Source organism: Taudactylus pleione, unplaced genomic scaffold, assembly GCF_031769625.1.
Source record: "Taudactylus pleione unplaced genomic scaffold, aTauple2 ptg000372l, whole genome shotgun sequence".
Lineage (NCBI taxonomy): Eukaryota > Metazoa > Chordata > Amphibia > Anura > Myobatrachidae > Taudactylus > Taudactylus pleione.
This window is the reverse complement of record NW_028284773.1, coordinates 17,814,670-17,868,778: the sequence shown is the minus strand read 5'-3', so window position 1 is coordinate 17,868,778 and position 54,109 is coordinate 17,814,670. Positions and strand designations below refer to the sequence as shown.

Here is a 54,109-nt window from a genome sequence, read left to right as displayed (position 1 = left end):
AAATGGCAATAGTAATAAATGCTAAATCAGGCTTGATCAACTTTAATTATCGCCATTTGAAAACCATGGGTAAAAGTCTTTTGACAAACTGCAGGATAGTAAATCTAGCCCAATAATGTAATGCTTTTTCTTCTGTCAAACTAAAGTGCTAATATATCACCACTGCCATAAACTATTAGTTACGTAAATAAAATTAATAAATGTTCTCAATTGTGGACAACAAATACTGATGTCCTTATATAAAATCATAGTGATATCTTCATAACATGAAATAAAGATTTATACATGGACAAAGAAAAAAATGGCCTCAAAAACATTACTAGCTTTCATGGTATTGGCTTCTTCAATAGAACCCTACTTACTGCTTGCTTGTTACTTACCTGAATAATATAAAAGTTAGCTGCCTTATCAATTATTAAGCAGTGTAAACTAATGTGTCATTTATAAAAACAAACAAAGCAGTGCCACCAAGTGGATAGCAAACTACTTACATGGAAATACTAAGCAATAACTTTTTATAAAAAAAAAGAAAATTGGCGAAAATGCAGACCCACATTTTGGGTATGATGCAGATTTTGTCGCAAAATGGACTTAGGGCCTGATTCAGCAAGGATCGCAATTGCAAAGCTGCACGCAGGCTATAGATATATGATGTATGCATGCAGGCAGCTTTGCAATGCGATCCATGCAATCATGCAAATGAAGCAATAGGTGTATGTCACCCCTGCTTCATTTGAGATCCCAGCACTGCGACAGAGGTAACTCAGGTAAAATAGAGCAAGTTTGTACAGGGACCTCCAAATTGCTTCTTTTTCCTGCCAGTACAGGTACGGACTGTCTGACATGCCTACTTGGATGCAGTCACCGATGTAATCCTTTAACAGACAGACGCACGCTTGTCACTGCTGCTTTAAGGATGCAGGTGCGGCTACAGCCCACACATTTCAAAAGGACAGAAAAAAAAAGAAGAATTTTTTTATTGTTTGTGGAGCGCACTTTGAGGGTTACACTACCCTTTAACAGACAGACGCACGCTTGTCGCGGCTGCTTTGAGGGTGCAAGTGCAGCTACAGCCCACACAATTCACGAAGACAGAAAAAAAAAGAATTTTTTTATTGTTTGTGGAGCGCACTTTGAGGGTTACACCACCCTTTAACAGACAGATGCACGCTTGTCGCTGCTGCTTTAAGGATGCAGGTGCGGCTACAGCCCACACATTTCACAAAGACAGAAAAAAAAGAAGAATTTTTTTATTGTTTGTGGAGTGCACTTTGAGGGTTACACCACCCTTTAACAGACAGACGCACGGTTGTCACTGCTGCTTTAAGGATGCAGGTGTGGCTACAGCCCACACATTTCACAAAGACAGAAAAAAAAGGAAGAATTTTTTATTGTTTGTGGAGCGCACTTTGAGGGTTATACCACCCTTTAACAGACAGACGCACGCTTGTCGCTGCTGCTTTAAGGATGCAGGTGTGGCTACAGCCCACACATTTCACAAAGACAGAAAAAAAAGAAGAATTTTTTTATTGTTTGTGGAGTGCACTTTGAGGGTTACACCACCCTTTAACAGACAGACACACGCTTGTCGCTGCTGCTTTGAGGATGCAAGTGCGGATACAGCCCACACAATTCACAAAGACATAAAAAAAAGAAGAATTTTTTTATTGTTTGTGGAGCGCTCTTTGAGGGTTACACCACCCTTTAACAGACAGACACACACTTGTCGCTGCTGCTTTAGGGATGCAGGTGCGGCTACAGCCCACACAATTCACAAAGACAGAAAAAAAAAGAAGAATTTTTTTATTGTTTGTGGAGCGCACTTTGAGGGTTACACCACCCTTTAACAGACAGACGCAAGCTTGTCGCTGCTGCTTTGAGGATGCAGGTGGAATCTAGACGGGATTTGGAACCGGGGACACACTACCTCCATCAATTGTCTAAATCCCACTGCACTAATGGCGGATACCGGACGCACGTCTAACACCAACATAGCAGTCAAGGCCTCAGTTATACGTTTTGCTTCAGGATGACTGCTGTCGTACTTCATCCTCCTCGCTAGAGACTGTTGGAGGGTCAATTGTTTAGTAAAAGTAGTGGTGTTCCTACTTCCACTCTGGGATGATGAACAACTCCCAGCAGCAGCAACAGCACTAGGAGGAAGTGGTTCTTGATCTTTCCCTATTTTATTTTCATCTGAGAAAGTTTGGTCCTCCATTTATGTTATATTGATATATAGGTGCGGCTAAGGCGCACACAAACACAGAAAATATTTTTTTATTTTTGCTGGAGAGTAGTGCACTTTGTGGGTTACACCACCCTTTAAGAAATGAGCCAGCCGGCCCTTTACTTATGGGACACAGGCGCCCGCTTGGCACTGCTCCTTTGTTGATGCACGTGCAGCTACAGCCCAAACAATTCACAAACGCAGAAAATATTTTTTTATTTTGTTTGGAGTGTACTTTGGGGGTTTCAGCACCCTTTAACGGTCAAGCCAGCCGGCCCTTTATTTATGGGACACAGGTGCACGCTTGGCACTACTTTGTTGATGCACGTGCGGCTACTGCGCACACAATTCACAAACACAGAAAATATTTTTTTATTTGGTTTGGAGTGTACTTTGGGGGTTACAGCACCCTTTAACGGTCAAGCCAGCTGGCCCTTTACTTATGACACAGGCGCACGCTTGGCACTACTTTGTTGATGCACGTGCGGCTACTGCACACACAATTCACAAACACAGAAAATATTTTTTAATTTGGTTTGGAGTGTACTTTGGGGTTACAGGACCCTTTAATGGTCAAGCCAGCTGGCCCTTTACTTATGACACAGGCGCACGCTTGGCACTACTTTGTTGATGTACGTGCGGCTACTGCGCACACAATTCACAAACACAGAAAATATTTTTTTATTTGGTTTGGAGTGTACTTTGGGGTTTACAGCACCCTTTAACGGTCAAGCCAGCCGGCCCTTTACTTATGACACAGGCGCACGTGCGGCACTACTTTGTTGATGCACGTGCGGCTACTGCGCACACAATTCACAAACACAGAAAATATTTTTTTATTTGGTTTGGAGTGTACTTTGGGGGTTACAGCACCCTTTAACGGTCAAGCCAGCCGGCCCTTTACTTATAACACAAGCGCACGCTTGGCACTACTTTGTTGATGCACGTGCGGGAACTGCGCACACAATTCACAAACACAGAAAATATTTTTTTATTTGGTTTGGAGTGTACTTTGGGGGTTACAGCACCCTTTAACGGTCAAGCTAGCCGGCCCTTTACTTATGACACAGGCGCACGTGCGGCACTACATTGTTGATGACGTGCGGCTACTGCGCACACAATTCACAAACAGAGAAAATATTTTTTTATTTGGTTTGGAGTGTACTTTGGGGGTTACAGCACCCTTTAACGGTCAAGCCAGCCGGCCCTTTACTTATGACACAGGCGCACGCTTGGCACTACTTTGTTGATGCACGTGCGGCTACTGCGCACACAATTCACAAACACAGAAAATATATATTTTTTTTAGCACTTGGGGGGAGCACCCCTGATGGACAGAGCACCCCCTGGACAACACTACAGCACCCCTTTAGGACTGGGACACTGCACAGGACTTTGGAGTGGACACAGCCCTTATGGACAACTGACTGCACAACACAGTCCAGCCAGCCCCTATGGACTTTGAAGTAGTGGACACAGCCCCTATGGACAACAGCAGCACAGCGCAGCACAGCACAGCACAACACTACTCTGCACTACACTACACTACACAGCCCAGCCAGCCCTAACTCCCACCCTCCCTCTTCACTGTCCACAGCCGAGTGAGAAAATGGCGCCAACGCGGGTACCTTATATAGGATCCAAAACCCGTGAGACCCGGAAGGCGGGATGATGACGTTTTGCCTCGATTTCAGATCCGAGTCAGGCGGGAAAAGTCGAGCCTGACTCGGATCGGCCTCGGATCGGGGGGGCTCGTGGGGGTTCGGATTTCAGAAATCTGAGCCCGCTCACCCCTAGTTTAAACGCAGATACAGGGGCGTGCATAAATTAGCCAGTGCGAGGCCATAAGCAGCTTGGGCTTTCACTGCATGCAATGAGGTTAGCAATTCCTGAGTAAGGTCAGACCTTGTGCAAGTGTGCGATTGTAGTCGATGTTATCGATGGTTTCGTAGATGTGTGTGAGGTAAAGTGGGCATCCTTATGTTTGGCTGCAACAGCATTGCGATTGCAATCATTAGTATATTTTCACAGTGAGACTGCGTGCGTAATAGCAATCCGTAATGATCAGGCCAAATATACAGTACAATATAGAGATCATTCTGCTGACAGCTATGCACCCTGGTGACAACCATATAATAAGGAGTTTTCTTGTCACTGATATACAATGCAAGGAGAATCCTAGTGACCACATATAATCAGAGATGAACAGTTCAGATTTGCTAACAACCAAACACACCCAAACTTTACCGGCTCGGATGACTTTGGGGTTTCCGAGTAGAACCAAGCCCCGACTCGGGTCTTCTCGCCAAGTTCAGAACTCGGATCTAAAATTCGGATCTCGTTTATTTTGGATTGCATTTATGTTCCTCCCTTGTGATTTCAGGTGCTGTGAGGTGGTAAAAATTATTAATACTATAGGAACAAAAACAGGTCCAGGTTACATGATTTTAGCTGTTTTTATACATTTTTAAAGAAATCCAAAACTAAAACTAAAACCTAACCAAAATACTTGAGGATGACTTTGCCAAAACCAACAAACAACGATTTAGAACCAAAACCAAGACATGGGGGTCTGCACACATTTCTGCATATTATAAAGTTAGCATTATTGTGACCACAAAGAGAACATTGTAGTAGCTGGCAAACTACTCTTCTCACACATTGACCCATGCCATGTTCCCCTATAGTAGTGGTGGGCAAAATACGGCCCACGGGTCGAATACGGCCCATGAGCTAATAGTACCTGGCCCGCTGCCTCTCTCCACTGCACAATGACAAGCGGCCCGACCAGCCGCTTGTCATTGAGCTACAGTATCTCAAACCCACGGCCGCCATTGAGAACAATCCGGTGCAGCCGGGAGCAGCTGTATACTCCCAGCTACACACTCACCAGTTCAGTGGTGCACTGCGGTGTGACGGTCTCCCAGCTCCCCCTATCAGAGCAGTGCTTGATGAGTGCATGCACTGGACGTTTAGTAGCGGAGCAACAGCAGTAGAAACAGCGGAGGTGACTGTGGCAGCCGCAGCAGAAAGACTTTTACAGTGAAAATCCCTTATAAAAGTAAGTAGGTGTGTACATAATTTAAGATAGTTCCTGCTCCCTTCTAACAGAGCATACTGACTTTCTATGTTCACAAGTGATTTACAAGCGATTACAAGAGCTTGTTTTCGATTGGTTTCATTTAGCAATAATAGGGTGAATTTACTATTCAGCTGTTTTCACTGTCACCCCATCTTTGTCAGTTTTGGTTTAAATCATAGTAAATATTAAACCAGGCATGCTTTGTATTTAATATTATTGCTCCTTTAAATCTAGAATATATAAAAAAACAAAACACAATGGCTTTGAAATCGCTGTGTGGTTAATTTACCCAGTCTCTAGGAATATGTGCATACGTGACTAGAGCCATCACGAGCAGTCAAATGCCCAGGTACTCCAAGAAATTGTCATTTGTGTGATATTTGTATGTTTTAGAGTATGGGTGAGCCTCTCCTGCTCACTTTTCTTACATACGCAACTGTCATCATTAGTATCAGGACTTACACAGGCCTTTTTTATTTTGCGGCCCTTTCATGTTCACTGAAAATGTTAAGTGACCCCCAAGCTGAAATAATTGCCCATCCCTGCTCTATAATGATTCCCCCCCACCACCACCACCACCCTCGTACTGATGCTCACTCAAATCTTTGTGAAATCAAATTTTATCTTATGCATCTCTTAAAATGGGTGGATTCAAGGCTCTCCCTTGCAGATACAATATAAGTGCTATATGACCAATATTAAACACCCAATTTTTTACTGTGTGTATGGGGCTAGCCTCTCTGCTACAGCCTGAGGTGGATGAAGCTTGTGTAGTCATTGCTAAAGAAGAAGGAAGATCCACTGGGGCTACTGTCTCAGCTGTAAATTTCCATCTACACAACTTATCTGTGCCTATTACAACACCCAGAGCATCCCCAGTAGTAAAACATCCCCAGTAGTAGATGCCCAGGATGGAGGAAAGCAACCATCTGCTGATTGAGCAACTACCATATTTTTTGCTTGCAGTTTGGAGGCATGAAAGGAGGCAGCATTAGGAGGAGGTGCTGATCCTTATAGTGCCATGTGGAGGTTTTTTGGGGTACCTCCAAGGTAAGTTAGCTCTCAGCTCATACATGTACTGTTATCATGCAGTACATCAATTTGTTATTATATGACCCAGAGTGGGTGCTACTATTATGTAGCAATAATTATTTTGGGGTGAGCGTTTGGGAGTGGGGCCCCCGGGATTGTTCTGGCTGGACCTTGCTCATGGCATCACCACTTAATTCACATAGAATATTTTTTCACCTTTTTCTATGCGTTTGTGTATTATTTATGTCATTTTAATTCTTTTACATCTCATTAACACTTATTGATTTATCTTTACACACCTATCCTTTAACACTTCACTATCACCTTTTTTTCCCCTTTTCGTGTGATGCCCTGGGGGTGGTCCTTGGCTGGAATTTTTTGGGGTGCCTTGCTTCTCGGACGTGAACCCCTTAATTTTAGAGACGCTGGTATAGAGGAGCCTTGACGTTTGGCCCAGCACTTATTCATATATTTGCAAATGTATGTAAACCAATACCTCTGAATTTCTATTATCATGTAGGATTCAAGTATTTTTGATTTATCTGCAGTGTGCTGGAGGGCAATTTTTTTTTTTCTGTGTTCAGTGTAAACCCCGTCCTTTACAAGCACCTGTAGTATATTAAGCTGATTGAGCAACTACCATATTTTTTGCTTGCAGTTTGGAGGCATGAAAGGAGGCAGCATTAGGAGGAGGCGCTGATCCTTATAGTGCCATGTGGAGGTTTTTTGGGGTACCTCCAAGGTAAGTTAGCTCTCAGCTCATACATGTACTGTTATCATGCAGTACATCAATTTGTTATTATATGACCCAGAGTGGGTGCTACTATTATGTAGCAATAATTATTTTGGGGTGAGCGTTTGGGAGTGAGGCCCCCGGGATTGCTCAGGCTGGACCTTGCTCATGGCATCACCACTTAATTCACATAGAATATTTTTTCACTTTTTTCTATGCGTTTGTGTATTATTTATGTCATTTTAATTCTTTTACATCTCATTAACACTTATTGATTTATCTTTACACACCTATCCTTTAACACTTCACTATCACCTTTTTTTCCCCTTTTCGTGTGATGCCCTGGGGGTGGTCCTTGGCTGGAATTTTTTGGGGTGCCTTGCTTCTCGGACGTGAACCCCTTAATTTTAGGGACGCTGGTATAGAGGAGCCTTTACGTTTGGCCCAGCGCTTATTCATATATTTGCAAATGTATGTAAACCAATACCTCTGAATTTCTATTATCATGTAGGATTCAAGTATTTTTGATTTATCTGCAGTGTGCTGGAGGGCAATTTTCTTTTTTCTGTGTGCAGTTGCAGCAGTTCCTGCTACTATCCCACATACTATGCCATACTACTTTGGAGCATCTTGGACCTATTCTTGAGATAACTATAATGCAGAGTCCTGCAGATTGCCTGAATTCAAAGAGAGAATCCAGCAGGGACATGCAGTCAGGGTAGGCAGGGGAGGCAGATCCTCCACCGGACATACTCCTAAATTTGGATATAAAATTATTAGAATAATGCAAAGAAGATATTAATAACTTATAAACATCGTCTTTGTTTATTGTAATCATTTTTATAGTTAACACTCACCAGCTTTGTAAAGCTCCCTGGGACAGCAGGGAGATGAGAAATGAGGCAGGAACAGATCAGCCTCGCTTCTGTATAGTCAGACACTGCTTGCAGAGCTGGGGACAGGGCCACACCACAGGCAGTAAGCTGCACAGAAAGAGAGATAATAGAGCCACGCCTCTGAGTATGGGGGCGTGCCTTGAGCACTGATGGACACCTTGGATGTGTCATGCGACCAGGAAGTGCACTGCAGTGTTTAGAGATCGGATCTCAGGGCCTGACTCAGAGCTGCTCCTAAGCGGCCGCTCGTTCGCTCCGAGCGATGTTCGCACATCTGCGCATGCGTATGGGTCGTAATGCGCATGCACCAACCAATCAGTGCCGTTGGAAATCTTGTACTCGCAAAATACAGAGGAGCTGCTAATTTGATTGACAGGATGAAGCGTTTGTGGGTGGTAACAGGGGAAGGTGCTTGAAAACGGGGAGTGGAGATCCTAACGCAGGCGTGCCAAACGGTCAAAACGGGCGTTTTAAGGGTGTGCATAATTAACAAAGCAGCGTCATCGACCACGTCACTTGGTTGTCTTTTAGCCTGAACTGCTCGCATGATTGCGGTAGGAAAATGCTACCACAAGAATAGCGAGCAGTTCATACGCCTTTCGATGTACTCGATTAATCTAATAAATAGCGGAGATGACGTATGATGCGAACGGCCAAGGGGCGTCTTTACAAAATAGCGAGCGCATGTTTCGGACACTCGCTCAGACATGGAGGCGTCAACAGACCGCAAAGAGCGAGCGCTCAATTTAAATAGCCAGCCCCTTTTTCCGAACGAGCGAGCGCAAATAACGTCCAGCTCTGAATCAGGCCCTCAGTCAGCAGCAACAAAAGAAGACACAGTGATGCAGGTAAGAGAATCAATGGACACTGAAGCTTAGTGTAGTGAGAGGAGAGTTACAGTGAGTAGGGAGTGAGACAGGCTCCCAGTACTCAGAAACATCTCCATGTGTGCCTCCCCAGCCATTGACCTCACCGCACGTCACAGGAATCCAGGCCACTTTTCCTTTTTATTTCCTGGCTAAGCAGCAATAGGTGGAAGTCTTGAAAGGACCATTGAAAGGGTCTGCCCTAGGAGAAGTGAATTCCTGACCCACAAGTGAAAGCAAAAGTGCTGAACAGATACTAGAAAGACTAACCACAATATTTGACTCTGTCAGAATTGAAAATGTGCTTTTATTCTAGAAAACAGTACCCAGGTGAAACACTACTTGAATACGGCCACAGTTTGCAAGAGGCCTTCCAAGCTTTGTAACATATGGATGCTAATGAGACTCAGTACCCAGACAAGATTCTTACTCACCATTTGATAGAAGGAGCCTATGGAGATGCCTATGAAGATGCTCTAAACGTGCCACTTCATCTGTTGAAATTGCAAATTCTTAACAAGTCATTCTTAGATTTCAAAGAGACAGCTATTCAAGTGTCTGGAAGAAGTTCATCCCCAGAAGTTGCATTTCCTAGTTGCAATAGTATTCAGATATACATCCTTGTGATTCCCTCAAGATATGTGAGAAGGCCGTTCAGGGTGTTCAAGAGTCAGATAAAGATCCAGTACACAAGTGCATAACGGTGGGTTTCGTTCTGATCGAAATGAAATAGAACACACATGTGACCAATATGAGTGAGTACAAATGAACACACTTTATTTACAAGTAACAAACAAACAATAAACAAACAACATACAAAGTATACAGTATACTCAACTTTTGTCTATGTATTCAGATGACACCGGTAATTCATCATCAGCAACATAAGATGTACTTCATATTCTTCTCTCTGGGGAGCCCATCATTTATTCAATAACGCCCAGATAATCAATATACATTGGCAGCATCCTACTGCAGTCTCAGATCTACCATGAGCCAATGGGTCCTTTGTGATTTATATACCCTAGTCTGGGGTGTTGGCTTGCCGGATATTGAGCCCATATCGGTTACATACAGTGCTAGGTATCAAGCACTGATTGGTCCAGCATAGCATTGACCAAACTTATCTCTATTGCACATGCTCCGTAAGCACTAAGATATTACCAGACAAAGAGGTAATGACGTGTCCTAGTATGTATTGAGATGAACCTCTTTCAAAGCTTCTTTGTATAGAGTCTGGACATCACTGCTAATTACCCATAATGCTTAGCATCTCTACACAGCTTAGAATGGAATGTGGTTCACTACTGATAAGAACATAGAAGCTATGAATGGCTCATTATACTTCTAGTAGTAGAAATGACAGGTAGAGCTAGGCCCCAATTTATGTCTTCTTTGACCCCAAAAGGTCATTTGACCATTCTATGGAAAAACAGCAACTGTATTAAGACAATCTCATTTCAAATCTCAAAGAGGCCTAGCAAGGGGTATATGTGTGTGCTACAATTTATATGCCTATGTAGAAATTAACTATTTAATCCACTGATTACATTCCACCCTAATTTCTACATATCAAATATAAGGAACATGATCCCAATTGCATAATCTAAACCTCCATTTGTACTTTCACTACTTGTCCTTACACACAATATAATAACATATAATATAACAAGGTTAGTACTATGATTACATGTAACAAATAATATAAAATCACTAAAGCAACATTTCCATTCAGGACTTGACCACTCTGGCTGTATTGCAGAACTTGTCAATAAGCATCACTGAACTCTTGTTTCATTTCAAACTCTCTACATATATATATATTCCTTTATATCATGTGAATACTCTAATAACACAGTGAAGAATACATATGATTATATCAAATATATCAGTTACTTATAAGATAATATCAGTAAAGTAAAGCAAAGTTCAGTTCAGTTCAATGAAATCTTGAAAGTCTTGAGAATATTGGTGAGTGTGTGGATCCAACCAATATAAGGCACAAGTTCAGTTTTGCACAATGCACATAGATGTATGTAATGGCTGTGCTATCAGATCCTATAACTGTTATCCTCTTGGACTCTCTCTCCTGTATGAGAAATCACTCTCAGGCCATCGTCATCTCAGACACATCTCCAGTGACGTTCTCTCACCTCCTGTTCCAACCATCAACCTGTTGGCTTAAACAAATAAACAGTGTGAGATAAACCGTAACAACAAAATAAAATAAGCATTTACTTATCCTGCAGCAATTATCTCTTACATCTGTCTCTATTCTCTTCCTACTAAACATTTCTTTACAATAACCTTATAAGTGTTTGTGTCTGTGCACCAGATATCTTACTTTTAAAAGTTCCACCTTTACCACCCTCCGGTTAACAAAACATATATATACATATACATCCTGCTCTAAAAACCCCAACATTGTATATATATGTGAACATTCCTGTTTCCTAAGCAACACATTCACTCATTCAATCATACTGAAGTCAGTTTTGTGAATGGTATGAAGCATAAAAAATCCAATATACTCCATGTTGTGTCTGTAAAATGGGTATCTTTGCTTGAATACTCTCAGACATCCTATGATATAAACAAATCAGTCTGTGTCACATTTTCAGGAAAGTCTCTTATCTTGTATCACTCTGATTAAGACAACTTCACTCCTGAATGACAGTGTTCTGTAGCTGTTCAGTACAACACTCGTCCTCCATCTTCTTGGTGGTAAACGATGAATTCAAATTGCCAGACTTGTGCAGTCATTTCACAGTATATGAGGCCTTTAGTAGCAAGCAAGGTAGGCCACATTTCCAGCTGTTGGCAAACACAACAGGTTTTTGCAAAATCTCTGACCATGGTTTGGATATAAGGAATCCCTTTGATTTGAGCTTGCTCGAATGCAACGTCAGCTCCGTCATGGCTTAACAGTTCTAACAGCATCAGTGCTGTCTTTGCAGTGAATTGCACACCATGTTCTGTGCTCAGTTCACTTGTGCACACACCATTGAAGCTGTAGGTCTGTGTATCAGCATGTCCCACGTCGATCTTCCAGCTTTGGACAGCAGCAGTCCATTTAGACTTTGTGTCAAATGTCCATTTCTCAGTGTGAAGACTTACAGGGCATCCAGTCTTGTCAGTGACTTGGAAAACAGTCATAGATGCAACAAGTTCGCTAGCCCCTTCTTCTGGCTGTCGGCTGTCAGCTTGTAAAGATAGCTGCTTTGCTTCAGCAATGGGCAACAAAAGTCCTGTGTGTGCAGATAGCACCATAGTCCATGAACCAATAATGCTCTCTGTCTTGGAAATCTTCCCACCACCGTGGAGCTGTGATCATAAAGAAATCCAGTATGAACAGTTCAAACATTGGTTTAAATTTCACTCGGCCAGCCAGTAGTGCTTTGATCTCCTTAATCAGCATGAGAGTTTCTGCCATTGTCGTTAGCAACTGTGTGTCTTTCAGCTGCTTCAAAACCTTTGGCTGGTAAGGCTTTGTAAGGAAATACACTGGGATGCGAATTTCATTACCAAACACAAAATGTGCAACTTTGTCACTACACAAACCCACAGTCAGTGTGTCTGTACTGCATGTATGCCCCTTGTGGCTAGTCAGTGTGTACCCACCAACCCCTCCTTCACAATGAGCAAGTAAACCATGAACATCATTTGCAATGGATGTTTCATCAAAAAACACATCTTGTTCACTTTTTGCATTTTTAAACTCAACAATGAGACGTTGATCATGCCATGTAAATTTAATGTTGTCATGGGGGAAGTCTTCAGTCTCAGGGGCATGGTCATTTACTGAAATCCTGCCCATTTTCCACCTCTTGCATTTTGTCTCATTGGGCAAGGCAAAAGGCATCACCACCCCTTCACTTAGCGACACCCCTCTGAATGGCCATGCAGACAAAGCCTTTTTTTCAATCATTTCAAAATGCATGGCAAACGGCACAGTCCTGGACAATTCAGACATACCATCATTCAGCTCAAGAGTATCACTAACCAATGGCATGTTATCAGAAACCTCATTTGCATTCAAATTTGATTCTGATTTCTGGACATATTCACTGCATTCATGGATTTCAACATTTTGTTTGCATTTTGTGAAATCATCAGAAAATTTAATCACACAATCACTGCTCTGATCAAACAAATTTTCTGTAGTGTGAATACATTGTTTCATTTCTGTTTCAAGTTCTTTCTGCGTACCTTCACACACTTCTCTTTGTATTTCAAGCTCACAAATTTCTACACTTTCTGTGTGTAATAAACCAGTTGACATTTTAACTCTTGCTTGCGAGGATTCCCTCCTCCTCCCTAAGGAATTTCTTAAAGGCAGACTGGCAGAAATCTCAGGAACACATAATTGCAAAACTTCATCATCTGATGCAAAATCAGTAGCTTTCAAAAAGCTCAAATCACTACAACTTTGTAAAGGCGTCCCAAAAGAAGTTGGATTAAACTGAGATTTTTTAACACATTTCTGAAATTTCTTGAATTTATTCTGTAATCTACCCTTGCCATTTTTCACATGTCTCAAAAGTTTGCAAAACATTTTTCTCAATTTTCTTTTTTTTAAAAGAAAAAGACAAAACAACATACAATGTGATTTAAGCTAAATCACAATCTTTTTTCTCATAGGAATGAGACAGAGAAAACATACACAATGCAATATACAGGTCAGCAGAGAAAAAGCAAAACATAACTTTGTACTTTTTTTTTACAGAATCAGTCAATTGGTCACAAACTAATTAACCCTTCCGATCCCACTTCTCGACACCAAGGGAATAACGGTGGGTTTCGTTCTGATCGAAATTAAATAGTACACACATGTGACCAATATGAGTGAGTACAAATGAACACACTTTATTTACAAGTAACAAACAAACAATAAACAAACAACATACAATGTATAGAGTATACTCAACTTTTGTCTATGTATTCAGATGACACCGGTAATTCATCATCAGCAACATAAGATGTACTTCATCTTCTTCTCTCTGGGGAGCCCATCATTTATTCAATAACGCCCAGATAATCAATATACATTGGCAGCATCCTACTGCAGTCTCAGATCTACCATGAGCCAATGGGTCCTTTGTGTACCTCTGATTTATATACCCTAGTCTGGGGTGTTGGCTTTCCGGATATTAAGCCCATATCAGTTACATACAGTGCTAGGTATCAAGCACTGATTGGTCCAGCATAGCATTGACCAAACATCTCTATTGCACATGCTCCGTAAGCACTAAGATATTACCAGACAAAGAGATAGGTAATGACGTGTCCTAGTATGTATGGAGATGAACCTCTTTCAAAGCTTCTTTGTATAGAGTCTGGACATCACTGCTAATTACCCATAATGCTTAGCATCTCTACACAGCTTAGAATGGAATGTGGTTCACTACTGATAAGAACATAGAAGCTATGAATGGCTCATTATACTTCTAGTAGTAGAAATGACAGGTAGAGCTAGGCCCCAATGTATGTCTTCTTTGACCCCAAAAGGTCATTTGACCATTCTATGGAAAAACAGCAACTGTATTAAGACAATCTCATTTCAAACCTCAAAGAGGCCTAGCAAGGGGTATATGTGTGTGCTACAATTTATATGCCTATGTAGAAATTAACTATTTAATCCACTGATTATAACATGTCACAAGAGCAACTTGCTGATTTGGCTGTTATGGTGAAGCATTTCAGAAATGAGAGGAGAGCCTATCACAGGCCTGATGATGGCCCCAGGTAATTGAACCAGAACTGTGAAGGAGAAAAGACCCTTGGCAGCCAGCACTACAGCCCGTATTCAATTAGCCGCGATAAGTCAGTCTCTGTGGAAAAGTATCGTTAATGAGGTCATTTCGCCATGTGAAAAATTTCCTCCGTATTCAATTCCAAAGGCTTTTCACCGGCGTGGAAACGCAATGCATTGAAATCGGTGAAAGATACGCCTATGAATAGCATTTGATGAAAGTGCAGAATTGTGGTTTTGGGATGCAAAGCTGCAGGAACCCCTCTGCACCCTTGGGTCAGTCCCCTAAAGGTAAACTGTGTCAAAAAAAAGTTTAAAATATACTTTAGATCACCCCAAAAAAAGTACTTTAGTTTTGGGGGCAAAAAAGTCCAAAGTTGGGGGACAAACTTAAAAACTAGCAAAACAGACACCAGGGTAGTCCCCAAGTATGCCCCAGGTGTTTTTAAGTTTGCAGGTGCTTGCGGAAGGTGGATTTGTAATGATTTTTAAAACTACACTTTAGCAACTTAAAAATATGCTTGCACCCATTTTCAGATACCCCAAATTTGCTGGGACTACTTATTTTGAGACAAAAAGTGCAAAATGCTATTCTTCATCACTTATGCAAAGAAGCGAAATAGCAGCTACTGACAGCATTTAAGTACCCCAAATATCTTCAGCAGGCCTATTCGGGGGTATCTAGAGTGATCCCCAATGCAGGCTTGCCTACCCTCCCGATCAGGCTGGCAGCCTCCCGAATACAGGGTGCCGCTCCCAGCCCCCCGGTAAGGCAGGCAAGCCTCCCGGCATCCACCAATCCTCCTGACCTCCCAGCAGAATACACTAAAAATCCCCGCAGCGGGGGGGGGGGGGGGGCATGGCGGTGACGCGATTTGCATTGAATGGCGTCATCATGGCCCTGCCCAATGCTTCACAATGCCAAAAATAATGGCATTGAGAAGAGGGGGCGGGGCCACAATGACGCAATCACAGCCCCACCCCTATGTGTAATAACTGGCCAGACACGCTCCCCACTGTTAGCCGACAATCTGCTCCCTCACGGAAGGAGGAAGCAGAATGTTGGAAAGTATGCCCCAATGTCAGTGCATCTTTTGGGCACTGTAGGCTGATTTCCCCAAATCTGACAGGACTTTTCGCATGTTAAAGTTTTGCTGGGTCCTGTTTTCACGATTTCTAATTGAATACGAGGAAAAGTGGGCACGCACGATACTTTTTCGCATTGAAAACAAGAGATGTAGGCGAAAAGCCCAGCATGCAGAAAGTAAGGACTCTTCGCTTGGAATTGAATATGCCCCTAAGTAGTACTGGGAAATGCCCCACAGACCAATTTGATGCCCAAGGTAAGCCGATTTTTAGAAGGTGTAAAAGGAGTGGACATATGGAAAGAATGTAAACACACAAATGGAAATGATTTCAGCGCTTCTCTCAATTATATTAAATAGGGAGTGACCCAAAAGCTAAGTAAAAAAATGGAACGTGTGATACCATTTAATAAACATTTATATCTAAAATGCCAACTTTTTTAATGTATAAATGATATTAGATGTAAATGATTGTTTATTAATGGTATCACATTATCCATTTTTTTCTCTTTGCTTTTGGGTCACTCCTCATTGAATATATTTGAGAGAAGAGTGAATTACCAACCCAGGTTCAGAGTGACATGATGTGGAAACGAAAATCTGTGTAGTAGGCCTGATTCAGCATGGATCACAATTGTGATCGCAGCTGTGTAATCGCACGCAATGCATCTGTGAAAATATGGTACTGCCTGCCACCGCTCAGCCAGCATAGAGATGCTCACTACTGCTTTCTCACATCCGTAATACCTCGCAGTCCTGCGTATACATCGGTAACATTGAAGCACATCAGCCCATCATACACAATTACAGCAGCTCTGACCCGTCACAGAAATTGTAAGTCTCATCACGCAGTGAGAACTCAAGATGTGTACGTTATCACAGTGGCTAATTTATGCACACCCATGCAACGGAGTTCAAATGGACAGGCAAACCTGCGTTTCTGCAACCACTCCCCCGTCACCACTCCCAAACGCTCATGCCTGTCACTCACTCCGCGATGGATTCCTTTCTGCATTCGTAATCACTGGACGATCACCGTACACGTGCAGTGTGGTGCATACGAATGCGCAATGGCTAACAATTGCACCATTTGCGTACGTAATTGCAATTGCGATCGCTGTTGAATCAGGGCCAGTATGTGGAGTTCTTCACAACTGCTCTATACAGTAGTGTAACATCATCCTGCTCCGATATATGTTTGATTTAGAAGCACTGGTGAAGTCATTTCCATTTTTGTGGAAATTGGTATTACTGAATGCTGATTTGTGCACTGTGCACTTGATCACCTTCTTTGCCATATGAAAAGGATGTGTCAGAGCTCCGAGCCTTTAAACTTTGAGTCCCCAAGGCCAAGGACAACCCCTCAGAAGTCCCATCAAGAGTAGGTCCAGAAGAAATAGATAAAAAAACAGCTATATTGGTAGAATCCCAATTCCCAACATGAAAGTTAATGGAGTAGTCATACTAGCTTTGTTAGATACAGGATCCCAAGTAATTACCATACTATTGCATATATTCAGAGAACACTGGAGTGAAGATGAGATTACGATTCCCCCTTCAAATTGGCTTCGGCTAATGGCAAGTGATGGATAACAGGTACCCTTCCAAGGATACTGGGAGGCAGCCATCTAAATAGAATAAGCTTGCCTGTCAAATCAGGGCTGTGTGTTACCAAAGTATTTGAGAAAGATGTACCCCCAATTATTGTTGGGGTGAATGTTCTACCAAAATGTTCTAAGATGAATTGAGAGTAATGGTACAGCCTGATGAGAAAGCATTGTAGTAGATAATCCGATTACTACAAGGGTATCAAAGATTGGTTGACATGCCGGAAAGATCCTCGGGCAAAGTTGTGCGGTTTAATTTTTGCCGTAGCTATAGCTACATCAGTCGCAGTGACACCAAGAGAGATATCTTTGTGCATTGCACTGCTATTCTTAGATGGCCAAGTAGACTGTACTTCCAAAGCCTGGGAAATGGGAATGTTGTGTAATTCAATGTGGTGCATGGAAAAAGGTGTAGAAGCCATGGATGTGACTAATTTTGATAGCTGCATATCTGCTGCCTTGAACTGGATCACTATCAGCATCATTGTATTCCAAACCGCAGAAGTTCTGATTACCATTGGCCTTGCAAGGGATACTATGAGCCTAGTATCAAGGAAGATAGTTCTACAGACATAGGACGCAGCCTATAGTGTGTCACTACAAAAGAAAACATGGGAAAGAACAAATGGCACAGGTGTGGAAGAACCAATCAGACCAGTGCACCAGAACCTGAAAAGTGTAGTTCAATTACCATCTCCTCAGGCACACTACCTCAATGTCGACCCAGTATAGAGGACACCCATTCCAGTGTGGTTCACAATAACTGACCAAGGCAGAGGGGTTTAGGCCTAGTGTATTAGGGAAAGCATGTGTTGCATCCCTTAATAAGTTAATAATTGTTCCTTCACAGTGTAAGTTACCAGAAGAAGCGTGTACTGAAATAAGTGCTCAGGAGGTAAGGTCCATTTTGGAAAATGCTCTGAAACAATCCCAGAAACGTCCTATATCTGCATGTAAGAATCATGTACCTGTTTCTAAGCATGATACACATATTTGATTACTTTAAATTTGATCATTCTGACTTTGATGATCTTGCACTGATTTCTCAATATTTGATGTAAGACGTTCTTATAATTTGAAATGTATATGTACTTGTGTGATATTGAAGTGTCTAATGAAAGACTTTGTGCGTGAGGACATGCCTCTCCATGCTAGGGAAGGATGTTATACAGTACACCTCGCTTTGACAGGAGCCAATGGACATTGCAATATAGGAGGCTGCCACCAGATGGAGCAGTAACACTCCAAAACTGAGATAAGCAGCAACAGTTACTCAAATTGCATAGAACTGTGGTTCCAAAATTGCGTGTCGTGGCACCCTGGGGTGCCTCAGGGCTATTGCAGGGGTGCCTTGAGTTGGTGGCCCAGTTCAAATAAAATTATTTTTAGTCAGTGTGATAGGCAAAACCAGTGCTGGCTGCTGCCAATCAAAAAATATGTGGACAAAAAAAAAAGTGGAGCCCTGTCAACCACCACGTGACTGAACCTAAGGGTGACATATAAGTACAATTTACTTCATTTAAGTTTTGCTGAAACCTTTGCCCCAGGGGTGCCATGGCAAAAATGTTGATACTCTAGGGCGCCGTGATTCTAAAAAGTTTGTGAACCACTGGCATAGAAGCAAAACAAAAAAATCTTTGTGGGGCACTCTTTATATTTGTATTAGTATATAATTAAAACATTACTTTTATTACTGTACCTCTAAACCCATGGCATAAATTAAGAGGGATAATAAAGGAATACAATCTGCTGAAATAAGCGGGAACAGCAGTGATGTCACAAGGGGGATGTGGAACACACCCGGGTGTCACTCGCCTAGGGGTGACACCAAGGTGCCAACTCCCCCTCAGTGACAGGAGCCGGGTGCTGCACAGTAGCATTAAGTGCAGCACCCTCTGATTTATCCCATTTAAAAAAGCCTATTGAGTTGTTGTATACTTATTATAACTATTTTGTAGTATTCATTACATTGTTGCTAAACTTTAGCACCTCCTGTGTGTCTTTTTTCTGTTACTTTTTTTAGATTTTTGCTCATCCTATTTAGATGTGCCTTCATATAGCCATTACATGCTAGTCTTTATTACTCATTATTACCCTTTTTGCTTTCTTAATTCCTTTATTGGTTTTGCTGATGCAATATATATATAGTACCAGTGCACATCCTGTATAGATGTGCATCTTTTAGTCTTTGCATGTAATGCTCTATATTTTCATTAAATATATCCGTGCCCCTAATATATCATCTCTCCCTATTATATGTACACTTCAGTTAAATTTAAGGGTGTGCACCGGCCACTTTTCGTGTTTTGTGTTTTGGTTTTGGATCTGGATCTTTCTTCGTGCTTTGGATCTGGATTGGTTTTGCCAAAACCACCTTTCAGTGTTTTGGGTTCTGGGTTTTGTGTTTTGGATCTGTATTTTTCTTTAAAAAAAAAAGCATAAAAACAGCTAAAATCACAGAATTTGTGGGTTTTTCTGCTCCTATGCTATTATTAACCTCAATAACCTTAATTTCCACTCATTTCCAATCTATTCTGAACACCTCACACATCACAATAGTGTTTTTATGTCCAAAAGGTTGCACCGATGTAGCTGGATGACTATGCTAAGCGACACGAGTGGGTGGCACAAACATGTGGCCCATCTAGGAGTGACACTGCAGTGGCAGACAGGATACCAGTTTGAAAAACTAGGCCCCAAACAGTACATAATGCAAAGAAAAAAAAGAGGTGCAAGATGGAATTGTCCTTGGGATTATGTTGTATAAACAGGACATGCACACTTTAACAAACCAATCATTTCAGCGCCAGGGTCTGCCACACAACTGTGGCTGAAATGATTGGTTCTTTTGGGCCCCCACAAAACAAGCTGGCAATTAATTTGTCCCTGCACAAACTGGCTTTACAGAGGCAAGATGTCATCCTCATCCTCCTCATCCACTGATTCCTCACCCTCCTCAGTTTTGTGTACATCCTCATCCTCACAGAGTATTAGTTCGTCCCCGCTGGAATCCACCACCACAGGTCCCTCTGTACGTTCTGGAGGCTGGTCTCCCTGGAAGAATTGATAATTAATTTTTATGAACATCATCTTCTCCACATTTTGTGGAAGCAACCTCCTACGCCTTTCACCGACAAGGTTCCCGGCTGCACTAAACACTCTTTCGGAGTACACATTGGAGGGGGGGGGGCAACTCAGGTAGAATAGAGCCAGTTTGTACAGGGGCCTCCAAATTGCCTCTTTTTCCTGCCAGTACAGGTACAGACTGTCTGACATGCCTACTTGGATGCTGACACCGATGTAATCCTCCACCATTCTGTCAATGGTGACAGTATCATATGCAGTGACAGTAGACACGTCAGAAATTGTTGCCAGGTCCTTCAGTCCGGACCAGATGTCCAAATTTGGTCCTCCCTGCCCTGCATCACCGCCAGCGGGTTGCTTAGGATACCTAAGTTGTTTCCTGGCAGCCCCAATTGCGGGAGAAAATGAAGAAGGAGCTGTTGACGTGTCACGTTCCGCTTCAGCTGACAGTGTTTTCACCAGCAGGTTTTTGCACCTCTGCAGGCTTGTGTCGGCCGGAAAGAGAGACACCACATAGGCTTTAAACCTAGGATTGAGCACGGTGGCCAAAATGTAGTGGTCTTTCAACAGATTGACCACCCTGGAATCCTGGCAAAGCAAATGAAGGGCTTCATCCACAAGTCCCACAAGCCGAGCAGAATCGCTCCGTCTTAGCTCCTCCTTCACTTTCTCCAGCTGCTTCTGCAAAAGTCTGATGAGGGGAATGACCTGACTCAAGCTGGCAGTGTCTGAACTGACTTCACGTGTGGCAAGTTTGAAGGGCTGGAGAACCTTGCACAACATGGAAATCATTCTACACTGCGTTTGAGTAAGGTGCATAACCCCTCCTTTGCCTATGTCATAGGTGGATGTGTAGGCTTGAATGGCCTTTTGCTGCTCTTCCATCCTCTGAAGCATATAGAGGGTTGAGTTCCACCCTTCCGATCCTGACTAAGGAGGAAATTGACGAGGAGGGAGTTGACGGTGTGGTTTGCAGGCACTTGGATACAACAGGACAAAGGGATTTAGGTGTCCCTGGACTGCTTACGGTCTTAGCCAAAGTTTCTAAACTTGACAGTAACTTTTTATGAACGCGCTGCAGGTGACGTATAAGGGAGGATGTTCCTAGGTGGTTAACGTCCCTACCCCTACTTATTTCACCTTTACATATGGTACATATGGCAAGACAGTTGTTGTCCGGATTTGGATAGAAATATTGCCAGACCAAAGAGGTGGAATGTTTGGTCTTCTGCCCAGGCATGATCATGATGGGCTTTTTCATCCCACGGACAACAACTGTCTCCCCCGGAGCCTGATTTAAACAAACCACTTCACCATCAGAATCCTCCTCGCCAACTTCCTCCTCAGCGCCAGCTACACCAGTATCCTCATCCTGTTGTACTTCAACAGTGACATCTTCAATTTGAATATCAGCAAGTGGACTGTGGGTGCTCCTTTCAGCAGTTGCAGAGGGCATGCAAATGGTGGAAAGAGCCACCTCTTCCCGTCCAGTGCTGGGAAGGTCAGGCATTGCAACCGCCACCACACTTGGACTCTCCGTGGGAATTTGTGATATCTTCTTAGAACGCATAGAATACACAGTTCTTCACTGTGCTTTTGCCAGCTTAACTCATTTGATTTTTGTAAGGGGAGGAGGGCTTCCATCGTCATGTGAAGCTGAACCACTAGTCATGAACATAGGGAAAGACCTTAGCCGTTCCTTTCCACTCCGTGTTGTAAATGGCATATTGGCAAGTTTACGTTTCTCCTAAGATGATTTAAATGTTTTTTTTAAGGTCATTTTCCTGAACTTTGTCATTTGGGATTTTATATGCCCTCTACTATGACATTGGGCATCGACCTTGGCAAACGACGTTGATGGCATTTTATCGTCTGTGTCATAACTAGTGGCAGCAGCTTCAGCACTAGGAGGAAGTGGTTCTTGATCTTTCCCTATTTTATTTTTAGGGGACAAAGATTGGTCCTCCATTTATGTTATATTGATTGATATATACGTGCGGCTAAGGCGCACACAAACACAGAAAAGAAGAAATTAAAAAAAATTTTGGAGTGCACTTTGGGGGTTACAGCACCCTTTAATGGTCAAGCCAGCCGGCCCATTATTTATGACACAGGCGCACGCTTGGCGCTGCTCCTTTGTTGATGCACGTGCAACCACAGTGCACACAATTCACAAATACAGAAAATAATTTTTTATTTTTGTTGGAGTGCACTTTGGGGGTTACACCACCCTTTAAGAGATGAGCCAGCCGGCCCTTTAATTATGGGACACAGGCGCACTCTTGGCGCTGCTCCTTTGTTGATGCACGTGCAGCCACAGTGCACACAATTCACAAACACAGAAAATAATTTTTTATTTTGTTTGGAGTGCGCTTTTGGGGTTACAGCACCCTTTAACGGTCAAGCCAGCTGGCCCTTTACTTATGACACAGGCGCATGCAAGGTGCTACTTTGTTGATGCACATGCGGCTACTGCGCACACAAATCACAAACACACAAAAAAAATATATATATTTTTGGAGTGCACTTTGGGGGTTACAGCACCCTTTAACGGACAAGCCAGCCGGCCCTTGATTTATGACACAGGCGCACGCTTGGTGCTACTTTGTTGATGCACATGTGGCTACTGATTCAGAGGAGCTTGCAAAAAACGAGCGCTAGCTCTGAATCAGGGCGGGCACTGGTTTTTTTAGTTGCTGCCTCCTGGCTGCTTGCATAGCTGTGGGTGACCACCCACAGCTATTGCGAGCGGCCAGGATGATGGTCGCAATGGTCAAAACCATAGCGACCATCGGGCTTGCGATGAGACCCTTTTGGTAGGGTCTCATGGCCGCAAGCCCCAGAGAGCTTCTGGCTCTAATATAGCCGGAAGCTCTCTCACTGACATCACTGGTGATGTCAGTGGGGCCGCCCACAAATGGCAGGCGTTTGCTTGGGAACGCCTACAAAACGACAGCCGCCCATTTTATAGTGAGCCACGGAGCGATTGCTTTTTACGCTCGCTCCGGGGCTCGTGCACATGCACTGAGCCACCATTGACCCACTTGCGAGCAGGTCTGAATCAGGCCCACAATTCACAAACACAGAAAAAATATTTTTTTTATTTTTTTTTGGAGTATACTTTGGGGGAGCACCCCTGATGGACAGATCACCCCCTGGACAACACTACAGCACCCCTTTAGGACTACAGCCTTTATGGGACACTGCACAATACAGTCCAGCCAGCCCCTATAGACTTTAGAGTGGACACAGCCCCTATGGACAACTGACTGCACAACACAGCCCAGCCAGCCCCTATGGACAACCGCAGCACAACACAGCCCAGCCAGCCCCTATGGACAACAGCAGCACAACACAGCCCAGTCAGCCCTTATGGACTGAGTGGACACAGACCCTATGGACAGCACCAGCACAACACAGCCCAGCCAGCTCTAGCTCCCACCCTCCCTCTTCAGTGTCCACAGCCAGAGTGAGAAATGGCGCCGATGCAGGGACCTTTTTTAGAATCCAAAACCCGCGAGATCCGGAAGGCGGGATAATGATGTTTTGCCTCGATTTCAGTTCCGAATCAGGCGGGAAAACCCGAGCTGGACTCTGTTCCCGGCTCGGATCGGGGGGGGGCTTGGGGGGTTCGGATTTCAGAAATCCGAACAAGCTCATCCCTAGTTAAATTAATTTCAGTATTTGGTAGCCTGCTTTCATTGTATCAAGTTGATGTTATTTACATTGTAAGCTCCTATGAGCAGGGCCCTGTACCCTCTTGTGCTTCTCCTTACTCTACCTTCATCTACTTCTTACTCTCTACCAGGGCACCTAACACTTGATTGCTTTGCATTGTTGCTTATCTGGGTGCTATGGTCGCAAATGTAGCAATGTATATTATCCATGTCCTGTTTTGTATTGTATTGTATTGTACTGTACTGTAAGTGAATGTAAATCAACCTATTTGTTTATGTACTTTGTAAGGTGCTGCGGAACACTTGTGGTGCCATATAAACAAACGATAATAATAATAATAATAATTGTGTTTGGAATTGCTGGTTTGTTTAGGTATTAGCCTTTGCTGTGGCATCTTGACGCACTTCCAATTTTGGAAACTGGAGGTGACGTTGACTCTGGTGCTGAGCGTGGCACTACATGTCTATTTCGATTAACTTCTCGTGTCTTTTTTGAAAAGTCTGCAATTATATATAAATATATATATACTAGCTGATGTACCCAGTTTCACCCGGGCAGACCTTAGATATTTACTGTTTCCATTTCCATCTCACCACTCCAGTAACATTATTCCTTCACCTCTATGTTAATGTATCCCCTCCTCACTGATATAGTTAGACATTACCCTCCCTCACCTGTGTACTAACATATTCCACTCACTCACCTCTGTAGTAACACATTCCCTCCCTCACACCTGGAGTGACACTTTACCCCACTCACCCCTGTAGTAACACATTTCTCTCCCTCACTGGTGTTGTAACATTCCTTTTCCTCACCCCATAGTAACACATTTCACATTCCCCTCCATCATCTGTGTAATAAGACATTCAGCTCTCTCACCTATGTAGTAACACATGCTCCTCCCTCACATGTGTAGTAACACATTCCCCTCCCATACCTGCGTATTAACACATTCCCCTCCCATACCTTTGAAGTAACACATTCCCTTCCCACACCTCTATAGTAATATATTCCCCTCCCTCATATGTGTAGTCACACATTTCCCTCCCTCACCTCTATAGTAAAACATTATCCTATCACTGCTGTTGTAACACATTTTCCTCTCATACACACGTAACAATTTTTTGAACATTTTGTTAATAACGACGTCGTTATCGTTAAATTGTTAAAAAAAATCATTCAGTTTATGAGTTATAACGATGAACGATAATCACAAATGCGCACTCCCGTTTGTAGTTTGTAGTTATCGTTCATTGTCCAACATGATGATTTTCATTAAGGGAAGGAACATTTTTCGTTCATCGTTGTACAAATCGTTCATTACACTTCAAAAAATCGTTCACTTTTTCAAGGGAAAATCTGAAAGAAAATCTGACAGAAAATCATTGGTTACAAAATCGTTACATGTGTATGTACCATTACCTCTGTAGTAACACATTCCTTCCCTCACTATTCAAATAGGGGAGCCACACCAACTGCCAGTGAAGTTTGGCAGCACTTGGGATGACAGTTGGTGTTTGAATATTGAACTGTGCTACAGCCACAATGAGACGGTCAGTCAGGATATTGCACAGGATGGGGAAACATTTTAGTCCTTTTCATCCCCTTAGGAGTCGAATTTCAAATAAATCCCTTCTTGGGCCCGTATTTAATTAGAAGCGAAAAGCCGAGATCCGCAAAAAAGTATCGCCGAACGCGACTTTTCATCTGTCGGAAACTTATCTCCATATTCAATTCCACACACTTTTCACATACCCCAAAAGTCAATGCAATGTAATAGGCGAAAAAGATTCGCCTCTGAATAGTAGGAGAAAAGAAGTGCAAAAATTTTATTTTGGGGTGCGTCAAAAAACTCCAGGAAAAGAAGCAAAGAACGCCGCAAAAAAGTACTTTTAATTTGGGGGAGAAAAATCACAAAGTGGGGGGACAAATTTGCAAACTAGCGAAATAAGGTTCTGGGGGTGCTCTAAGAAGGGGGTCAAGTGTTTTTGGGATTGCAGGTGCTTTTATGAGGGTGGAATTTTACTTTTATTAAAACTGTACTTTAGAGACATTAAGATATGCTAGCACCCATTTTCAGATACCCCAAATTTGCCAGGACCACTTATTTTCTCCAAAAAATACTGCTTTATGCCATTCTTCGCCACTTGTGCAAAGACGCTAATTACCCCAAACAGTTTCATTAGGACTAATCGGGCACTACTACATTGATCCCCAATGTTTCTGTATCTTTTTGGGGGGTTCAGGCTGATTTCCCCGATTCTGACACTACTTTTCGCCTGTTCTGACTTTGTGTGTCGCAGTTTTCGCGTCTTTTGGAATTGAATATGGCAAATTGTTGGTATGCGCATAATAAGTTTCCGCTACCAAACGACGCAATGTAGGCGAAAAGTCCGGCATGCAAAACTTTATCGCGGGTGCAAAGCTAATTGAATGCCTCCCTTAGTGGGTACCTCCGTCATGGAAAAAATATACTCCCCGTTTTTCATGTTTCTAGGTCCAGGGGTTCGGGCTTACACACACACATATATACAGTATATATATATCATCGTGGGTGAAGCTGCGGGCAAGTTATATATATATATATATATATATAACTTGCCTGCAGCTTCACCCACGATGAAATTACTACTGCCAACATTTTGTTTTAAGAGCTCTTGCTGTATTGCTTTATATAGGGGCCCTGTCGCGGGGCTGGCACCAGCAGCGCTATACAGACTGGTGGCAGCAGCGCCTTCACCCACCACTCACACCAATGTTACTGTGAGCCCTGTTCACAGACTGCTCTGTAACCTATCCTATTCAAGTGCCCAAAGTACCTCTTCCCCCACCCCTTACCAGCATCGCATATGGTGCCACACCTACAGTATCTCTTGCATTGATGATGGCAGTAAATTTTGTTTTTCTTATTGCACAGCTTTAACTTGATGGATGAAGATGAAACAAAATGGCGGTTATTTCTAGGCGTTTCCAATGATGCAGTGTTTGCATGAAAATCGGTTCAATCGTTTTTGTGCCAACTTGGAACAAACAGACAGACAACATATTCTTATAATATTAGTACAGTTACTGTATATATTTACGCATACTACTGTTCGCCATTTACAGATATTACAGGAACAGATGATCTAATCCACTTGCTAATTTATTATCTGCTCTATCCAGCTCCAGTCACAATCCAGTCTCATTTCAGCCAGGTATGATAAGGTGAGGAAGCTACAGCCAAGGGGAGGGAGTCTCAGCTCCAGATTTGCATATACGACTGACTCTGAATTGGCTGAAAAAATGCTAATGGATTTGTGATTGCGTTTTGTGATTCCGGCTGCAACTGACTGAATAAGGCTCTATATTGTATGTCTCTTCTTCATTTACTAAAATAACCTTCAATCTAAATATCATGATAGCTCCTGGCAAATTGCAGTTGTAAATGGTTTAGGCCTTTTTATTCCCAGAAACATTACATATATGGTTTGTGATAATGTCCCTTATCCATGGTTTTCTCTACTTATATTTCTTCATTTTATTACAAAATGTAAACTGTAGAAATTAATATGACACAAATAAAAACTCAAAGTTTAGTATCAATACACTGTCAAATACTGCCTGCTAAAATTAAGTTTTACATTAAAATTGATGAGATAATTAGCAATATGCTGTATATTTATAAATTTTTTGTCTTTAATATTACTGATTGATTTTGAGAAATATAGCTGATCGTAAGCTTTGTCTGAAAAACACTATTACTCATGTTTATATTTCAGAAATACTTATTTATTTATTTTTTACATGTTTTTCTTTTTACTTTTCAGACCTTTTTTTCTTGTACTCTATTCAAGAATATCCTTAATAACTTGTGGTAGGTCCACCGGCAGTTTACCAGGACATGTTTCTAGTGGTGAATCTTCATTAAGAAAATCAATCTTATCATGTATATGTTTTCTATGAGGTTCTGGAACATGAGGTGGGCGATAGACGGTTGGAGATGGCGCAATTTGTGAATCATCAGCACTGTAGTAAATTTGAACTCTTCCCTTTGATTTTTTGACTAATGATTTCTTATCATGGTCCTCTTCAGATGATGAGCCATGTCCTTCAAGTGCAGTATGGTTGTGATGATCATAATGTTTGTGATCGTGTGAATGGTCAGGGTGGTGGGTCTGGTTTACGTCATGATGATGATGGTGGTGAGAATGACGATGGTGTGGATGATGATGATGATGATGGCCATGTTTATGATGGTGCGGACGGCAGTGGTGATGTCTATGACGTCTCCGCTCTGAACCAGGCCCAAATGGATGATGATCTGGTCCTGCCTCACCAGTTCCTTTGGCATCAGGCTTTTCCTTTCCTTGTTCTGACTTTGAGCTTTCTTTTCCATGATCGCAATGTTTATGTTCATGATGATCATCCTTAAAAGTAACAACCATATTAATTAAATTTTTATTAAAAACAGATCTACAAATATCCACTTGTCGAAAATGATTTAATTTGGTTAATGAATTACTGAATGGAAACATGTTAATTAATGAAGGAAATTGTGGAGGGGATATTAATACATTATTTCTGCTGTTATAGATAGACGGGATGTGATTAGGATTCCGACAAGAGCGGGATGCCATCTGCTGGAAACCCAACATCGGAATCCTGATCACTGAGACAACACCGGCGCAGAAATCCCAGCACGACTCGGGATGCCGACGTTGGGATCCCAGCAGATGGCATCCCAATTATAAGGACACCGGGAAAAGGTAAGCATCAACTGGGGGGGCCCTTAGGTTTAGGCACCCCAGGGGGGTTAGCATTTGGCTGTGGGAGTGGGAAGGTTAGCATTAGGCTCCAGGCAGCAGGGGGTTAGGTTCAGGCACCACCGGGGGGGGGGAGTATAATTGGTTAGGCACTAAGGGTGGAGTTTTGGGGTTAGGCACTAAGGGGGGAGGATTAGGTTTAGGCACTTCCTGAGAGAGTTAGGGTGCGGGGTATGGAGGGTTAGTATAAGGGTGCAGGAAAGAAAGGTTAGGGAGTAAATAGGACAGGGGAACATTACTTACCATTCCCCTGTCGGGATTTTAACCATTGGGATGCCGCTGTCAGTGTACTGACACCCGGCATCCTGTCCATCTGTATTACATACCGATTCCAGATAGACAACTCGAGTGTTTTGGTATTTGGTATCTGACATTTTAAGGAGTTGTATGTGTGTTACTGCAGGAAACAGTGTAGCAGTTGCTGTTAAAGGTAATTGGGAGCCAAAGAGGTGTGAGTGCTGGCAATGGAAGAATTTTCAGGTTCCTTGAGCTGCAGCATATTAAGGACTAGGGCACCAAGTGACCTATCAGCACAAACTACTGGACCTGCTACACAACTGCTGCATTGCTGAACAGGCTCTGACAACAATGCATAGGCATCTACAATCCCATCACACAATACAGTATTGTACTGAAGGAACCAAGGAAGAATGGACGGGAGAAAGTTAGCGAACTACCCCTACAGTGGACAATGGTGAGTGAGCTGAAGGGGGAGTAACGATTAGGAATATTAATTGTGGCTGGAAGGAAGGATTTTGAGGGTTGAAAATTATTTGCAGTGAGTGTGTAATGAAGTTTTGAAGCTTCCTCACTGGGCGGTAGGTATCAAAATGTCAAGGATAAATTTGAGGTGGATGTTGAGAATTGTGGGAATAGTAAAACAATGCTACAATCCACTATAATATACCTATTGGAACAAAATAAACTTAGAACATGTTTCTATTTAATAGAAGAACTACAGTACAGATGGTAAACCTTTATTTAAGATAAAAAGGTTGAAGCAGTATTTGTTGCATAAGCCACACTTACACATCACGCTCCCTCATTGTATTGAGTGGACAGTGACTATGGCAGGACAGGACACATTTTTTCCACTTTCTGTGTTGCTTCTATGTTTATGTTTCAATTACACTTGTTTCTTCTTTGTATAATACTGATTTGTGGTTTTTATTCAGCTTATTTTTAATAGCTTGCATGTACTTTCCAGTACTATGAATTGCATTTATGAAGTAGCTTGGAAAAACATAGAATAAATTAAGTACTTATTCAAGTATTATGAAGACCTTTGTATTGAGCAGTTGGATGACGTGTAAAAATTCATGATTTTTCCTGTACAAATAGTTCCCTGCTTTATAGTCGGAATAAAATATTCAATGAATAACCTACATTCAGAAATTGCAATATCAGCTTTAACTAGGAGGTTGTACTTCAGATTTACTTATTTTCTTATATTGAGTCACTGTAAATTATATTAGGTTGCAGTGAGAATCACAATATACTCTGCTAGACAGATGCTGCTGATAATAAAGAATTTAAAAAAGCAACTGAATTTTAAATAAATTAACTGACAGCATCTGTGATCAAACTGGAGGTAGCTGTCAGTCACCTGTAGAAAAAATACACACACAAGACTTAATAACAGCAACTGATTGACAGTTACCTCCAGTGAAATAGAGTCGTATTGTCTTCATCCTTTGTGCTTGATCTCTCATAGCCCAAATGGAGATAAACAACAAAATATTTCCATAACAAACAGCCGACAGCTCACTATGCTAAAACATTAAATCTAGATTTAACTGGGACTTCCATTCTATGAAAGCCAGTCAATTATCCCACACTGACCACTTCTGATTGGCTGTCAGTGAATAATCATTTAAATTAATTGGTGGGTCTTTTTCTATGGAGGATTTTGTCCCCTAATTTGAACAAATATAGACTAAGTATAGAGAAAATAAGATATTATATGTAATAATGTTGTGAATGAGCATTTTAATTTCCATTTGAACTATGACTTTGAAAAATCAAAAATTAATATCTAGTAAAAAGTAGTGGATGAGAGTTTTGAGGAGTTGTATTCATTTAAAAATATTACATTTTATTCATTTAAAATATTACATTTTACTGTAAATGAAAGAACTAAGCCTTTCATTTTAAATTTTACATTACTTACTTTCTCCATTTGTAATAATTCACTTAATTCAGACCTAAACCAGAATCCTTACTTCTATTTGTTAATAGTTTTTGTTTGTAGATGAAATGTAAGTAGATGAAAGGTTTATTACCCTTGGCTCGTAGATTTCACAGGAGACAACTAGGTTTTCCACCTTATCTGGTGAAGATGAGTCTGAGTATGCGTTTCCATTGCAGAAACCAACATGCTGTGGGTGAGAAGAAATACACAGTGGGAAGAGAAGTAAGAGCGGGTTTTACAAAACTTTATCTATGTATTTGCTTTTTACACACAAAGGATGATTCAGAAATGGTAGCAAATATGGTTGTAAAATTAGTGCACATAATAATTGCATATTGCCGCACATAATGCTGAGCTGTAAATATCTTGTTCTCATCGGCAGGATATGCACCTAGTTTACTATAATTCATCATCGTGTATATGTGCATGAGCCATATTTGCATGCGTTCACTTACTAGGTATGTATAGTGCAGAAACACGCAAATTACGCAATGACAACTAGCGTAGTGCATACTCTGTGCCACAATGTCTGCTGCATGGTATAGTATTCATAAAAAAATGTTTATCATCCGTGGTATGTAATACCATCATCTTTTGTGGGAATGTAATTTAAAATTTTATATCTAGTTCTAGGAGAAGAAACAAGTAAAGCCATTTGAAGTTATCCAGAGTCTGGTAAAGATTTTTGCTACTTTTTTTTCTTTTTAATTTACCTCAGCTTGTGAGTTGACTCTGCAAAATCAGATTACGGAGTAATATAGTCCAGTTTATGCAAAACATTTTACTTACTCTTTCATTGTCTTTTAGATCATTGCAGTTTTCTAAGTTAACATCAGTCTGTGTTTTCGAACAGTCTGTTTCTTTAATAGTGAAATCGAAGAAGTAAGATGGTCCAAATACCCACTGAAAAAATAAAAGTCACAACGTTATGTTATGTCATTTGCTGATTACTTTTTAAATTCTTCAAATTCAAAGAAATGTGATATTTAGTCATTGCAAATTAGTTTTTTTCATATAAAGTATTTAATAATTTGTCAATAATAATGGAAATAAATAAGCATTAATATATGCACTACAGTGGAAAAAATAGTTATTTAGCTGAGGAGTTATTAATATTATAGTAGAAGTTGAAGGAAAAAATAAATACAAAAATAACTAATACAAAAATTATATTTCACTCTCCAAAGGCAACTAAAGGCATACCTGTATAAGGAAAACGATATTTAAACATTTCCCTACAAATAAGATAGGCAAACAATATACTGTATATGAATTGCAACACAGGAAAGGAAAGATGCATGATGCTATGTGATACATTGTTCCATATTTCTGCTATTTGTTACATGGTATCATTAATTTTATTACTTTATATTTTTATTAGGCACAGTTCTGTTATTTTACCATCAGTATTGCATATTATCTTTGTAAAATAAAATGTATGCATTTTATATAGTGTTTACCTTTCTGCTTAAAGCACTGTTTATATATTGTTTTCTTTATATACCTAATTTTGAGAATAATTTCAGAGTTTAGTACCATTATCTCAGATGACAGAGCGAAAAGGAAAAACGAGAGACATAGCACTATTTCTCCCTCTCCCTACCATGTACTACCTATCCAATTTATATGCTATATTATTTTTTACAAATTGTTATATCATTATTTTAGTTCCCTTATGTTTGTTTCTAAATAAAATATTGTGGTTAGGCTAAAATCTAGGTAAAAATTTAATCTCTTCAAAATTCGTCCCAAAAACTAGTCTGTTCTAATGATTTGATTATCTATTGACAGCACAGTCATCTCCTCTAGCCTGCAAGTGCGCTGTCTTGGAGTTATCCTTCCTCCCTCTTCTTCAAACCACACTTTCAGCATCTCTCACAGTCCTGCCATTTCCATCTCAGAAATATCTCCAGAATTAGACTCTCTCTCACACTGGAGGCAGCTAAGACCCTCATCCACTCATTGGCCATCTCTAGACTAGACTACTGTAACCTCATCCTATCTGGCCTCCCTGCCTCCAATCTCTCTCCACTCAAATCTGTCCTCAATGCTCCTGCCGACTCATCTTCCTCTCCAGACATATTCCAATTGCCTGCCCTCTTTTACAAGCCCTACTATGTTTATGTACTCTGTAAGGCACTGTGGACTCCTTGTGGTGCCATATAAATAAGGGATAATAATAACAATATTAATAATAATAATACATCCTGCTTGAAAATTATATGGATATCAAAAGTCACCTCTAGTTTCTGTTACCTCTATAAAAGCACGTAGTCAACAGTGTTGTACTTTTATATTGTCACTAAACCCCTTAATTACTTCTAATATCTATATAATTTAATAAAGGTAGTACATTACCTTATATAATATATACAGTTTTTGTAATCTACAGTATAATAATGATATAACAGGTTACACTGCACTTAGGAAAACCAGTACATATATGTGACTTTTTATTTATAAGCAAGCAGCAAGGATCCGCCGGGTTACAGTTATCTGACAAGGGCATATGCTTACCTGTAGTCTGACTCTTTCTATATGGTCCACTTTAAAATGATTGGTCTGATTGCTTTCTTTATTGAATTTTTCAACCAAGCGATCAGCCTTTGCTTTAACGTCAGGTGTGATATCACCTATCAGTGTAGGGCAGTCTGGACACAGCCTGTTAATTATGCTGGAAGGAACTGATAACAAAACAGGCAGTCAGATGTGTACAATTGTCTTAACCTGTGACCACTGCATAACAGTAGTTGCCACAGTCCCTATGCCACCCCACATTCGCCTAACCAGCCACCATCCACACAAATATACGCTCTTCCCCCTATTGCTGTACCTGTAGTCAGGGTGCAGTTGTACTTCAACAGTTTCAGTATTCTCCATGGCTTGGCTATTAAAATAATGGCTCTGCAGTTACCAAATCCCTGTAACATAAATAGTATTGTTTTATTAAAAACAAAAGAATTGCTTTGAGTGGGGAACTAAACACACACCACTTTAAAAAAAATGTAAAATCAGATATTTCTCAGCACTGCTGCTCAATATATAAATACAGATTCCCCTGCAGCCGTCTTTAAGAGGTACCCAAAAAAAAACCCGTTATGCAACACACAGAAAATTTACAAGAAAGATGCAGCGCTGATGAAATCAGAAAATAAAAAGTTTTAATCCAAACTAAACACATATATATAATATCACAATATTGAAAAATTACCGGCCGGTATCCATATTTAAAATAACAAACATATAAAACTTGATTAGTATAAATACCTAAATAAACATTCACAAAGTTACTGCCAGGCAAAAAAAAATGTTTCACTTACTCTAGAAAAATATTTGGCACAGTTCCATCTTTACATCAAACAATATTCAATAGTGATAAAAATAGATAGAATGTTTATCTTCAGGCTGCTGTTCTCATCCGGAGACACACAGCTTTTGACAGATAATTATCCACATAGAAAATCTAGATCTTCTGATGAAGACGCTGATTAACTATAAAGGCGGAGAAATGCATTAAGTGTATACATTACTGGCATCTGGTTTTCCCTGCTGTCACCATATCATATGGACATTCTGTATGGATATTTATCTGTCCAAAGCTGTATGTCTCTGCATGAACGTAAACAGCATATATTGCTGCAGTTCAGGGATCCAACTAAACATGTCAGCCGGTCATTGGTAATAAATAATACAGTCAGGTGCATAAATATTGGGACATTGACAGAATTTCCATATTTTGGCCTCTATTCACCACCACAATGGCTTTGAAATGGAACAAACAAGATATGCTTTAACTGCAGACTTTCAGATTTAATTTGAGGGTAATTACATCCAAATCAGGTGAACGGTGTAGGAATTACAACGGTTTCTATATGTGCCTCCCACTTTTTAAGGGGCCAAATGTAATGGGACAAACTAAACAATCCTAAATCTAACTTTCACTTTTTAATACTTTGTTGCAAATCCTTTGCAGGCAATTACAGCCTGAAGTCTGGAACGCATAGACATCACCAGACGCTGGGTTTCATCCCTGGTGATGCTCTGCCAGGCCTCTACTGCAAATGTCTTCAGTTCCTGCTTGTTCTTGGGGCATTTTCCCTTCAGTTTTGTCTTCATCAAGTGAAATGCATGCTCAATCGGATTCAGGTCAGGGGATTGACTTGGCCATTGCATAACATTCCACTTTTTAGCCTTAAAAAACTCTTTGGTTGCTTTTGCAGTATGCTGCGGGTCATTGTCCATCTGCACTGTAAAGCGCCGTCCAATGAGTTGTGAAGCATTTGACTGAATATGAGCATATAATATTGCCCGAAAACTTCAGAATTCATTCTGCTGCTTTTGTCAGTAGTCACATCATCAATAAATACAAGGGAACCAGTTCCATTGGCAGCCATACATGCCCACGCCATGACACTACCACCACCATGCTTCACTGATGAGGTGGTATGTTTTGGATCATGAGCAGTTCCTTTCCTTCTCCATACTCTTCTCTTCCCATCACACTGGTACAAGTTGGTCTTTGTCTCATCTGTCCACAGGATGTTGTTCCAGAACTGTAATGGCTTTTTTAGATGTTGTTTGGCAAACTCTAATCTGGTCTTCCTGTTTTTGTGGCTCACCAATGGTTTACATCTTGTGGTGAACCCTCTATATTCACTCTTGTGAAGTCTTCTCTTGATTGTTGACTTTGACACATATACACCTACCTCCTGGAGAGTGTTCTTGATTTGGCCAACTGTTGTGAAGGGGTTTTTCTTCACCAGGGAAATAATTCTTCTGTCATCCACCACAGTTGTTTTCCGTGGTCTTCCAGGTCTTTTGGTGTTGCTGAGCTCTCCGGTGCGTTCTTTCTTTTTAAGAATGTTCCAAACAGTTGATTTGGCCACACCTAATGTTTTTGCTATCTCTCTGATGGGTTTGTTTTGATTTTTTCAGCCTAATGATGGCTTGCTTCACTGATAGTGACAGCTCTTTGGATCTCATATTGAGAGTCGACAGCAACTGATTCCAAATGCAAATGCCACACCTAGAATCAACTTCAGACCTTTTACCTGCTTAATTGATAATGAAATAACGAGGGAATAGCCCACACCTGTCCATGAAATAGCTTTTGATTTGATAGTCCCATTACTTTTGGCCCCTTAAAAAGTGGGAGGCACATATAGAAACCGTTGTAATTCCTACACCGTTCACCTGATTTAGATGTAATTACCCTCAAATTAAATCTGAAAGTCTGCAGTTAAAGCACATCTTGTTTGTTCCATTTCAAAGCCATTGTGGTGGTGAATAGAGGCCAAAATATGAAAATTCTGTCAATGTCCCAATATTTATGGACCTGACTGTATATCCACCTTTACTTCCTGGCCAGGAATGAAGACATTTAATCAGGTAACATTGGGGCCTATTCATCATACCTAAAATATCGACGGATGTAATTAGGTTTAGAACTCGCATGGAGTTCTACCTAATTACCGGAGGAATTCATCATTCCGTCTCCCTATAACTATCTATTCCGAAAAGCTGTCATTTTTGCGATGACAGCTTTTCGGGAAATAGTTTTCCCTGCCTGCTCTAACTTACCGCAGCTGGAATCTGTGCTGCGCATGCGCTGTTACAAACGTAAACCCAGCGAATGTGCAGCACTACTTACAGCTGTGGTAAGTTTGTGTTCGCCCCCCCAACCACCCCTCCCCCCTCCGCTCACCTCCCCCCGTCCCGCACTTACCTGCCTGCTGCAGCGCCTCCGACTCCGTCCTGCTGGTCTGTCATGTGGTCTCCCAGCAGCACACAGTGCAGTTTAGAAAAAAAAAAATTTTTCTAAACTTTATTGTGTTCTGCTGGTAGAACACAATGTCAGCATAACAGACGGAGCCAGAGGATGCATCAGAGCGCTGGAGGAAGACTCCGGGGGACCTGCACAGCTGGAAGCAGGTAAGTCTGTCCTGCTATTCACCAACTCACAGTGGCGAATAGTAACTCTATCAACTTCTGAAAATACATAATTTTCAGACTTTGATGAATACCATAATTTCCATATCCCCATACTAATGTATGGGGAGTGTGAAAATTAACGCAGGGGAGCTTAGCAAGGAGATATCAGTGATATCTCCTGTGCTAAGTGGCTTCATGAATACTAATATAACGTTATTTAAAGAAAATGTCCTTAAAAACGTTATTTTAGTGTTGATGAATAGGCCCCATTGTCTTCATCCTCTCTTCTACCCCCTTACATTTAGTTTTATTGGGAGATAGAGTTTTCTGTTACATTCAATTAACAGTATATTATACTAACCTGCTATGAGACTGTTTTTGCACCTAAGAACCAACGCTTTTTGTTACTAATCAAGACTGTTTCTTTGGCCACTGTTCAGTCTAGCAACAGGATTGCTATTAACAACAGGACGTTTTTCTTACCAACTAAAAATTGTTTACTAACACTAAATCTAAGGACTGGACTGTGAAATTATTTGCTGCTAAACTTATTCCTGATTATGTATCTTTATGATTGCTGAATATTGTTTGGTGTAAAGGTAGAATTGTGCTAAATACTACTCCAATATCACAGGATTCTAGAGTAAATAATTGCTGCTATACTTATTCCTGTTTATGTATCTTTATGATTGCTGAATATTGTTTGGTGTAAAGGTAGAATTGTGCTAAATACTACTCCAATATCACAGGATTCTAGAGTAATTAATTGCTGCTATACTTATTTCTGTCTATGTATTTTCATGACTATTGAATATTGTTTGATGTAAAGATAGAATTGTGCCAAATATTTTTCTAGAGTAATTGAAACATTTTTTATGCAGCAACTTTGGGAATGTTTATTTAGATTATTTAAAAAAATACCTGTTCACACACAGCCAATCACCCCACACATTACTTCCACACACACAGCCGATCACACCACATATTACTTCCACACACACAGCCGATCACACCACACATTCCACACACACAGCCGATCACACCACACATTACTTCCACACACACAGCCGATCACATCACACATTACTTCCACACACACGGCCGATCACACCACACATTCCACACACACAGCCGATCACACCACACATTACTTCCACACACACAGCCGATCACACCACACATTACTTCCACACACACAGCCGATCACACCACACATTACTTCCACACACACAGTCGATCACACCACACATTACTTCCACACACACAGCCGATCACATCACACATTACTTCCACACACACAGTCGATCACACCACACATTACTTCCACACACACAGTCGATCACACCACACATTACTTCCACACACACAGCCGATCACATCACACATTACTTCCACACACACAGCCGATCACATCACACATTACTTCCACACACACAGCCGATCACATCACACATTACTTCCACACACACAGTCGATCACACCACACATTACTTCCACACACACAGCCGATCACATCACACATTACTTCCACACACAGCCGATCACATCACACATTACTTCCACACACACAGCCGATCACACCACACATTACTTCCACACACACAGTCGATCACACCACACATTACTTCCACACACACAGCCAATCACATCACACATTACTTCCACACACAGCCGATCACATCACACATTACTTCCACACACACAGCCGATCACACCACACATTACTTCCACACACACAGTCGATCACACCACACATTACTTCCACACACACAGCCGATCACATCACACATTACTTCCATACACAGCCGATCACATCCCACATTACTTCCACAAACAGCCGATCACAGCCAAAGGGGTAGTGTGGAACCATGGCGCCCGGAGAAAGTGCATGTCATACCCCCCCCCCCTCTCCCTGTACTGGACTCTGCCAGTGGGGTATGGCCAGCCTGCGGGGGAATACTGAAGTGAAGAGAAAAACAGCAAACAGTGGCAGCATCATGCTGGACATTGGGGGAGTAGAATGCTTCATGATACGCTGACATTAAGGAGTAGCTGCTTTGGCACTGCTTTATTAATGTATAGCACCTAGGATCTGACTTTTATCTCCTTTGAATCATTATTATTAGTCAATAGAAGAGATTGTAGTATATATTCTGATTATTTAACTTAAATTGACAAAATATATGTGCAAGAGTGAAATGCCACAGGGTGCACGGCTTATTACTGTAATTACTGCCCCGAGTAGCTTTAACTGGAGTGGGGACACCTATGGTAAGCTCCTTTCTCAGCTATGCTCCTACTTTACAAATATACATTGCACCTATATTAATGTGAGAACTACTAACCATGTCATGTTCTGTCTACCACCATTATTATTATTTCAGGTCTCCTAATACTTTTTAAAAGACCTTTCAAATAACACTTTGTGGTCATGCCTGGGAACACCTCATTACTTTAAATAGCAAAGCAGTGACTTTGTTTAATCTAATACCTTGTAATTGAAGTTTAGGACTTTACCTCAGATGTGTCACTTTTAAGTCCATTAAAGCACAATGAATGAATGAGGAGAGAAGAAGAGAGGGGATCAAAGAGGAGATGGGAGAGGAAAGTGCCATCAGAGAGGGGAGGTGACAGAAGCCAATAAGAAAAGCCTAGGGGTGGTGACAGAAACCAATAAGAAAGGAGAGGGGCAGGGCAAAGAATTGATCAGAGAGGGGTGGTGACAGAAGCCAATAAGAAAGTAGTGGACAGGGGCAAAGAGCCAAACACAGGGTAGAGAGGGGAGGGAATTGAAGAGGTGAGAAGTGAATGTAATCAATCTGACAGGAAAGGGGAAGTGACAGAAGATGATCACAGAGGAGGGAATGCCGGAGGGGAGGCAATCTGGGCAGCTTGAGGGATCTTGAAATGTAGAAACGGATCTCAAAACCATAACTTATTTAGGATATAGAGCAAACAAACCGAGATAAAACTAACAGGCGGCCGTCATACTGAGTAGCGCCCATTAATTCCGGGACCCTGGATGGCGCCCTCTATCCATTTGGCACCCGGAGCTCATGCTCCACCGGAACCACCCTCGCTACTCCCCTGATCACACCACACATTACTTCTACACCCACACACAGCCGATCACACCACACATTACTTCCACACATTACTTCCACACACAATTGATCACACCAAACATTACTTCCACACACAGCCGATCACTGCACACATTATTTCTATACACAGCCGATCACACCACACATTACTTCCACACACACAGCCAATCACATCACACATTACTTCCGCACACAGCCGATCACACCACACATTATTTCCACACTCAGCCAATCGAACCACACATTACTTCTGCACACAGTCGAACACAACACACATTACTTCTACACACACAGCCGAACACAACACACATTACTTCCACGCACACAGCTGAACCCAACACATATTACTTCCACACTCACAGTCGATCACACCACACATTACTTCCACACACAGCCGATCACACCACACATCTCCATCAGCAAGATCGCAGCGAATATCGGACATCTAAGTAAAGCTGGGTACACACCTATACAATCATCGGGCCGCTCATCCAATATCGAGAGAATGGCCGTTGGATTGTATAGGTGTGTACGCTGTCTCAATGCAGGAGCGTTCTAACGTTCCAGCAACGGTCGGGATCGGGAGGCCGCATCTTAGGTACTTTTTAATATTTATCGACCTCCCGACCCATAGAAGCCCGTACACACTGTGCTATGTCTGCACAGTGTGTACGCGGCTGACAGGAGGTCACACTGGGAACAGACTGCACGGCTGATTGGGACAGCTTTACCCAATCAGCCTGCAATCGAAAAAGTGTGTACCCAGCTTTACCCATAGGTCACTCAGAATGTCCACCACAAGTAAGGTGCCGAGGCCAGTGAATCTTCATCAGAAGATCCAGATACTGGCTCTGGCATGCCCCAAAACATTGCCGGCATTTCTCCATTTTAGATGCTCCTCCCAATTTCTGCCCTAAATGGCCGCAGTCTGTCGGTCAGGCTGTGGCTTCCCCACACTGCAACCGGATCCGTCGCAGTATCGCGGCACATGCACACTGAACATTGGTCAATAACGACAGAATAGCCTCTTGCATTCGGATCTGAATCAGGCCCTTAGTCTGTTTGATCATCCTCCTCTATACACCATTTGCCAGATCTACTACTCCCAAACAGTCTCACTTCCCCAGCCAAGAACCCTGAGAATGACCTTAGCAGTTCTGCCACCCCCTCCCCCATGGGTTACACAAGTAGTCTTCCTTGGCAAAGGATTGTGCTGTGTGCATGGCTTAAGGAGTGTGACTGCATGGACCACCACTACGCACAAAGCTTTGGATGGTTTTATGCTTACTTACCTTGCAGTGCCGGTGTGATGTCCACTTGTGAAGTAATGTGAGCAGTATGGCGGACTTCGGCAAATTTTTACTTATTGGTTTGCACATGCCCAGAATAGAGTAGCACAGAAATAATTACTGGGTATGTGCAGGCATACTATCCTGCACATGCATGATATACTTTTCAATGGTATCTAGAATGCAGCCTTACGTTAGAGTATTACACTAGCAATGTGAGCTTTCCTGATGGGGCCAGTGTTGTGCTTCACATTGCAAGAGGTTATTAGTTTTGCGAATTGCAGCTGTAACCTGTTTAGTTCTGCTGTGTAAACCTGTGGTACATACCGAGAGTTTGTGCTGCATGTACGTAAATATACCCTTATGGGTCTATTCAATATCAATTGCAATGCTGAAATATTGCTCTGGTGCTGTCCTGAGAACCCTAACATCCATACTTTCACTGATAATACTAGCAGCATAAGTTTACACTGCTGGGTTCCTGCCTGGCAGAGTTATTACGCATGTACGACCGGTCACTCGTGCAATGCAAGGGCGGCGGAGGAGGATCAGAATGTCTGCATCCCCAAATAGTGTAAGTGCAGTGCATGTGACCTGTGCTATACGCAGGAGATATCCATGACAATTCCTATGTTGCAGCAACAGTGAATGGGTCCACATAACACCGAGTATGTACTACACTGACAGTATAAAACCTTCATATATAGACAACACAGCAGCCTCAAAGAGAAGTGGCTAGCTTACTAAAAGAAAAGACAATGAAAAAGATTATGGGGTTTAGTTACTAAGCAGTGTTAGGACACAGAGTGAAAAGTGATTAGGTGCCAGCCAATCAGCTCCCAAGTGTCATTTTTCATATACAGCCTGTGAGATGACAGTTGGGAGCTGATTGGCTGGCACCTTATCACTTTTCACTCTGTCTCCTAACACTGCTTAGTAAATAGAGCCCTATGTGAGGCACTGGTGTTGCTATAAATCAAACAACTTTTAAACATTAAGGGGCATATGTATCAAAGCTTGATGTTAGATAAAATTGTGAGATATATATCATCAACCAATCAGCTTCTAATTTACATTTTGCCAGCTGTGTTTAAGAAATGATAGTTTGGAGCTGATTGGTTGGTGATATATATTTCAGAATTTATCTCACATCAATTAGGGGCACATCAATTAGGGGCAGATATGTATCACATTGATACATATGCCCCTAAGAGTATTATAATTTACTATTAAAACATACATATTAGTACATTAAATACATATAAAATTTTAGATAATAAAGCAGAGTTAAAAAGAAAACAACAGGATACACAAAATTGTTTGTAAATAAGTAAAATCTAGTGATGTCACACTAGGATATATTGGTTCCTTTGGAATTTATCTGTTTTTCATGCTGCTGATCAAGAACTGCTGCTGTCTCCACATGTCTAACAGACCTGCTCACTTTGATGATTAGTCCCCTATATCTGAGATCCTTCCACCAATTGTTACCCAAATATTATCTGACTTAACCGCTGCTTGTACAGCTGTGTACAGAAGTGGACACTTATTTTCATTGAATTCATGAATTCAGAGACCACATTTGGCAGACAAGCCACCAGTCAGACACTAATACCCCTTTTCCACAAAAATCCCGGGTCTGTCCCGGGATTTGTAACACGGTTCCAAGACAGGTCAGACCCGAGATTTACCCCATGTCCACTGCGGCGCCAACCCGGGATATTCCCAGGTTGGCGCCAGTGCAGTGCCAGCATTTGGAGATGATGTCATCACCAAATGCCGGAAACTCCAGCTCTCCCCTGAACGCCAGGCCGGCGACCTGGGAAGGGAATCCATCCGGGGTGTCCTTTCAGGAGGCTGTGATGTCACAGCTGTCACCGGGGAGACTGGCAGGGAGAGATTACAGCCTCCCCGTATGAAGATGATGGGGTAAAAACTGGAACAGTCCGGACCATACGAGGAGGCTGTAATCTCTCCCTCCCCGGTGACAGCTGTCACACAGACAGCTTCTGAATACCACCCAATCACCATGCTGGTAATGGGTCTCGGGTCGGAAGACCCGGGTAACCCGTTTACACTGAGCTTGACCAGGATTTTACCTGCTGAAAACCCTGCTCCATACCCGGGAACAAATCCCGGGTCAATTGACCCAGGATTTTTACCTAGGAGCCCTTTTCACTGAGCCACTATCCGGGTTTACACTGCAGTAATCTGGGAATTTTGGCCAGTGGAAAGGGGGTATTAGTGAATGTTACAGTCTATATGCTCTGTCTGAATAATTATAATATACAATATCACTTAGTTGTTTCTATTTTAATACTTGCCTGTATATGGAAAGGGATATCACTATTGCACTCTTTCCACTTCTTCCCACTCAATACAGAGCATTCTGTTTCAATAACATCAAAGTTTATGTAGTAGATGCTGCCTCCGAGTACTTTCAATGACTGCAATAAATAAAAAAGCAAAATGAACAATGGAGGTAATAGTATCACTGATAGAATAGCTAGAAGAGAACATGAGAGTACGCCAGGATCTTTGTGAGTTGACTACAAACATATTCACAGGGGCAAATGCAGGATAAACTACTTACTTTTAGAACCCTCCAAGCAAGGGATTTGAACACCAACCTCCCTACTGTATACCACATATTCATATACTTAACTTGTGAGCTATCAGTAATAGCGTGGTTTGTGTTCACCTTATTAATTTACTGTATATCCCCTTGAAAACAGACAATTCAGAACATGTCATACATGGTACTCAAACTCTCAACCTCATACACCACAGTCAGATGCCTAACACATGGAGTTATTTTCTCCTGTGTAGAAAACATGGCAATTCTAACTACATGAAGGTAGTTGAAATGGTCAGTTTAAAACCATTTCAGCTAAGCATAGCTACAGTATGCAGTGTGCGGCCACAATTCCAAATCCAATCCCTGTTAGCCACACGTTAGTTCTGTCTAGCTGCACTGGTTTTATACTGACAATTACAACTAGCTCCATATAGTTAGAACTACCGGGCTTCCTATGCAGGAACAAAAAGCTCCCTGTGTTAGGTGTCTGACTGCTCCTGATGTGTGCCTCGCAGAGATGGCCCCAGGTCTCTTTGGCAGCAGAAAGCACACATCAGGAGCAGGGATACTTACCGGAAAGATCATTTAGCGGGACGCTGCTGAGAACTTTGCCATCCAGGAACTACAGAAGCGAACAGGCTAAAGAAAGTACCTTCCATGACCACCTCACAGTTATAACTTAAGGAGTAATGCTGGCCACACACATAGCGATATTTTACTCGATCTGGCAGATTCTGACGCGTTCGATTGACAGATCATGTAAAATATGGCCAAATCCTGAGTAAATCGTGAGTCCCCACTCACGATCACGATGCGATGCGCGTCCCCGCTGTTCGCACATCGCATCTTCAGATCTGCTGTGCAGTAGGGCAGATCTGACAATCTAGGACCCGATGCACTGTGAAAGTCTGGATGCAGGAGAGATCGTTTGAAGATTGGACACCAAATTGTGTGCAGATCGTGTGGAGATCGTGTGCAGAGCTGCCGGGGAGAGCTTCAAGGGAAATCGTACACAAATCGTACACATCGGCTGATCGTTTGCAGATCACCATGTGTGTGGCCACCTTAACTGTCCAGCACCACTGTTATCAATGCATAATACGCAGGAATTTATGCCAAGAATCCGCCGCATTATAACACCGACCGACCTGAAAGCCTGAGACAGTTACACATGTTTTTAGTTAACCCTTCAGGTAGGTGCGGGACAACTAACTGCTGTATTTAACAGAGTTTGTGGTAATATACACGGCTCAGCCGATGATTACTGCATATAAATGACTGTATATGTATCTTTTTGCTTAGCCACACAAATTGTCATTTGGATGCCCAATGTATTTGCCAATGTTTATTTCCTGATACGATGTTTAAATCTCGAGCATAACAGCTTTATTGTTTGCATCATATTGTACAGTTAAAAGTGTTTCTGTGTTTTAATACAAATATAAATAATTAAATAAGCATTTTACAAATATACCTTGCCAAGGCAGCTATTTTCAACTAAGCATATGGAAAAATAGTGAGCAGGGAATTAATTGAATATATTATCCCAGCGCCATTTTCTCTATATATCTTCACTCATATCTCATGTATGGCTGCAGGAGTCAATCAACTGAGCCTGCCTGCCCCGTCTCCAATACAACAGTAGAACATTGTCCATCATAGAGATTGGTTGGCTTTTTCTGTTAATTGATTGCTACTTTAAATCATCAGCCAGCCTCGCTGGGGTCTCGATGATGCCTGCAAGCCACAGGCTATTACATTCCTCCCCCCCTGCACAGCACCTTGTCACACATGCTCCCCCTGCACAGCACCTTGTCACGCATACCCCCCCTGCACAGCACCTTGTCACACATACCCCCCCCTGCACAGCACCTTGTCACACATACCCCCCCTCCACATCACCTTGTCACACATACCCCCCTGCACAGCACCTTGTCACACATGCCCCCCCTGCACAGCACCTTGTCACACATGCCCCCCCTGCACAGCACCTTGTCACACATGCCCACCCTGCACAGCACCTTGTCACACATACCCCTCCTGCACAGCACCTTGTCACACATACCCCCCCTCCACATCACCTTGTCACACATACCCCCCTGCACAGCACCTTGTCACACATGCCCCCCCCTGCACAGCACCTTGTCACACATGCCCCCCCTGCACAGCACCTTGTCACACATACCCCCCCCTGCACAGCACCTTGTCACACATACCCCCCCTCCACATCACCTTGTCACACATACCCCCCTGCACAGCACCTTGTCACACATGCCCCCCCTGCACAGCACCTTGTCACACATGCCCCCCCTGCACAGCACCTTGTCACACATGCCCCCCCCTGCACAGCACCTTGTCACACATGCCCACCCTGCACAGCACCTTGTCACACATGCCCCCACAATTCCCCAACCTGTACGGCAGTGTGTCACTCAATTCACTCCCTGCACAGCAGGGTACCACACAATTCACACTATTCCCCCCCTGTACAGCAGTGTGTCACTCAATTCACTCCCTGCACAGCAGCATTTCACACAATTCCCCAAGCTGTACAGCAGTGTGTCACACAATTCCCCAACCTGTACAGCAGTGTGTCACACAATTCCCCAACCTGTACAGCAGTGTGTCACACAATTCACACTATTCCCCAAGCTGTACAGCGTGTCACACAATTCCCCAACCTGTACAGCAGTGTGTCACACAATTCCCCAACCTGTACAGCAGTGTCACACAATTCACACTATTCCCCAAGCTGTACAGCAGTGTCACACAATTCCCCAACCTGTACAGCAGTGTGTCACACTATTCCCCAAGCTGTACAGCAGTGTGTCACACAATTCCCCAAGCTGTACAGCAGTGTGTCACACAATTCCCCAACCTGTACAGCAGTGTGTCACACAATTCCCCAACCTGTACAGCAGTGTGTCACACAATTCCCCAACCTGTACAGCAGTGTGTCACACAATTCACTCCCTGCACAGCAGTGTGTCACACAATTCCCCCCTGCACAGCAGCATTTCACACAATTCCCCAAGCTGTACAGCAGTGTGTCACACAATTCCCCAACCTGTACAGCAGTGTGTCACACAATTCACACTATTCCCCAAGCTGTACAGCGTGTCACACAATTCCCCAACCTGTACAGCAGTGTGTCACACAATTCCCCAACCTGTACAGCAGTGTCACACAATTCACACTATTCCCCAAGCTGTACAGCAGTGTCACACAATTCCCCAACCTGTACAGCAGTGTGTCACACAATTCCCCAACCTGTACAGCAGTGTCACACAATTCACACTATTCCCCAAGCTGTACAGCAGTGTCACACAATTCCCCAACCTGTACAGCAGTGTCACACTATTCCCCAAGCTGTACAGCAGTGTGTCACACAATTCCCCAAGCTGTACAGCAGTGTGTCATACAATTCCCCAACCTGTACAGCAGTGTGTCACACAATTCCCCAACCTGTACAGCAGTGTGTCACACAATTCCCCAACCTGTACAGCAGTGTGTCACACAATTCACTCCCTGCACAGCAGTGTGTCACACAATTCCCCCCTGCACAGCAGCATTTCACACAATTCCCCAAGCTGTACAGCAGTGTGTCACACAATTCCCCAACCTGTACAGCAGTGTGTCACACAATTCACTCCCTGCACAGCAGTGTGTCACACAATTCCCCTTTGCACAGCAGCATTTCACACAATTTCCCAAGCTGTACAGCAGTGTGTCACACAATTCCCCAACCTGTACAGCAGTGTGTCACACAATTGACTCCCTGCACAGCAGCGTGTCACACAATACACACTATTCCCCCCCTGTACAGCAGTGTGTCACACAATTCACTCCCTGCACAGCAGCGTGTCACACAATTCACACTATTCCCCCCCTGTACAGCAGTGTGTCACACAATTCACTCCCTGCACAGCAGCGTGTCACACAATTCACACTATTCCCCCCCTGTACAGCAGTGTGTCACACAATTCACTCCCTGCACAGCAGCGCGTCACACAATTCCCCCCTGCACAGCAGCGTGTTACACAATTCCCCAAGCTGTACAGCAGCATGTCACACAATTCCCCAAGCTGTACAGCAGCGTGTCACACAATACCCCCCCTGTACAGCAGTGTGTCACACAATTCACTCCCTGCACAGCAGCGTGTCACACAATTCACACTATTCCCCCCCTGTACAGCAGTGTGTCACACAATTCACTCCCTGCACAGCAGCGTGTCACACAATTCACACTATTCCCCCCCTGTACAGCAGTGTGTCACACAATTCCCCAACCTGTACAGCAGCGCGTCACACAATTCCCCAACCTGTACAGCAGTGTGTCACACAATTCACTCCCTGCACAGCAGTGTGTCACACAATTCCCCCCTGCACAGCAGCATTTCACACAATTCCCCAAGCTGTACAGCAGTGTGTCACACAATTCCCCAACCTGTACAGCAGTGTGTCACACAATTCACACTATTCCCCAAGCTGTAGAGCGTGTCACACAATTCCCCAACCTGTACAGCAGTGTGTCACACAATTCCCCAACCTGTACAGCAGTGTCACACAATTCACACTATTCCCCAAGCTGTACAGCAGTGTCACACAATTCCCCAACCTGTACAGCAGTGTGTCACACAATTCCCCAACCTGTACAGCAGTGTCACACAATTCACACTATTCCCCAAGCTGTACAGCAGTGTCACACAATTCCCCAACCTGTACAGCAGTGTGTCACACTATTCCCCAAGCTGTACAGCAGTGTGTCACACAATTCCCCAAGCTGTACAGCAGTGTGTCATACAATTCCCCAACCTGTACAGCAGTGTGTCACACAATTCCCAAACCTGTACAGCAGTGTGTCACACAATTCCCCAACCTGTACAGCAGTGTGTCACACAATTCACTCCCTGCACAGCAGTGTGTCACACAATTCCCCCCTGCACAGCAGCATTTCACACAATTCCCCAAGCTGTACAGCAGTGTGTCACACAATTCCCCAACCTGTACAGCAGTGTGTCACACAATTCACTCCCTGCACAGCAGTGTGTCACACAATTCCCCTTTGCACAGCAGCATTTCACACAATTTCCCAAGCTGTACAGCAGTGTGTCACACAATTCCCCAACCTGTACAGCAGTGTGTCACACAATTCACTCCCTGCACAGCAGCGTGTCACACAATTCACACTATTCCCCCCCTGTACAGCAGTGTGTCACACAATTCACTCCCTGCACAGCAGCGTGTCACACAATTCACACTATTCCCCCCCTGTACAGCAGTGTGTCACACAATTCACTCCCTGCACAGCAGCGTGTCACACAATTCACACTATTCCCCCCCTGTACAGCAGTGTGTCACACAATTCACTCCCTGCACAGCAGCGCGTCACACAATTCCCCCCTGCACAGCAGCGTGTTACACAATTCCCCAAGCTGTACAGCAGCATGTCACACAATTCCCCAAGCTGTACAGCAGCGTGTCACACAATACCCCCCCTGTACAGCAGTGTGTCACACAATTCACTCCCTGCACAGCAGCGTGTCACACAATTCACACTATTCCCCCCCTGTACAGGAGTGTGTCACACAATTCACTCCCTGCACAGCAGCGTGTCACACAATTCACACTATTCCCCCCCTGTACAGCAGTGTGTCACACAATTCCCCAACCTGTACAGCAGCGCGTCACACAATTCCCCCCTGCACAACAGCGTGTCACACAATTCCCCAAGCTGTACAGCAGCATGTCACACAATTCCCCAAGCTGTACAGCTGCGTGTCACACAATACACACAATTCCCCCCCTGTACAGCAGTGTGTCACACAATTCCCCAACCTGTACAGCAGCGCATCACACAATTCCCCCCTGCACAGCAGCGTGTCACACAATTCCCCAAGCTGTACAGCAGCGTGTCACACAATTCCCCAAGCTGTACAGCAGTGTGTCTGATAACTGCAATTCCCTGCCAGTAAATTTGCGCTTGTGTTTAGAAGACGCAGCAGTTTATTTAGAGCTGCAGTTACCAGACACTCTCCCTTCATGTCTGAGCTACAGATCCATCTGCGGCTGTAAATGCTCCCTTTCCCATCTCCCACAGATGTACCGTGTACTATAAGCTGTACTGTGGCAGGGGTAGCTGTATCTGCATTCTAGAGGTGTGCAATGCGTGGGGATTGGAGCAGAAATAGGAGGAGAGTGTTCGACTACTTCTGTAAACTGGTCAGTTGGGAGGAAAGTTTCCATCCACACTAAATACTTAGAATTCAGTTGGGTTAGTTAGACTAAACATGTTTGATTTAACCAACTTGTCCAAACAACTGTTTTTGGACATTTTGGGTGTTTGGGAGATATCTTTTGTCCCCATACATTACTCAATTACCGTTCCAAGCAGCCAACATCCAGGAGGTATTCTTCAGAAATGCTTTGTGAAACAGTATGGCCATATAATGGCCTACATAGCAACTGACCCAAAGGTGATCAATCCAAACAGCCATTAAATACATGCAATGAAAATATTTATATCACACCACTCTGGGACATGCCACTCACCACCTTCCTCACTAACTTAACCATATATTTTATTTGCCCACAAACAATTACATGCAATGCGCATGGCTGTTGTCAGTCAAATTTTTCTAGCATCTTTCATTTTTCCATACGAACGACAGGTCCAAAATAATACTATGCTCATGATGAAGGTGGTCGCACCACCGAAACGGCCGTCGGGCTCTTAACCTATCATACTGCATTTGGTCACCAGGCACTGTTGAGTATCCACTGCATCGCAGTTGTGACATGCAATTCTTTGTGGCTTCCCGATGTAATTTGGCTGTACTTTACAATACATGTTTTTTTTGTTGATTAACTGTCTGGTGTGCTGGCTTCAATGGTTGGGTCCCCCTTTTTTTCATGAAGGGGATCTGATCTCACTTTTGCACATGTGTTATTAAGTAGCTGAGGCACCCTCTGTTGTTCATTAAGTGAGTGCGGTTCTATCTTGGAGTTTTATATATATATATATATATATAAATATATATATATATGTATATAATAAATATATATATATATATATATATACTCATAATAGTTATTAATATATTTTGATAATAGTTCTCTAGCACCTTCACATCTCCTCTGCTATCTGTACATTATGAAGCAGTAAGTTTCAGTTTCAGCAGACATACAGTTATATTCAGTGAGTTCCTGCAAACCATAAAAGCAGCACTGGGATCTCTATCTATGTAATTGGGGTTAAAGGAACCTGTGTATTATAAGGTGGTTTATAAATAGCGAGGGAAGGGAACATAATTATGATTGGAGCACCCCTTAAGTGGGATGCAGTCATAATACTGACAGTTGGTATGCCGGCGCTTAGAATGCTGGTGCCGGAATTGAGACACCTCCTGGCGCTGGCATCCAGACCGTCGGCATCCCGATGGTAAATATTGGAGTTAGAGGGAGGTTTAGGGGTTAGGGTTAGGCACTAGGGGGAAGGGATAGGTTTAGGGTGCAGAGGGGAGGTTTGGTTTAGGCACTAAGGGGGAGGTTAGGCTTAGAGGTAGGGATAGGGGATGTGGAAGGGTAAGGCAGTGATGTGCGGTGAAGTGAGGCAGAGCCTTTCCTGTCATACTTAGGTATATTCCAGAGTTTTGACTATAAAAATTATAAGAAAAATGTAAAGAAAATATTATAGATATCCTCTTTGTATTATTCTAATCATTTTTATATTCAAATTCTGGAGTAAAAAGTGTATGGCAGGTGAGGCACTGCCTCCCCTGTGTACCTTTTCCACACATCACTGACCTAAACACACCAAATTTCCTGCACTATATACTGCTGCACCTTTGTATAATGCCCACAAGAACCCTCGGGTTCATATATATATATATATATATGTATATATTTGTAAATCTCTCTCTGATACTAGCCAGTGCCTCCCCAGGCATTTACCTCACCGTACGTCACTGGGGTAAGGATACTGACCGACAGGTGTTTTGTAAATCACCAAATGGGTGAAAAAACACAATTAGATACTGCCCTTTTTAAAAAAAAAAAAAAACAACAAAAAACAAATGTTACATCAGCTCCAGGTCTCCACAGATAACCAAAGTTCACATCAATTATATCAATTGTCATTGATAGATTTGTTCTGTCCTGTACCGCCTGGAAAATGGCGTTACTAATTAAACTTCATAGTGACTGGAACCACCGCTCTGCTGTTATCCATTGTGCAATTGATTTTTCAAGCTATAGTAAACTTTTTCTGTTAGCCTTTACATGAAAGAGCTGAAGCTGTTTAATGCTTGCACCTCTCTTCTCTTGTATTTAGTAAGGTCTTGTAATGTACAGAAACACACTCACTCACTGCAGAAAAAGGTGCATAACATGAATGGTTGTGAATCCTGCAAAAGTCCCTACAACCTAGGACAGGATCACTTGCTTATTCTCCTTTACGTTTAGGATAACAAAATGCAATGTTACATTTTTGCTGTTGCGTGACGTCATTGCCATAGGAATGTCACTCACCTCTTTCTGAAAAATTGATTTAACTCGGATTGGCTTTAGCACAAATCCTTCATCCCGGCGTTCATTTATCAGGTCTGCTGCCACGTCTGTCTGTACCTGGGTTTCATTGCAGTTTAGTGGGGTTATCTTGGGTGGTGGAGGGGGGCTGGTGGCAGAACACAGAGACACTAACAAACACAAGGCTAGTGCATAAACCGGCTCCATTTTCATGGATCAGTTCAAAGGATTTTTTTCTGACACTTTATTTCCAAAGGCACAATATTATATAGTCCTTAATTATGTACTCGTCTGTCTCTCCTTGACCTTATTATTGCAGAATTACAAATAAAAGGTAAATGATTAGAAGACTCCGTTTTGCCAAATACTGACTGTGTAGAGGACAGGTCATTGTCCTGAATGTACATGTTATTATCTGTGGCAAAGTGACTTCCTCAGTTGCAGTCATCCCATCCTTATCTAACAGTTAAGCAACTAGAGGATAAATCTAAATACTATATCAGGCAAAGGTGTGAGAAATAATTTTTATTAAAAAAAAAAAGGCATTGATGATCATATTAAAGGTTTAGTTTAAAAGTTTAGTCGACCATACATTTTGAAATGGGAAGTATAGTGATAATAGATAAAGTTACACCTACATACTTTTTTAATGATAGATTCTGCAAATTGACCAATTAGAAACTATTTAGATTGTTTGTGGATTAAAATATCTACACTATTTAGTAGGGATGTGCAGGCTCGGATAAGTTCGAGTTTGCACGTGGAGTTCGGATTTTTCCCTCCAAAAAAACGGAACTCAGAACGAGGCAAAACGTCATCTTACATGGACGAACATCATCATTCCTGGACAAAAGACCAGGAATGATGATGTTCGTCCATGTAAGATGACGTTTTGCCTCTTTCTGAGTTCCGTTTTTTTGGAGGGAAAAATCCGAACTCCACGTGCAAACTCGAACCTATCCGAGCCTGCACATCCCTACTATTTAGATAGATAGTCAAAAGATCGACACGAACTGGTAGACAGGCAATAGGTCGACAGGTTCAAAAGGTCGACACACAAAAATGTCGACATGGGTGAAGATCGGCAGGTGCAAAAGCTTGACATGCTCAAACGGTCGCCATTTGAATGGTCCACACATTTTTCTTGTTTTCTAACTCTAATCTTCACCATAACCCTCTATTTGGTGCCTAACCCTAACCCTCCCTCCTGGTGCTTAACCCTAACCCTCCGTTAAGGTCAACAGGTACAAGAGGTCGACATGAAGATTGACATGTATAAAAGATCAATATGATCACACGGTCAACACTGAAATGTTCAACACAAATGGTCAACACATAAATTAGGCACTTACCGGGGAGTTAGTGTTAGGCTCTAGAAGGGACGGTTAGGGCTAGGCAATTTCCCCAACGGTTAGGGCTAGGCACTAGAAGGGACAGTACATGTCAATATTCATGTCGACCTCTTGTACCTGTCAACCTTTTGTACATGTCGACTATTGCATGTCGACCATTTGGTGTCTACATAGACACTGTCGACCTTTTCATTGTTGATCTATTGACTGCCATATAGTTAGAGCTACCTGAACACACATTCTTTTCCCTGTTCTCATTCCCATATATAAGGATCAGGTTTTATACCCAAA

General features: G+C 42.5%; 1 protein-coding gene across 1 annotated transcript; it reads right to left on the bottom strand.

Moving 5' to 3' along the window:
- Positions 1 to 27,869: 27,869 nt before the first annotated feature.
- LOC148508324 (fetuin-B-like) lies at positions 27,870 to 52,679 on the bottom strand. Its single transcript, XM_088444709.1, has 7 exons — positions 52,470 to 52,679; positions 43,687 to 43,809; positions 33,872 to 33,959; positions 33,556 to 33,722; positions 31,828 to 31,941; positions 31,130 to 31,225; positions 27,870 to 28,451 (listed from the first exon to the last, which is right to left on the bottom strand). Exons 1-7 carry the CDS (start codon positions 52,677 to 52,679, stop codon positions 27,870 to 27,872), a joined length of 1,380 nt encoding a protein of 459 aa, XP_088300835.1.
- Positions 52,680 to 54,109: the final 1,430 nt, after the last annotated feature.

What these genes read in the sequence shown, in the direction of transcription:
- LOC148508324 (XM_088444709.1), bottom strand. Translation starts at nt 52,679, where the DNA reads ATGAAAATGGAGCCGGTTTATGCACTAGCCTTGTGTTTGTTAGTGTCT. An exon ending in CAACTGCACCCTGACTACAG is followed by an intron (nt 33,723 to 33,871) that starts GTACAGCAATAG and finishes TTTTGTTATCAG; the next exon opens with TTCCTTCCAGCATAATTAAC. An exon ending in GTGAAATCTACGAGCCAAGG is followed by an intron (nt 28,452 to 31,129) that starts GTAATAAACCTT and finishes GTTACTTTTAAG; the next exon opens with GATGATCATCATGAACATAA.